The sequence below is a fragment of the Hemitrygon akajei genome, unplaced genomic scaffold (genome assembly GCF_048418815.1).
Source record: "Hemitrygon akajei unplaced genomic scaffold, sHemAka1.3 Scf000036, whole genome shotgun sequence".
Lineage (NCBI taxonomy): Eukaryota > Metazoa > Chordata > Chondrichthyes > Myliobatiformes > Dasyatidae > Hemitrygon > Hemitrygon akajei.
The window spans coordinates 9,185,738-9,257,826 of record NW_027331922.1 but is presented as its reverse complement, the minus strand read 5'-3'; the positions used below and the strand labels follow the sequence as shown (position 1 = coordinate 9,257,826).

Below are 72,089 nucleotides of genomic sequence, written 5' to 3'. Positions count from 1 at the left end.
CCAAAGGAAAACGGATGCATTGGTCACAATCTTTAGAATCATCTAATTCCAGGAGGGCTAGAAGATTGCAGAAATCGCTCCAGTCTTTGAGAAGGAAGGAAGGCTGAAGAACGGAAATGATTGGCCAGTCAGCCTAACCTCGCTTGTTGAGAAAGTGTTGGAATCTATTATTAAGGATGAACGTTCGGGGTTCTTGGAGAGGAATGATGAAGTAAGTCAAAGTCAGCACGGTTTTTGCTGAGAGAAATCTTGACGGACAAACCTGTTTGAGTTCTTAGTGGAAGTAACGAACAGAGTGGAGAAAGGTGAGGCAGTGGATGCCATTTACTAGGATTTTCAGAAGGAATTTGATAAGGTGCTCCACAAGCTCCTTAACAAGACAAGATCCTGTGCCGTTCCTGGAGGGATATTGTCATGGATAGAGGAATGTCTGGCAGGCAGGAGGCAGCGAGAAGGAATAACAGGGGCCTTTTCTGGTTGGCTGCCGGTGAATGGTGGTGTTCCTCAGTTGTCAGTAATCAGCCCACTATTTTCACATTGTTTGATATTATTTGTATAATGATTTGAATGGTTTTGAGGCAAAGTTTGCGGATGATACAAAGATAGGTGGAGGGGCAGGTAGTGCTGAGGAAGTAGGACTTAAACAAATGGGAAAAACAGGAAGGAAGTGGCATACGGAATGCAGTGTTCGGGAATGTATGATATTATATAAATGTGGGGATGTTTCAAACATCATAGGTGCAGGACTTGTTCAGTCTGGGGTAAGAAGGCAAATGCAATGTTGGCATTTATTTCGAGGGGAAACGAATATATATATATATATATATATATATATATATATATATATAAAAGGGAGATAACGGGGAGGCTTTATAAGCAACAACAGGGCCGCACTTGGAGTATTGGTAACAGATCTGGGTTCCATATCTGAGAAAGGATGTGTTGTCATTGCAGGGAGTCCAGACGAGGATGACGACGAAAATTCTGGAAATGAAGGGGTTAACATATGAGCAGCGTTCGGCAACTTTGGGCCTGTACTCACTGGAATTCAGAATAATGCGGGATAATCTTCTTGAAACTACCGGAAGCTGAAAGCACTAGATTGTGTTGACGTGGAGAGGATGTTTCCTCTGGTAGGGATGTCCAGAACTTGAGGACACACACTCCGAATTGCAAGGTGACCTTTTAGAACAGAAGCAAAGAGCAGTGCTTGCTGCTGGACAGAAGCGAATTTGCGGTATGTTCTGCCACAAACCATGGTGGAAGCCAAACCCGTCATATTTATGGGGACAGCTTGACAGTTTCCTTACGCAAAGCAGGTGTATAGATTTGGGTGCAATGCGGGATCAGCCATGATGGGAATGGCAAGAGCAGTTTCGATGGGCTGAATGATCTAATTCCCTGTATATGTCTTCTGGTCGTCTGATTTCCAATGTCAGCGATTCCATTTTTATCTAAGGGAACCGACATTGCTCAAAACACTACAAATGAGACCTCTCCAGTGCCTTGCAAAGCCTAAAAATTAAATATTTACTCTTATATGCTGGTCATCTGGAAGTGAATGCGAACATTGTATTAGTCTTCCTCACCTTTGACGGCACCTGTATATTAAATGTGAAGGAATAATGCACCAGGACTTCAAATCCCATTGCGCTGCAGATTGTTGTTATTTTTTAAAGAAAATAGTCTACACTTTTTTTGTTTCCGGCAAGTTGCATGAACATACATTTCCAGGCACTACATTCTATCTCCCAGTACTTTGAACAGTTTTCTAATCTGTGTGAGATGTGCAGCCTCTCTGCTAATTCAACACTACCCGCAGATCGGAAATGTTATGAACGATCCGCACGGACTGTGATGTCCGAATGAGGAAGTCAAACATTGTTTTGCACGGTTTGGAGCTTGTTGATGAGAACTGAGGAAATGACTGTGCTGAACGCTGAGCTGTTGTCAATAAACCGCAGCCTGACGTAAGTATTGTTATTGACAAGATGGTCCAAGGCCCAGTGCAGAGCAAGTAAAACCTTGTTCCTTGTGGGTATCAATGACAAGGATAGGTTCTTGCCTGACTAGCACGTGGCTCGGAATTCAAAACTGAGATCACTACTCTGGACATCTTGCCCTTTAACCTAACTCCTCCCACTGCCTCGTCATTCACCCGAGCCATGCCATCGGTGGCCAAGCCGTACACGATCTGACTTAGAAACATAGAAAACCTACAGCAGAATACAGGCACTTCGGCCCACAAAGTTGTGACGGACATGTCCCTACCTTACAAACGACTAGGCTTACGCATAGCGCTCTATTTTACTAAGCACCACGTACCTATCCAAAAGTCTTTTAAAAAAACCCTATCGTATCAGCTTCCACCACCGCTGCCGGCAGACCATTCCACGCACCCACGTAAAACACTTACTCCTGACATCTCCTCTGTAACTACTCCGTAGCAGCTTAAACCTGTGTCAACCTTGTGACAACCATTTCAGCCCAGGGAGAAAGATTCTGACTATCCACACGATCAATGCCTGTCATCATTTATACACATCTGTCAGGTCACTTTTCATCCTCCGTTGCTCCGAAGAGAAAAGGCCAAGCTCACTCCAACTATTCTCATGGGACATGCTCCACAATCTTTGTAAATCTCCTCTGCACCCTTTCTATGGCTTCCACATCCTTCCTGTAAAGAGGCGACCAGAACTGAGCACAGTACTCCAAGTGGGATCTGACCTGCGTCCTGCATAGCTGGAACATTACCTCTCGGCTCCTAAATTCAATTCCACGATTGATGAAGGCCAATACACCATCCGCCTTCTTAACCACTGAGACAATCTGCGCAGCTGCTTTGAGCATCTTATGGACTCGGACCCCATGATTCCTCTGATAGTCCACACTGATTAATACAATATTAATGTAGATTAATAATATCTATAATACTATAATCTACAGTACTATAGATTAATATCATATTCTGCCATCATTTTTGACCTACCGAAATAAACCACTTCAAACTCATCTGGGTTGAACTCCATTTGCCACTTCTCTGTACAGTTCTGCATTAACTCAATACCCAGCTGTAAACTCTGACAGCCCTCTACACTATCCACAACAACACCATCCTTTGAGTCATCAGCAAACTTTCTAAACCATTCCTCCACTTCCTCATCCAGGTCATTTATAAAAATAACGAACAGTAATGATCTCAGAACAGATCCCTGAGGTACACCACTGGTCAACGACCTCTATGCAGAATATGACCCGTCTACAACCACACTTTCCCTTCTGGAAAGCCAGTTCTGGATACACCAAACAATGTTCCCTTCGATCACATCCCTCCTTCTTTTCTCAATAAGCTTTGCATGCGGTATCCTATCAAATGCCTTGCTAAAATCCATATAGACTACATCTACTACTCTTCCTTTATCAATATGTTTAGTCACATCCTCATGAAATTCAATCAGGCTCGTAAGGTAGGACATGTCCTTGACAAACCCATGCTGACCATTCCTAATCATATTATACCTCTCCAAATGTTCATAAATTCTGTCTTTCAGGATCTTCTCCAGCAACTTACCAATCACTGAGGTAAGGCTAAATGGTCTATAATTCCCTGGCCAATCTCTACTCCCTTTCCTGAATAAAGGAAAAACAGCCACAACTCTCCAATCCTCTGAAACCTCTCCCGTCCGAATTGATGATTCAACGATCATCTCCAGAGACTCAGCAATCTCCTCCCTCGCCTTCCACAGTAGCCTGGGGTACTTCTCATCGGTCCCGGTGACTCATTCAAATTGATGCATGTCAAATGCTCCAGCAAATCCTCTTTCTTAATATCTACATGCTCAAGCTTTTCGTTCTGGTGCAAGTCATCACTACTCTCACCAAGATCCTTTTCCATAGTGAATACTGAAGTAAAATATTCATTAAGTACCTCTGCTACTTCCTTCGGTTCCATGCACACTTTCCCGCTGTCGCACTTGATAGTTCCTATTCTTTCATGTCATATCCTCTTGCTCTTCATATACTTGTAGAAAGCCTTGGTGTTTTCTTTACTCCTGCCCGCCAGTAGACTTCTCATGGTCCCTTCTGGCTCTCATAATTTCCTTTTTAAGCTCCTTCCTGTTAGCCTTGTAATACTCTAGATAGTTTGTGGAATGCTTCCAGCAGAATAAAATTGTAAATGACACTCCTTTCTTCAAGAACGGAGAGAGGCAGCGAAAAGAAACTCTGGTCCGGTTAGTCTGACCTCACTGGCTGGGAAGATGGTAGAGTAAATTAGTAAGGATGAGGTCGCAGGGCACATGTGGAGGTCCACGATAAAATAGCCCAGAGTTTCTTTGTGGGAAAATCTGGCCTGGCTGATCTGTTAAAATGTTTTGATGAAATGGTACGCAGATGGACAAAAGAGAATCGGTTGATGACGTGTTCTTTGGTAGTCAGAAGGCTACACACGAGGCTGCTTAACAAGCTACGAGCTGCTGATGTTGCAGGGAAGATGCTAGAATGGTTAAAGCAGTGGCTGATTGGCAGGAGCGGATTGGCATGATAAAGAGTGGGAAGAATGGATGATTCTTTTTCTGTTTGGCTGCAAATGACAGATCGTGTTCCACAGGGGTCTATGTTTGGATCGATACGTTTTACATTATATGTCAAGAATTTCGGACTATAATAGGTAACCTTTTGACAAAGTTTGCAAGAGATATGAAGATGGGGGAGGGGCAGGCAGTTTTGAGGAAGTGGAGAGGGTAGAGAAGGACTTGACCATACCTGGAGAATGTGCAAAGGAATGGCGGATGAATACAGAGTCGGGAACCGAAAGACCACGCACTTTGATGGAAGAAATGGAAGCGGAGCTGAGGCTGACACTGACAGGGACTTAGGAGCCCTAGTGCACTATTCCCTAAAGGTTCACTTGCATGTTTAGGCTGCGATCAGGAAGTTCTGGGCCGCTTATCTTACAAAGGCTGAGCGGAAATTGGAGAGGATTTAAAGGAGGTTGACGAAAGTTATTCCGGGATTAAAAGGTTTATCGTATGAATAGCATATGACTTCTCTGGGCCGGTATTCAAAGGAATTCAGAAGAATGAGGGGTGACCTCATTGAAACCTCTCGAATGTTGAAAAGCCTTGCTACAGTGGATGTGGAGAGGATTTGTCCTGTACTGGGAGGGTTAAAGACCAAAGGATACAGACTCAGAATAGAGGCGAGCATTCGATGCAACGTCCTGGACACGGGGCCGGAAACTGCACACAACGTTCCGAAAGAGGCCTCACCAATGCATTATAAAGTTTCAACATATCCATCCATATTTACATATCCCAGACCTTCCCAAATGAATGCATCATCACATTTTCCTTCTTCATCACCGTCACAACCTGGAAGTTACTCTGAAAGAATCCTACACGAGGAATCACAAATCCCATTGTACCAAAGATATTTTAATTTTCTCTCCCTTTAGACCCAGTCTGTTGGTGGGCACGGGTCCGCAGATCCCTACCAGGTCATCATACGAGACTGACACCTGACTAATGTTCTGACGTTGTGCCCAAAATAGAGTACGGGTTGTCTAGTCACCCCGCCCCTCCCTTTCGCCACTGACCATCTCCATGATCACCTGACTCCTCTGCCGTATACATCCACTCCACCATCCCTTACACCGACTTCCCGTCACCGACAACCCCTTCCTACCTCACAATACTTCCCGTCTCCGCCACACCCTCCCACCCCAAAACTCCTCTCAACTCAGTCACCTCTTTGCTCCACTGCACCCTTCTACCTCACCCCCAAACTCCCCTGCACTACTACATGCTTGCGTGGACAGCTCCATCATCAACAGCCCTCCACATCTCTGGCCCCAACCCAAGACTCTGCTCCACAAATCTCCCCCTCTGTGTTCACCGGGATTTATGAGGAGAATGGGGAAAAGTTGACGCCTGGCTTTACTCCCTTTCCCTCCGGCTATCATACCCTCTGTTCTGAGCCTCTCCACAGTTCTGTGTGGATAGGCCTGTCATGTGGTTCCTGTCGTGTGCAAACTCTCCACCCCGACCCCGCCCACTCCTCGCCTCCCCTTCCTTCCTCTTCGCTCCACAGCACAACGGTTCTCACACAGACCCACAACAGTCTCTGAGGCAGACACGCAATCGAAGACTTCTGGAACGACTAAAGGTAGGGAGATGGTGGGGAAGGGAGGAATGGTAAGAGACAGAGAAAAGGAGCGGGAGAGGGGTGAGAGTGGGGAGTGAGGTACAGGGAGGGAGCGGGAGAGAAGGAGGCTGAGGGTCGGAGTTGAGGGAGAGGACGGTATCGAAGAGGGTCGGGGAGGAAGTAAGCAGGGGAAGGGAGAAAGTTGAAAAGAAGTGCTAGGAGAGAAGTGGTGCGAGGGTGTCAGGGAGGAAGGAGCAGAGAGAGGAATGAGGGGAATGGGGCGAGGAGGAGGGTAGGGAATGGGGGAAAGGGAGAATGTGAGAGACGCTGTGTGTCCCGAGCCAAAAAGCATCCACCCCCTTCACCGCCGTCGGAAAGTCGGAAGGGACGTGTGAAACCTCCATACAAAATGGATGAGTCTCTGGGGGGAATATCTCTTGCTCACGGCGATAGGGGTGCTGGAGAGGTAAAAAAGAGTAGGGTAGGCAGATGGGGGAGTGACGGCCGTGGGAGAGAGGAGGATATAGAGTGTTGGAAGGTGGGTGGGAATGGGGAGAGGTTGTTGTCTGCAATCGTACCAGTCCGTCACCGCCCACTGCTCGCCTCCACTTCCTTCCTCTTCCACAACGGCACATACACACAGACTCTCTCTCTCTCTCTCTCTCTCTCTCTCTCTCTCTCTCTCTCTCTCTCCTCTCTCTCTCTCTCTCTCTCTCTCTCTCTCTCTCTCTCTCTCTCTCTCTCTCTCTCTCTCTCTCTCTCTCTCTCTGAGGCAGACATGCAAATCAAGGCTTCTGGAACGTCTAGAGCCTGGGTGGTGGTGGGGAAGGGAGGAATTGTGTTAGAGATTGTGTTGAGAGAAGAATAGTCCGAGAGAATTGGGGGAGCAAATCTGCAGAGAGAGAGAGCAGACTACGGCAGTAAACATGAAGTTGTGATAGCTGGGGATGTTACTTTTCCACGTATTGATTGGGACTCCCATACTGTTAAATGTCCATACGGGTTACAGTTTGCAAAATGTGTTCAGGAACGTTTTCTAAATCAATATACAGAGGTACCGACTACAGAGGATGCTAGATTAGATCTCCTATTAGGAAAGGAGTTAGGACAGGTGACGGAAGTGTGTGTAGGGGAACACATTGGTTCCAGTGATTATAACACCATTATAATCGATCATGGATAAAGATAGATCTGGTCCTCGGGTTGAGGTTCTAAACTGACAAAAGGCCGAATTTGAAGAAATGAGGAAGGATCTGAAAAGCGTGGATTGAGACAGGTTGTTCTCTGGCAACGATGTCATTGGTAAGTGGGAGGCCTTCGAATGAGACATTTTGTGAGTGCAGAGTTTGTATGTTCCTGTCAGTATTAAAGGCAAAGTGAATAAGAATAAGGAACTTTGGTTCTCTATCGATATTGGAACTCTGATAAATAAGATGAGAGAAACGCATGACATTCATAGGAAACAGAGAACAAATACGGTACTTGAGGATTATAAAATGTGCAAAAAAAAAACTGAAGAGAAAAATCAGGAGGTCTGAAAGAAGACATGAGGGAGCTTTGGCTGTCCAGGTGAAAGATGATCCAAAGAGTTTCTACAGGTATATTAAGAGCAAAAGGATAGTAAGGAATAAAATTTGTCCTCTTGAAGATCCGAGTGGTCGGCTACGTATGGAACCAAAAGAAATGGGGGAGATCTTAAATGTTTTTTTTGCGTCTCTATTTTCTAAGGAAACTGTCATGGAGTCAATGGAAATAAGGCAAACAAGTAGTGATTTCATGGAAACTTTACAAATTGAAGAGGAGGAGGTGCTTGCTATTTGAGGCCAGTCAGAGTAGATAAATCCCCAAGACCTGACAGGGTATTCCCTCGGATATTGAAGGAGCAGTGTTGAAATTGCAGTTGCCCTGGCAGATATTTTTGAAATGTCGGTATCTACGGGTGAGGTGCCCGAGGATTGGAAGATAGCTCATGTTGTTCCGTTATTTAAATTAAGGCTCTAAAAGTAATCCGGGGAATTATAGACCGGTACGGTTGACGTCGATAGTAAGTAAACTATTGAAGGGAATACTAAGAGGTAGAATCTAGAAGTACTTAGATAGACAGAGACTTATTAGAGAGAGTCAACACGGCTTTGTGCATGGTAGGTCCTGTTTAACAAAACTATTAGAGTTTTTTGAGGAGGTTACCAGGAACGTAGATGAAGAGAAGGCTCTGGATGCTGTCTACATGAACTTCAGTGAGGTCATTGATAAGGTCCCGCATGGGTCGTTAGTTAAATTGTTTTAGACATTGGCTCAATGGGAGAAGTCAGAGAGTGGTAGTGGAGGATTGCTTCTCTGAGTGGAGGCCTGTGACTAGTGGTGTGCCACAGGGATCGGTACTGGGTCCCCTGTTATTTGTCATCTATATCAATGATCTGGTTGATAATGTGGGAAATTCGATCAGCAAAATTTTTGATGATACCAAGACTGGAGTTGTAGTGGGCTGTGAGAAAGATTTTCAAAGCTTTCAGAGGGATTTCCACAAGCTGGAAAAAATGGGTTGTAAAATGGCAGATGGAGTTTAATACAGACAATTGTGAGGTATTGCTCTTAGGAAGGAAAAAAACAACAACAAGGTAGAGCATACCACATAGCATAAATGGTAGGGCACAGACGAGTGGAGTAGAGCAGTGGGATCTGGGAATTCCGATACAAAATTCCCTAAAAGTGATGTCACAGGTAGTTAGGGTTGTAAAGAGAGCCTTTGGAATGTTGGCCTTTATAAATCAATGTATTTATTATAAGAGCTGGAATGTTATGATGAGGTTGTATAAGGCTTTGGTGAGGCCGAATTTGTAGTATTGTGCGCCGTTTTGGTCACCGAATTACAGGATGGATATTAATAAGGTCGAAAGAGTGCAGAGAAGTTTTACAAAGATGTTGCCGGGACCTGAGAAACTGAGTTTCAGAGAAAGGTTGAATAGGTTAGGAGTTTATTCTCTGGAGCTTTGAATAATGAGGGGAGATTTGGCGGAGGTACATCAAATTATGATGGGAGTAGATAGAGTGAATGCAAGCAGGCTTTTTCCTGTGAGACTAGGGGAGAACAAAAAGAGGACATGGGTTAAGGGTGAAGGGTCAGAAGGCCTGTTACTGTGCTGTAATGTTCTATGGTTCTATAGTTCTAGGAAGAGAGAAGAAGCGGCTGAGGGGTGAGAGTGGGGAGTGCGGTACACGGAGGGAGCTGGAGAGAAGGAGGGGTGAGGGTGCGGAGTGAGGGGAGTGGGCTGTAGAGAAGAGTGCCAGGGAGGGAGCAGGGAGGGGAAAAGGAAGGATGAAGTGTGGTGGGATAGAAGGGTTGCGACGGACCGTGAGGAAGGAAGTGCAGAGAAAGGAACGAGGGAGATGAGGCCAGGGGGAGGGTGGGTGATGCACCATCAATAACTCTGGGAGACGAGAGGCCAACGATAGGCTTTTATTAGCATCAAGAGACCACGATTAGCAGCAGGAGACCACGACACAACATCCTGGAGACTGAAGGAGGAGCAGTGGCTCCAATCGCATTTATACCGGGATCTGTGAGAGAAACCACAGGAGCAGACAGCAGAGGGGCGTGTCTGGACAGGTATACGTAGTTTACCACAATGGGAGGAGCCACAGGAGCAGTCATCAGAGGGGCGTGTCCAGACAGGGATACGTAGTTTACCACGTGGGAGGAGCCATAGGAGCAGTCAGCAGAGGGGCGTGTCCAGACAGGTATATGTAGTTTACCACGTGGGAAGAGCCACAGGAGCAGTCAGCAGAGGGGCGTGTCCAGGCAGGTATACGTAGTTTACCACTGTGGGGTATGGGGGAAAGGGAGAATGTAAGAGAAGCTGGTTGTCCCGAGCGAATAAACTTCCTCGGTTCCGAGCCTCTCCTCAGTTTTTTGTGGATTGGCCTGTCATGTGGTTCCTGCCTTTTGCAATCTCTCCACCCCGTCCCCGCCCACTCCTCGCCTTCCCTTCCTTCCTCTTCGCTCCACAGCACAACGGTTCTCAGTCAGAAACACACACACAATCTCTGAGGCAGACACGCAATTCAAGACTTCTGTGACGGCTAAAGGTAGGGAAGTGGTGGGAAGGGGATGAATGGTGAGAGGGACAGGAAAAGAGCGGGTGAGGTGTTAGAGTGGGGAATGAGGGAGGGAGCGGGACAGAATGAGGTGTGAGGGTCTGGAGTGAGGGAGCGGGCTGTAGCGAAGAGTGCCAGGGAGGAAGTAGGCAGGGGAAAGTGTAAGATGAAAAGTGTGGTGGGAGAAAAGTGGGGCGAGGGAGCGTGAGGAAGGAAGCGACAGAGAAAGGAACAAGGGAGATGGGGCAAGGGGGCGTGAGGGGAGTGAAGGTGGAATGGGAGACTGTGAAATGCGTTTGGTGTCCCGAGCGAAAAAGCTTCCATCCCCTTCTCCACCCTCTGAAAGTCGGAAGGGACGTGGAAAATGTCCTGAGAAAATGGGAGGGTTTGTGGGGAAAATATCTCTTGGTCATGGCGACAGGGGTATTGGAGATGTAAAAGTCAGTAGGGCAGGCAGATGGGGGAGAGAGAGGTACATGAGAGAGTGGGGAAGGGAGAGTTTTTGAAGCTGGGTGGAAAAGGGGAGACTCTCTCTCTCTCTCTCTCTCTCTCTCTCCGTGTCTCTCTCTCTCTCTCCTCTCTCTCTCTCTCTCTCTCTCTCTCTCTCTCTCTCTCTCTCTCTCTCTCTCTCTCTCTCTCTCTCTCTCTCGCTCTCTCTCTCTCTCTCTCTCTCTCTCTCACACACACACACACACACACACACACACACACACACACACACACACACACACACACACACACGGAATCTCTGAGGCAGACACACAAGTCAAGAATTGGAAAACGGCTGGAGGTAGCAAGTTAGTGGGGAGGGAGGAATTGTGAGAGGGAGAGAGAAGGAGCAGGTGAGGTGTGAGAGTGGGGACTGAGGGACACTGTAGGAGAGGGATGGGGAAGGTGGCATGGAGGGAGGGGACATTGGAGCAGGAATGAGGAACGGTGTGGGGGTGGGGAAGAAGTGAAAGCGTTAAGCGCTGTGGAGGAGAGGTAGGGAAAAGATGAAGGGAGAAGAGGTGAACGAGGGGGAAGGCGGGTAATGGAGAATGGGAAAATGTGAATGACGGCTGGGTGTCCCGATCCAAGAAGCCACTGACCCCTTCCCCTCTAAAAGTGGTAAGGGACGGGGAAATTGTAGGGAGAACAGTGTGCTATGGGACTGAGTGGGTTACGATACTGTAATGGGGAAGTTGATGGCGATGGGGAGAGGGGGGAGAGTGGTAAAGTGGGAGTGGGTGAGGGAAGATAGTTGGAAGAGGGTGGTGGGTGTGGTGGTAGGAGAGGAAGGGAGAGAGAATTGTAAGAGTGATGGAGGGAAAGGGGGAGAAAAGAGGAAAGGGTGGATGGTGGGAACCGGAGAACGAGCGAGGAAGAGAGAGAGAGAGAGCGAGGGAGAGTGACAGACAGAAAGCCATATTATAGGGAATGGAGATATAGAGGACGTAGAAGGCAAGGAAAACCTTTGGAGGGAACGGGTTTGGAGGGAGACTGTTTTCGTCACTCGTCAGGCCCCTGGGACCTATTTGTCCTAATGTATTTTAACAACTCCAACACCTCCTCCCCCTTAATATCAACATGCTCCAGAACATCAACCTCACTCATATTGTCCTCACTGTCATCAAGTTCCCTCTCATCGGTGAAGTCGAAGAGAAGTATTCATTGAGGACCTCGCTCATTTCTACCGCCTCCAAACACATGTCCCACTTTTATCTCTAATCGGTCCTACCTGCACCTCTGGTATCCTTTTGTTCCTTACATAATTGAAGAATGCCTTGGGGATTCTTTTACCCTCCTCGCCAAGGACTTCTCATACTTCATTCTCGCTCTCCTCAGCCCCTTTTTAAGCTCCTTTCTTGCTACCCTCAATAAACTCATCTGATCCTTGCTTCCCAGACCTCACGTTTGCTGCCTTCTTCCATCTCATTAGATTCTTCCCTGGTTTCCTCTGTTCTACAACACTCACCAGGGACCCTGTCTACCTGGGACTCTATTTTCATGGAAACGTGCACCTGGATGTCTCAGCCCCTTTGCGCTATTATAACTTCCAGAGTCGCTCCCGTTCACTGTGAATGTCTTGACGCGGTTTGTCATCCTGAAATATGACTGTTCGCCCTTAACGAATTAAACTACAAGTGGCTACGCTTGCCAAACTTCCTCAGCTGATTAGGATCCCCCTGTCAATGATAACTGTCCTCTCTGTTGACAACGCCACCAACATTACTCTCTTCGGCAAGGTTATTAACTGCACAGTGTACATTCTCGTGGAAACCGCCATATTGCTGAACGCAATGAAACTGCTCAGAGAGGTGTTCGTGGGTTCCACAGCATCCTCCAGTGAAGTCTGCAAACTGGACCTTGTTAAAAGCTTTGCTATATGTCATGAAAGTTGCATCTACTATCCGTGCGTGATCTACCTACACCGGTCAAATCAGATCGACAACGCTCCCTCGGACTCACGCCATCTGATACCTCCCTTCCCTTCTATGTGGCACGTTCCCTATCTCCTCCTCTCTTTCCCTCTCTCACCACTCCAGTTCTCTCCCAACCTTCCATCTCCCAGGGCATCCATCATCTGGGATATTATTCATGGACATGTCTAGGTATGTAACATAAACCAACACAGAAGAATAGTTTCTACTCAATCAATTCAGCCAGTCATCTCTCCCTGGGTCTCGCATCATTCGTCTCGAAGGCATTACCCTGATTTACCGAATTGGACTGTAAAGGGATTTATCCCGGGGTCAAACAGAAATAAAGACACAGACATCGGTGTACGGTTAACCCTTGAATAGGTGATCACGTTGCCTTCCGGCTCCGCCATTGCCAGGTTATATCTTACATTTATGCAGTGAAATTTGGGCGATAGCCAACAGCCAAATATAGTCAGTGAGCGATTTCAAGAAGCACTTGTTCGGTATCAGCCAGTCTACGAATGCTTCCGGACGGTGCACTAAATTAGAACTGCACGTCTGCAGTCAGTTCCTCCATTACCACGACAGTGCCGGAAACAAGTTAACACTACCTCATTCTTGTAATGAAACTTTGCTACCTTTTGTTAGCTCGCATTTATCCTGTGACCTTCGGTGCCTCAGTCTTCAGGTAGTCAAACTAAGCAACAACGTTTAGCTTTTCCACAATAAAACAAAGAACCTTATCCCTTATCATAAGAACGTGAGACTTAGGAGCAGAATTAGCCCATTTTGGCCATCGAGTCTGCTGCACCATTTCAATGTGGCTGATCTATAGAACAATAGAACCTTAGAACATTACAGCACAGAAACAGGTCCTTTGGCCCTTCTTGACTTTGCCGAACCATTTTTCTGCCTAGTCCCAGGTTCCTGCACCTAGCCCGTATCCCTCCGTACACCTCTCATCCATGTCCTGTCCACGTTTTCAATGTTAAAAGTGAGCCCGCATTTAACACATCATCTGCCGCTCATTCCTCATTCTCACCACTCTCTGAGTGAATAAGCCCCCCCCTTAATGTTCCCTTTAAAATTTTCCCCTTTCACCCTTAACCCATGACCTCTGTTTTTTTGTTTTCTCCCCTGTCTTCAGTGGAAAAAGCCTGCTTGTATTCACTCTATCGATACCCATCATAATTTTGTACACCTCTATCAAATCACCCCTCATTCTCCTACCCTCCGGGGAATAATGTCATAATGTCATAACTTTCTCTGTAACTCAATTTCTCAAGTCCCGGCATCATCCTTCTGAACCTTTTCTGCACTCTTTCAACCTTATTAATATCCTTCCTGTAATTGGGTGACCAAAGAGGTATGATTAAATTTACAGTTTGTGAGGGGCAAGCATAAGTCACATGCATCAGTATCTCAAAGGAATAATGGGATTTGTACAGGTCTAAGAGTGGACCCCTTGTTCAAGTCTCCCAAAAGTTTCATTTACAGGTTGAGTCTCGGGTAAGAAGGCAAAAGCAATGGGGTATTTATTTCAAGGGGAAATGAATTTTAACCAAAACACAAGGATATAAAGCCGAGGCTTTATAAGGAAACAAGATGGCCGCACGTGGTGTATCGGCAACAGATTTGGGACCCATATCGCATAAAGGACGTGTTGTCGGCGTAGAGAGTCCAGACGAGGTTCAGGAGGATAATTCTGGAAATGAAGGGGTTAACATATACGGAGCGGTCGGCAACCTTTGGCGTGTAGGCATTGAAAATTAGAGGAATGCGTGGTGATCGAATGATAGACCCTTAGAACATTGTAGCACAGAAACAGGCCCTTCGGCAATTCTTGGCTGTGCCGATCTATTTTACTGTCTAATCCCACTGACCTGCGCCTGGACCATATCCCTCCATACCCCTGGCATCCATGTGCCAGTCCATGTTTTTCTTAAATGTTATAAGTGAGCCTGCAGTTACTACTTCATCTGACAGTCTATTCTTCCACCATTCTCTGTGTGAAGAACCCCCCCCCCACCACCATTTTCCTTTATACTGTTCACCCTTCACCCTTAACACAGGTCCTCTGTTATTTTTCTCTCCCCTAGCCTCAGTGGAAAAAAAATCTGCTTGTATTCACTCTATCTATACCCATCATAATGTTTTATACCTCCTCAAAAGACCCATCATTATTCTACGCTGCAGAGAATAAATTCTTATCCCATTCAACTTTTCTCTGTAACTCAGTTTCGCAAATCCCAGCGACATCCTTATAAACATTCCCCGCACTCTTTCAACCTTTTTATGTCCTACCTGTAGTTAGGTGACCAAACCTTGACACAAATCTCTAAATTCGGTCTCACGAATGTAGTATAGAAATTCAGTATAACATTCCAACTCTTATACTCAATACTTTGATTTATAAAGGCCAATATATCAAAAGCTCTCTTTACGACCCAATCTACCTGTGACGTCACTAGTAGGGAATTATTAATCTGTACTCTCAGATCCCTCTGTTCTACTACACTCCTCAGTGCCCTACCATTTACCTTGTATTTTCTACCTTGGTGTGCCTTTTCAAAGTGCAATACCTCACACTTGTCTGTATTAAACTCCATCCGATATTTTTCAGCCCTTTTTTCCAGCTGATCCAAATCCTCCTCTCAGCTCTGAAATCCTTCCTCACAGTCCACTACATCTCCAATCTTTGTATCATCAACAAGTTTGCAAATCCAATTTATCACATTATCATCCATTTCATTGATATAGATGATAAATAACAATGGACCCAACACTGATCACTGTGGCACACCACTGGTTACAATCCTCCACTCAGAGAAGCAATCTTCCACCACCACTCTCTGTTTTCTTCCATTGAGCCAATTTCTAATACAATCTACTGCCTCACCATGTATACCTGGAAGCTGTATCTTTCTAACTAACCTCCCATGCGGGACCTTGTCAAAGGCCTTACACTTGTCCATGTGGACAACATCCACTGTCTTCCCTTCATCCACTTTCTGGGTAACCTGCTTGAAAAAAACTGTAATAGATTGGTTAAACAATCTTGCTTTACAATCTCGTGATTTTGTTGAAACTACCGAATGTTGAAAGTGGCTAGGTACGGTGGATGTGGAGAGGATGTTTCCTGTGTTGGGGATATCCAGAACTGGAGGGCACATATCAAAATTAAGGAGCAGCCTTTTAGAACAGAAACAAAGAGGAGTTTTTGTCGCCAGATAGAAGCGAAAATGTGGAATGCTCTGCCGCAAACCATACTGGAGCCCAAGGCCGTGAGTAGAATTAGGCGAAATATGACAGCTTTCTGATTGGTTAGGGCGTCAAAAAAACAGAGAGAAAAAAAACAGCGAGAAGTTTTGTTGAGTGGTAGCCGGGATTAGTCATGAATGGAATGGCAAATCAGTTTTGATCGACTGAATAGCCTTATGCTTCGCATTGTCTTCTAGTCGTATCAACTTCAATGTCAGCAAATCCATTATTTTCTAAGGGGACCAACATTGCTCATAATACAACAAATGTGACCTCTCCAGTGCCTTGTAAAACCTCGAAAATAAACCTTTACTCTTATACTCTGCTCATCTGGAAATGAATGCGAACATTGCATTTGTCTTCCTCACCACCGACTCCACCTGTAAATTAACCTCGAGGGATTCCTGCACCAGGATTCCCAAATCCCTTTGAGCCGAGGTTTGTTGTTGTCTTTAAGGAAATAGTCCGCACATTTATAACTTCTGGCAAATTTCATGACGGTACACTTCCAGGCACTGTATTCCTTCTGCCAGTACTTTGCTCATTTTCCTAATCTCTAGATGACCTGCAGCTTCTCTGTTAATTCAACACTACCTGTAGATGGGAAATGTTATGACCGATCTACACGGACTGTGGTTTCACAATGAGAAAGTCAAACATTATTTTGCGGAGGGAGATGCAACGGTCCAGGATTTGGAGCTTGTTGATTAGAACTGAGGAAATGACTGTGCTGAACGCTGAGCTGTTGCCAATACACCGCAGCGTGCCGTAAGCATTGCTATCGTCCTGATGGTCCATGGCCCAGTGCAGAGCAAGTGAAATCGTGTTTCGATATGGATATCAGTGCCATTGATAGGACGTATGAGGAGGGAGTACAGGGAGTTAGGTGCTAGGTTAAAGGGCAGGTTGTCCAGGGTAGTGATCTCAGGACTGCTACTCGTGCCGCGTGCTAGTGAGCCCAGAACCAGGAAAACTGCACAGTTGCCAGTTTTTGTTCGAACTAGTTGCGGAAGGATATGGGCTAGAATGCCAGAACAGCTTATGGAGAATTTGTGGAGGTAGATGTCTGTAAGAGCTCAGACGATGTTCAGAATCATATGGTTCAACTCGTGTCGTGTGCAGCACACATTTCAATGCAACAGAATTGTATGAAAGGCCGATAATAGTGCTGACGATGAGGTCACTGGTTTGCAAACAGAGGCAATGCACACTGAGGAGAGGTAGATGACTGGGGGAAATTGCAGCCAATCGGTTGAGCTGCAACTTAAAAGGTGGGCAGAATCGGAAATGATAAAAGAAAGAAAAGGAAAAGGAAGAATACAGGACAGAATGTGTGGATTTTCAAATGTGCGCGGTAACCAAATCACAAAGCTGAACTTGCAGCATAGTTGCAGATTGGCAGGTCTGATGTTGCAGGCTTCACTGAATCATGGCTGGAAGACTGTAGCTGGGAACTTAATGCCCAAGGGTACATATACTGTCGAAGGCACAGCCGGGAATGCAGAGAGGGCGTCTGAGCTCTGTTGGTAAAAATAAAATCAAGTCGTAAGAAAGAGATGACATCCAAACAACAGACACAAAATGCTGGAAGAACTCAGCAGGCCGGGCAGCATCTAAGGGAAAGAATGCAGACGATGTTTCGGGCCGAGTCCTTTCAGCAGTGACCTAGGGTCGCTAGGTGTTGAACCTTTGAGATTAGGGGTACGGAAATGATCAGAATTGGATACAGACAACAAAGAGTGGTAATGATCTGGCCTACAAAGTACAACCGGACACGGAAAATAAATTCCAAAAGGGCAAAGTTGCAATCGATATGGGGGAACTACAATATGCGGGTAGATTGGGAAATTCAGGTTGGTATTCCAGGAGGGGTATTTCTACAGTGCCTACGATTTGACTTTTTAGAGCAAATCATGGTTGAACCCAACTGGGGATCAGCAATTCCGGTATCCTGGATTGGATGCTGGTCAGTCAACCATATCTGATTAGAGAGCTTGAGGTAAAAGAACACTCAGCGGTGAGTGAACATAATATGAAAACTTTCAGCCTTCAGTTTCAGAAGAAGAAGCTCAAATCAGATGTGTCAGTATTACAGTGGGGTTAATGAGGAAATTACAGAGGCATGAGGGGACTGTTGACCAGAATTGAATGGAGAAGGGCATTGCCAGGGATGGCGGCAGAACAGCAATGGATGAAATTTCTGTAAGCAATTCGGAAAGAACAGGACATGTACATCACAAACAGGAAGATCAGTTCCAAAAGAAGGCTGACAAAATCGTGCTTAATAGACGAAGTCAAAGACAAAGTAAAAGCGAAATCTAGGGCTTAAAATGCATCAAATATCAGTGTGAAGTTGAACGATTGAGATATATTTAAAACAAAAAGAGGGCAATTTTAAAATTAACTAAGGTAAAGATAGAATATAGAAGCAAGCTACCCAATATTATTAAAGAGGATGGTTGAAGTCTCCTCAGATAGAAGAAGCGGAAAAGAGAGGCTAAACTGCATATCGGACCACTGTAAAATGATGCTGGAGAATTTGCAATTGGTGATAATGAAATGGCGGATGAACTGGATCAGTGGTTTTCACTAGTCTTCAATGTGGCAGACACGACCAGTAGGATGGAAGTTGCAGGTGTCAGGGTGTCGGAAGTGTGAGAAGTTACCATCACTGGACAGAAGGTTCTTGCGATACCCTAAGGTCTGAAGGTAGATGAGCCAGCTGGACTTGATGGTCTACACGCCTGGGCTTTGAAAGAGGTGGCAGAAGAGATCGTAGAGGCATTAGTAATTATCCTTCAATAATCATTACATTCTGGAATGGTTCCGGAAGATTGAAAATTGTAAATGACTCTCCTTTCTTCAAGAACGGGGAAATGCAGAAGAAAGGGAACTCTAGGCCAGTTATTCTAAGCTCAGCGGTTGGGAAGGTAATGGAGACGATTATTAAGGAAACGCTAGGCCAGTTAGTCTGAGCTTAGCGGTTGGTAAGGTATTTGAGACCATTGTTAAGGGAACTCTCGGCCAATTAGTCTGAGTTCAGCGGTTGGGAAGGTATTAGAGACAATTGTTAAGGAAACTCTAGGCCAGTTAGTCTGGGTTCAGCGGTTGGGAAGGTATTAGAGACAATTGTTGAGGAAACTCTAGGCCAGTTAGTCTGGGTTCAGCGGTTGGGAAGGTATTAGAGACCATTGTTAAGGAAACTCCGGGCCAGTTAGGCTGATCTCAGCGGTTGGTAAGGTATTCGAGAACATTGTTAAGGGAACTCTTGGTTAGTTAGTCTGAGCTCAGCGGTTGGGAATGTATTAGAGACCATTGTTAAGGATGAGGTCGCAGGGTATTTGCAGACCCAGGATAAAATAGGCCGGAGTTTCTTTCAGGGAAAATGCTGCCTGACAAGTCTGCTGTACGTTTTGATGAAATAATACGCAGATCGACAAAAGAGAATCGGTTAATGACGTGCTATTTGGATTGTCAGAAGGCCTTGTCAAGGTGCTGCACATGAGGTTGTTTAACATGCTACGAGCTCATGGGATTTCAGGAACCATTCTAGCATGGATAAAGCAGTGGCTAATTGGCAGGAGGCAAAGATTGGGAATAAAGGGAGACTGTTTTTATCTGATTGACTGCCGGTGACTCATCCTGCTCCACTGGGGTCTGTGTTGGGACCGATACTTTTCACATTCTGTGTCAATCATTTGGATAATAGAATTGATGGCTTTGTTGCAAAGATTGCAAATTATCTGAAGATAGGTGGAGGGACAGGCAGTTTTGAGGAAGTAGAGAGTCTACAGAAAGACTTGAACAAATAAGGGGAATTATACAAAGAAATGACAGATGAATACAATGTTGGAAATTAAAAGGCCACGCATGCTGGTAGAAGAAATGAAAGAGTAGGCAATTTTGTAATTGTAGAGAAAATGGAGAACACAAACGGAGCTTTACACTGACAGGGACTTGGGAGACCTTGTGATGATTCCCTGAAGGTTAATTTGCATGTTGTGTCTGTGATCAGGAAGTCCAATGCCATGTGAGCAATTATTTCTAAGGAATGTAAACGCGAAGATTTAAACTGCTGACATCATTAAGCACTGTCGAGGCCTCACGTGGATTTCTGTGAGCGGTTTTGGGTCGTTTATCTTACAAAGGTTGTGCGGAAACTGGCGAAAGATTAAAGGAAGTTCAGGAAAGTTACTCCGGGAATAAAAGGCTTGTCATATAAAGAGTGTATGATGACTCTGGGTCGGTATTCAGAAGGATGAGGGGTGACCTCATTAAAACCTCTCGAATGGTGAAAGGTCTTGCTACAGTGGATGTGGAGAGGATTTGTCCTGTGCTGGTAGAGTCAAAGACTAGAGGATACAGTCTCAGAATAGAGGGACGACCTTTATTCACGTCAATCTTCGTGTCATCCGCAAACTTACTCACCCATCCTTCTGCCTCTGCATCCAGATCATTAATAAATATCACAGATAGCAGGGTTCCCAGGACAGATCCCTACGGCACTCCACTAGTCACCGACCTGCAGGCAGAATACTTTCCTTCCACTTCTGCCCTCTGCTTTCTTCCTTTAAGCCTTTTTTTAATCCAAACAGCCAAAGTTCCACTGATCCCATGCATTATGATTTTCCGGATGAGTCTCTTGTGGGGACCTTGTCAAATGTCTTGCTAAAATCCATGCAGACCACATCTACCGCACTACCCTGATCAATTTCATTTGTCACCTCATCAAATAACTCAATTTGGCTCGTGAAACACGACCATCCCTTCATAAAGTCATGTTGACTATCCTTGAGTGGACTGTATTTCTCGAAATGCTCGTAGATCCTATCCATAGGAATATTTTCCTGTAGTTTGCAGACCACCGACTCACCGGTCTATGGTTCCGAGGATTCTATTACCTTTTTTAAACAAGGGAACTACTTTTGCCATTCTCCAACCCTCCGGGACCTTCCCTACAGCCAAAGAGGATTCAAAAGCAGGTAATTACTGCTCCAGCGATCTCTTCTCTCACTTACCACAGCACTCTGGGGTCTAACACGTCCGGCCCTGGGTACCTATCAATCCTGATGTTTTTCAGAAGACACAACGCTTCTTACTTAATCTCCACATTGTCCAGCACACAGGCCTGATCAAGGTCCTTTTCACTTGTGAATACTGAAGCAAAGTAATCATTTAGGACCCCGCCAAGTTCCTCCGCCTCCAGGCACGTGTTGCCTTCTTCATCGTTTAGCGGCCCTGCTATCATTCTTGTCATCCTTCTGTTGTTCACATAAGCACAGAACGCCTTGGGACTCTCCTCAATCCTACATGTCAATACCTTATCATAGCCCCTTCGAGCTCTCATAAGTCCTTTCTTAAACTCCTTCCTGGTTACCCTATGTTTTTCATGGGCCCCTCCTACTTCCTGCTTCTTATATCTAACATTTCACCCTTGTATATCTGTTTCCAATTTACTCTCGATGTCTCTTGTCTGATCCAATTATAGTTAGCCCTTTCCCCGTTAAGCACTTTCACATTGTGCCTGTTTTTAACTTTTTTCCATAGCTATGCAGAAGCTAAGGGTGTTGTGGTCACTCTCAATAAGATGCTCCCCCAACAAGAGGTCTGCCACCTGACGAGGTTCATTACCCAGAACTAGATCCAGTATTGCTTCTTCTCTCGTCGGCCTGTCCACATTCTGTGTCAGGAATCCTTGTTGAACACGCCCGACTATTTCAGCCTCATCTATCCTCCTTGCAGTCAGGAGATGCCACTCAATATTAGGGAAGTTAAAATCACCCATTATAACAACCATAAAACCATATAACAATTTCAGCACGGGAATAGGCCAACTCGGCCCTTCTAGTCCGTACCGAACGCTTCTTCTCACCTAGTCCCACCGACCTTCACTCAGCCCATAACTCTCGAATCCTTTCTGTCTATATACCTACCCATTTTTTTAAATGACAAAATTGAACCTGCCTCTACCACTTCTACTGGAAGTTCGTTCCACACAGCTACACTCTCTGAGTAAAGAAGTTCCCCCTCGTGTTACCCCTAAACTTTTGCCCCGTAACTCTCATCTCATGTCCTCTTGATTGAATCTCCATTGCTCTCAGTGGAAAAAGCCTATCTATGTCAACTCTCTCTATCCCGTTCATAATTTTAAATACCTCTATCAAGTCCCCCCACCCAACCATCTATGCTTCAAAGAATAAAATAACTAACTTAATAGACAATAGACAATAGACAGTAGGTGCAGGTTTAGGCCATTCGGCCCTTCTAGCCAGCACCGCCATTCACTGTGATCATGTTTGATCATGCACAATTAGTGCCCCGTTCCTGCCCTATCCCCATATTCCTTGACCCCGCTATCTATAAGAGCTCTATCAAACTCACTCTTGAATGCATACAGAGACTTACCCTCCACTGCCTTCTGGGACAGAGCATTCCACATATCCACCACTCTCTGAGTGAAAAAGCTTTTCCGCATCTCAGTTCTAAATGGCCTATCCCTTATTCTTATACTGTGGCCTCTAGTTCTGGACTCACCCATCAGCGGGAACATGCTTCCTGCCTCCAGCGTGTCCAATCCCTTATTGATTTTATATGTTTCAATCTTGTTCAACTTTTCTCTGATGTCTCTTCCATGAAAGTCATATTTGTGCAGGTGTCACTGCACAGTAGAACAGTTCACCACCACTCCAAAGTCGGCTAAATCGTCCTGAAGGTCTTTTGTAGTCAAACGGGATTTTGATTTGCCTTTCTAGTAATCCTACGGGCAGCTCTCTCGGAAATATTTCATATAACAGTATAACACATAGCACGGACATAGGCCATTTTTGCCCTTCTAGTCCGTGCCGAGCGCTTACTTTCATCTTATCCCACCGATCTGCAATCAGCCCATAAACCTCCATTCCTCCCTGTACATATACCTATCGAGTTTTTTTTTTAAATATAAATGGCAGTATCGAACCTGTCTGTACCACTTCTACTGGAAGCTTGTTCCACATAGCTACCACTCTCTGAGAAAAGAAATTCATCCCAGAGTTACCCCTAAACTTTTGCACCCTAAATCTCAACTCGTGTCCTCCTGGTTGAATCTCCACTACTCTCAATGGAAAAAGCCTATCCATGTCAACGCTATCTATCCCCCTCATAACTTTCAATACTGCTATCAAGTCCCCCTCAACCTTCTTCGTTCAAAAGTATAAAGACCTAATTTATTCATCCTTTCTCTGTAACTTAGGTGCTGAAATCCAGGTAACATTCTAGTAATCTCCTCTGTACTCTTTTAGTTTCTTTCAGTTTATATGTTGTTTCTTTCGTTATAATTGTACCATTAGAGCGGTAGGCATGCCTGACAGGAGAGCTGCATGCTCCCCTTGCTGGACGTGGGACTGCAAGGAGACCTCCAGTGTCTCCTGTGAGAAGTGCATCCAGCTTCTAACAAGCGCCGTTAAAGAATTGGAACCTGAACAGGATGAACTCGGAATCATTGGGGAAGCTGAAGGGACTGATAAGGTGGACATATTGGTAGGAAGTTAGATCCACTGAGAGTTTCACAGGAAAATGGGTGACATTCAGGAAGGGGAATGGAGTTAAACAGCCAGAGGTTGTGCAGAGACCCCTTGTGGCCAATCCGCTGAATAACCGGTAGACCACTTTCTGCACTTCTGGGTGAGGGAGATGGGTGCAAATGAGAAGCAGAGGAAAGTCTCACCTGTCAGTCTCTGGCACTGAGTCTGGCTCTTTGGCTCAGAAGGGAACCAGAGAGATTGCACCCGAGAGGCAACATACCATCTCTCGTCCACAGAACATCTTTTCTGTTTACCCCTACTATAGAATCCTCTATTACCAGTGTCGGATATCTCCTGCTCAACATTATCAAGTGTGAGAGTGAGCAGGCAGGCAGTTTCAGCGACAGGTTACTATCGATGCAATGCTCCTCAGACAGGATGAAGAGGTCAATACTCCCCAATGCCATTAGGCTTTACAATTCAACCGCCAGGACTTAAGAACTTTTTTTTTAAAGCTATTATTAATGCTTTTTGAGTTAGTGATTTAGATGCATATCATATTTTTACTGAGTTAAGTATTGTATGTAATTAGTTTTTGCTACAACAAGTGTATGGGACATTGGAAAAAAAAGGTTGAATTTCCCCATGGGGATGAATAAAGTATCTATCTATCTATCTATCTGTCTATCTATCTATCTATCAGTAATATCGGTACAACGAGGGAGGTGATTCTGGTCTAGACAAAAATAGGCAGATAGTTCATTGGCAATAAACAGACGACAACACATCTCGAGGCACTGCGTAATTTGAAGGCCACAAGACATCTTCAGTCGAGCAGAGCAGACCTTGTCTTCTGCCGAGAGAAGACTGGGGGATGAAGGTGCAAGGGGAAGCACCGACTGCTGCCTGGAGGCCGCGCAACAGCGCCCCCACGTGATGCAGCTGCTTCTTTCTCTGCCATGAGCAAATTTCTCAGTTTAATTCTGAACTGGAGTGGAACTATTATCCCTGCGGGAAGCGCCATTAAAAAGGGGGAGTGGTGGAGTTACATAGCAGAGAGTGGAGTGCTTGTTAGGACAGATGTTGAGAAGACCTCACACAGAGTCAGGAAGCAAATTGTTGAGCCTGCTGGGACTCATGGTCTGAGCTGCGTACGTCACAAAGCAAGAAGTACTGTATGAAAGGCAGATGAGCTTAGGGCCGGTGTCAATGTCTGGAAGGATGACGATGTCGTCATCAGTGTGACTTGTTTGCAGGAGGCGAAGATCTGTAAGCTCAATACTGCAGTTTGCTGCTGTTTTAGTCGTGCCGATGCACAATAAATTCAAGAATGTGGGGTGGCTTTACAAATCAGGGAAAATATCCCTCGTCTAGGAGAGAGTTTAAGAGCTGAAGTGAGAAACAGGATCGGTATGAACTTCTTCATGGGGCTACATTGTCGATCAACTAACAGTCTTGGGGATTCAGATGAACACACCTGTGGAGAGTTTGCAGGCTGTTACAAGAAACATAAGGTCGCGATCTTTGGCGATTTTAGCTTTCTAGGTATTGACTGTGAATCCTATACTGTGTGAGGCGGATTTCTGTTTACACAGAGAGCCTGGAATTTGCTGCCAGGGCTGGTGCTGGAGGCAGATCGATAGAGGCGTTTTAGCAGAAGTTTCTCAGGCACGTCAATATGGTGGGAGATGGATGTTGGTAGGCAGGAAACGTGTTTATTTTCTTTGCTATAGTTCTGATCTATGATTTATGTTCACTTCTCAGCAGGAGGGAAAGAGAGTGATTTGAACTCAGAGGATGGGAAGAGCAAGGGTGGGGTAGATCAGGGAATATGACGATGGATTAACAAAGTCGTGGAACGATTTTTCCACAGACGACATGGGAAGTGAACGACCCGCAAGGAGAGGCCGATCAGACTCAAGCATATGGCTAATCTGCGTTTTAACAGCGGCCCTCATTATCACGGGTATCTGCTGGAGGATTCATGGTGAGTTTCACACCGGTCGGAACGACCAAACTGCAGAGAATAAAAATGGCCACAGTAACAGCGACACATTCCCAACATTACCCCGAAACACACTTCATCGTGAAACCAACATACCCCTCACTGTGGTAGTGAGCGGACCCTCACCGCGACCCCAACAGTACCCCTACCAACACATCCCTCAACATGATACCGACACATCCCTCAACCTGATAGCGACAAACACCGTCGTTACTGTAATAACGATTCACTATAACACCGACGCGCCCCTCACCGTGGCACCGACACGTACTTCACTAACACAGACACACCAACCGTGACCACAGTACTTTCTTCGTCGTGACACAGACACAGCCTTCACCGTGACACAGACACATCTCTCACCGTGAGACCAGCACACCCGTCAGTGTGAGACCACGCCCCTCACCAGGACACAGACTCTCCACTCACTGCGACCACGACAAACCCCCTCACTGAGATCCCGACATATCCCTCAACGTAACACTGAAATTAATCTCAGCTTGACCCGATATACATCTCATCGGGTCACAGAAACACCTATCACAGTGACACCGACACGGGCCTCTCCGCAACAACGACATGCCCTTCACTGTTACACGGAATTAACAATTACCATGTCACTGACGCATACTCGCACGTCACGATGACACCGATTCCCTTGACTGTGACACCAGCACACTCCTCACCGTGACACCAACAGGCCTCTCAATCCTGGGACTGAGACTTCACTCAGCGTGACATCTACATGATCCGGAACATGACACGTATCAGCGCACCGGAAAGTGACGCCCACTCACACGTCACTGTAAACGCGAAATATCCTTCACCGTCTCTCTCAGTATCACAGATTCGTCAGTCTCAGATCCGCTCGGACTCAAACAACACTCTGCTTTGGAGAAACTATCCGGAAATTTGCCACTTCTTTACCAGTATCAGAGGTGAGGCAAAATAACCCTCTTACCCCGCTCCTCATCAGGCAGAGAGAGAGATATGGGATTCTGACGCCGGGGTTGTGTGATGGGACGGTGTGCAACGAGCTTCACCCCGTATCTGACTCCGTGAGTGTCTGGTAGGACATTGTGGATGAAGCTTCACCGCTCCGCTGACCCTTGGAGTGTATGAACTGACGTTTCGGACAACTCTACTGCCGACTCAGGGAGTGTGTGATGAGACGGTATGGAGCTTCACTCTGTATCTGACCCCGGGAGTGTGTGATGGGACGGTGTGGAGGGAGATTCACTCTGTGTCTGACCCCGGGAGTGTGTGATGGGACGGTGTGGAGGGAGATTCACTCTGTGTCTGTTCCCGGGAGTGTGTGATGGGACGGTGTGGAGGGATATTCCCTCTGTGTCTGAGCCCGGGAGTGTGTGATGGGACTGTGTGGAGCGAGATTCACTTTGTGTCTGACCCCGGGAGTGTGTGATGGGACGTTGTGGAGAGTGCTTTACATGTGTCTGATACAGTGTGTATGTGATGCGTTGCTATGTAGGAGCTTCACTCTGTGTCTGAGCCGAGCTTTTGATGAGAATGTGCGGAGGGATTTTTACTCTGGAGTCTGTGATCGGACAGTGGATTCTGTGTCTGCACCTCATCACACGCTTCAAAGCCAAGCGCAGTGGGGCTGCCAACAGCACTGCCTCTCTCCCAGAAGACGCAAACCTTCCTTACGCTTGGTTCGATATCGCCAACACTAATCCTGCCTGGAGAGCACCCGAAGCGACCTGAACCTTAAGTCATCTTTTCGGCTGTGTTTCCGATAATTTCCCTTCCGACACAACCGATTGACAGTTGACGCACTAGCCACTGCTCTACACAGTGTGCTTACACATCTGGAGAAGAAGGACACTTCTATGCAAATGATTTTCATGGAGCACAGTTGAAATTTCGACGCCGTAATTCCCTCCAGGCTCGACGAAGCTCTGAGAACTCGGCCTTCACCATGCCTCGTGCAGCTGGATCCTGGGCCTCCTGTAATATCTCCGGCAAGTGGGAACGTTACCGCAGAATAATAGCCAGGACCAAGAGGCTTCGGGGAAGCTCCTTCCATCAGGCCATCCACTTCCTCATTCACGCTGATGCAGTTGTGTTCCTGTGCTATATTGACTTCCCTGCTGTACACACTGTTTATTACAAATTACTATAAATTGCACATTGCACATTCAGACGGAGACGTAACGTAAAGATTTTTACTCCCCACGTACCTGAACAATGTAAGAAATAAAGTCAATTCAATTCGACGGACTGCGTCGGTGTGTGACTGGATGGTGTGGAGAGAGCATCACTCTGTGTCTGATCCCGGGAGTGTGTGATGGGAGATTCACTCTGTGTCTGACCCCGGGAGTGTGTGATGGGACTGTGTGGAGGGAGATTCACTCTGTGTCTGACCCCGGGATTATGTGACTGGATGGTGTGGAGGGAGCATCACTCTGTGTCTGATTCGGGGAAAGGGTGAGTGGACGGTTTGGAGGGAGAGTCACTCGGCGCCTCAGTCTCGCCCATCCCGTGGGGGTGTGGAATGTATAGGTACGGATGGAGATTCACTGTCACGTATTCCTGTTTACAGAGCAATCCTGTTCCAAGGACTGGATCTTTAACAAAGACCGGTGTTATTACGTATCCACGTTTAGAGCATCTTTCAACGAATCGATGCAGGAATGCTCAAACCGGAATTCAAAGCTTTTCGAAATCAATTCAGTGGATGAAGTGGTAGGTCCCAAACTCATGAAGGTCCCACAGTAGGACGGGACACATTATACACCCAAGGGGTCTGACACAGAGTGAGACCCAAAGTACACACACCCGACAAATATTCTCCGGGACAGACACAGAGTGAGGTTCCCTCCACACTGTCCAATCACACACTCCCGAGGTCAGACACAGAATGAGGCTCCCTCCACACTGTCACAACACACAGTCCCGAGTTCAGACACAGAATAAATCTCCCTACACACCGTCCGATCACGCACCCCCAGGGTCAGGCAGAGAGTGAATCTCCCTCCATACGGTCCCATCACACACTCCCGGGGTCAGACACAGAGTGAATCTCCCTTCACACGGCCCATCACACACTGCCGGGGTCAGACAGAGTGAATCTCTCTCCACACCGTCCCATCACACACTCCCGGGGTCAGACAGAGTGAATCTCTCTCCACACCGTCCCATCACACACTCCAGGGGTCAGACATAGAGTGAATCTCCCTCCACACCGTCCCATTACACACTCCCGGGGTCAGACACAGAGTGAATCTCCCTCCACACCGTCCCATCACACAATCCCGGGGTCAGACACAGAGTGAATCTCCCTCCACACCGTCCCATCACACACTCCCGGGGTCAGACAGAGTGAATCTCTCTCCACACCGTCCCATCACACACTCCAGGGGTCAGACATAGAGTGAATCTCCCTCCACACCGCCCCGTTACACACTCCCGGGGTCAGACACAAAATGAAGCTCACTCCGCACCGTCCCACCGTCGCTCCTGTTGTAATAAACTGAGGGTGACTCCATCAATGGTTTTCGATTTTCGGCAATAATTAAATAAATTTAATTTCACAGAACGCTATATCCCACCTTCTTTTCGAACGAAAAGTTGCATACTGGATTGGAAAATGCGAAGACGGGTGAGATCTGTGTGGTGATAACTGGGGAATGACATAGTCCTGACGGGAGAAAATGGGACTTGTTTACGGACTGAAATAGGTTTGAAGGAAGAGGGAGGGGTCTGTAGACTGTTCCAGGTTGTCGGGAGAGGTTGGTACAATGGGAATATTTTGGGGACCGTCACGTGTCTGTCGGGGAATGGCGAAGCAGGGGAATAGAATATTGTGCGGACTATCAGCAGGCTGTGAGGAGGGACCAGTACCATTACGCTGGGGTAATTTTGCTGACCGATGCGGGGCGGTCTGGAAGGCGCGACGCAGTGGAATTAGTTTGAAGTCTGACACGAATCTGTGGGGAGAGTGAGAGGCAATGCGATGATTTGGGGGACTGACATTTGTTTGTGAGATAAGAGCTGGGCAGCGGGATTAGTTTAGGGACTGACAGAGCTCTGAGGGGAGATGGTGAGACAGAAGGATTAGTTTGGACAGAGACACAGGGCGGTGGTCAAATATTGGGTCAGTGGGACTAGTTTGCGGACTGACGAAGGACTGTGGCGGCGGCCCCGTGTCTGTGGGTTAACATTGACACGAAGCTGAGGGGAGGTGGAGCGGCAATGGGGTTGATTTGGACACAGACACAGGAAGGGAATGGGCCTATGGAATTCATTTCGAGTCTCCCACAGGTCTGTGGGGAGAGGGTGGGAAAGTGTGTTTCTTTGGGGAATGAAACAGGGGCGGGGGAGAGTTCGTCCGTTGGATTCGTATGAGGACTGAAACAGGACTGTGAAGAGAAAGTGGGTCAGTGAGATTAATCTGGCGATGGACCGGAGGTTGTGAGGGGTACGTGGTGCTGTGGGATTAGTTTGGAGACTGACACAGGGCTGTGGGGATCGAGTGGGTCAGTGTGATGCAGCTGGGAACGGTGTCAGGGCTGTGAGGAGAGCGCTGTTTGATGAGATTCGTTCTGCGAGGGTCTCGGGTTTACTGCTGCGCTGTAGTGTCTGTGTTGAAACGTTTTAACCCTCTTTGATAGGGAAGCGGCCTCTGGTCTCCTGTATCACGTGACCACTCGAACTCCCGTCTGCACTCATTGCAGATCGAAAGGAAACAACTATCGTTGCAATCGTGATCGCAGTTTCGTATGCGAGAAATCGGCACCTTTGTGCCCGGCTATTCCTGAAAACGTCCAGGGACTCTGTCAACTGCCAGTGGGGGCAACATGAATGACGTGACCACCGCATCTTTCTTTTTACCTTTCTTCCACTCTCCCTCCATCCATCCTCCCGAATTCCCACACCACTCACTATACCTTCCTCTTAATCCATTCTTCAGACACAGACATCTACCCATCAATCCCCTTATTTCTCGACATTTCCCCATCCCTCCCCGCAATTCCTCATTCGCCCCAGCTCTCTCTGCACCCCTCTCCGCCCACTGTTTCATCGCACTTTCCCCGCCCGCTCTTTCTTCGCTCTCTCTACCCACCACTTTACCCTTTCTCCTTCTTTCTCCCCTACCCTACTCACACTCTCCCCTCCCCGTTCTCTCTACACACTCCGTCTCCCTGACCGCTCTCTCTCTCTCTTTCTCCTTCTCACCCACTCTCACCTCCACCCTGAACCGTCTGGTATTCGATACCCCGAACCTGGGTAAAAGTCTGTGTGCGTGCTCTCTGTTTCTGCCTCTCTTGGGTTTATGCAACACTGTAAGTTTAGAACTACGCTCACCGACGTCTTGTACCACTGCAAAGTGACCTCCTGACTCCTTCACTCAGTGCCCTGAGTGGTGAAGGCCAGCGTGCAAATCGTCCTGTCCACCCCGTGGGATGTTTTCCACCAGAATCGCTATTTGCTTTATTATCTGAAACTAATACGGCCTAGAATTTGTTCTTTTGCTGCATCCGTGCGGCGTAAATATTTAAAATTAATGTAAATTAGAAATATTAATGAATGCTACAAACATGCCGCTCATTTGTTCAAAGATAACAATTAATGTAAAATGCAAAATATTAATAAATACAGCAAAAATGTCGAGTTGGTGCGTTCAAATATGTGATGGTGCAGAGGAAGAAGCTTTTCCTGAATGGTTGTGTGAGGGGGTTTTAGGCTCCTGTGACTCCTCTCTGATATAGTAACGAGCAGAGAGCCTCTCCAGGGTGGTGAGGGTCCTCCGTGATGGATACCGCCTTCTCGAGGCGTCGTCTTATGAAAATGCCCTCAATTGTGGGAGGGATGAGACGGTCAGAGTGCTGGCTATAACCCTCTGAGGCCTCTTGCGAATCTGTTCGTTGCAGCCTCCCCACCAGGAGGCGATCCGACGAGACAGAATTATCTCCATCGTACATCGAATGAAATTTCCCCATCTTCAATGACAGCTCTCATCTGTCAAACTCGTAACGCTGTGTTCCCTTCTGTAACGAGACAGCTATGGATGGTGTTGAACACAAATGCAGAGTGAAGTCCGGAACTGACTCAGACTCGAAATAAAGTCGACGGCAAGAAACGAATCGAAGGACAGCACAAACAGTGGTACTGGAAACGCAACTCTTGCGATTGAGCACTGAGTGCTCAGCTAGTACCCTTTAACGATAGACTTCCATAGCAACGTCTGGAGTTAATACTTGCATCGACTCGAAGTAAACTAGACGGCACCAAACCAATCGAAGGACATCACACACAGTAGGACTGGAAACGCAACTCCTCCGGTTGAGCACTGAGCACTCTGCAAATCTCTGGCGAGACCGCGCTTAGAGTATTGCGTTCAATTCTGGTCACCTCGTCATAGGAAGGATGGGAAGCTATGGAGATGGTGCAGAGGAGATTTACCAGGATGTTGCCAGGTTTGGAGAACAAGTCATATGAAGGAAGGTTAGCAGAGCTGGGTCTAAAAAATTATGAGAGAGACAAATAGGGTGGATAGTCAGTACCTGTTTTCCAAGGCACTAATAGCAAACACCGGAGGGCATATGCACAAAATTAAGGGAGGGAAGTTTAGGGGAGACGTCAGGTTTAAGTTTTTTACACGGATGGTTGTGGGTGCCGGGAATGACTTGCTCGGGATGGTGGTGGAAGCTAAAACATTGGGGGTATTTAAGAGCCTCCTGGACAGGTATATGGATGAAAGAAAAATGGAGGGTTATGAGGTAGTGTCGGTTGAGTACTTTTTTTAAAGGATTATATGGGTCAGCACAACATGGAGGGCTGAAGGGCCTGTGCTCTGCTGTAGTGTTCTATGGTTCTGTGGTTCTATGGAGTGCTCGACAAGAGGCCTTTAAGTACAGACTTCCAATGCAGGAATGTGTCAGGGAATAATTGCCAGTTTGAGTCCTATAAGGAAAGTGACGTCACCGTTCTCTCGGAAATGGAGTTGCGGGAACTTGCCTGCCTGTCCTGTTCGGTCGAACACATAACCCCTTCGTGTTTGCATGAACGTGCAGGGCCCATTGTAGAACCTCTGGGTTACTGACAGCCAGGAAACCAGGAACTCCAAATACTTCCATACGACGTCGGAGCTGAATTAGACCATCGGGTCTGCTCCCCATTTCATCATGGCTGATCCATTTCCCTCTCAGCACAAATCTCTCTCCTTCTCCCTGTCTCCTTCGATGCCCTGACTAATCAGGAATCTATCAAACTCTGCCTTCCATATACCCAAATGGCCGGGTCTCTACGGCGGCCTGCGGCATTCAATCCGGCAGATTCACCACGCGCTGGCTGAGGAAATTCCTCCTCATTTCCTTTCTGAAGGATATCCCTCTATTCTCAGGCTGTGTCCACTGGTCCGAGACTCCGCTACAATAGGGAACATTCTCTTCACATCCATTCTGTTATAGGCTTTCACCATCCGAGAACTTTCAATAAAGTCATCCCTCATTCATTTGAATTCCAGCGAGTACAGGCCCCGGAGCATCACACTGCCGTCATATGACAAGGCGTCCAATTCTGGAATCATTTTCCTGAACCTCCTTTGAATACTTTCCCATATGAGCACATATTTAGTTCAGTAAGGGACCCAAACTGCTCATTAATCTCCAAATGTGTCCTCAGAGTTCCTTATTGAGACAGAAAACTCCATCCTTGATTTTAGATTCTAGTTCTCTCGAAATTAATGTGTGGGGGTGAACTACACATGAGATCTGACCGCGAGTGCGTGACGGGACGAGGAGGAAGTAGTTTCACTGTGTGTCTGTACCAGGGAGAGTCTGATGGGACTGTGTGGAGGGGTGTCTGACCACGGAAGTGTGTTGTGGAGAGCGTCACTCATTGCCTGATTCGGGGAATGTGTGTTGGGATAGAATGAAGGAAGCCCCGCTCCGGGTCTGACTGACGGAGTGCTAGACTCATATAATCTTGGCGTTCGGACAGACTCTGATCAGAGATCGGGAGCGGGGGAAATGAGTGCATTAGAAACCAGCGCCTCGCGTTTCTTTGAACAACAATCAGGGTATCAGAGGCGGATAGACCCGATGCGATAGCGCAAGGTACCACGAATTCAATAAAACCGTAAAACAAACGATACTTCGTCAAACTTCACTCTTTATTCATAGCATGATATGGGGGGAGTTACAGACTGATCTCCCAAAGAGACAGTCCGGACACTGCCCACCCCCGAACACAATTCTACACAATTTATAACATTGATCATTACAGGAAATATTATAATTACGCGAGTTAATACAGTTTTGGAACAGTTTCGATCGCATGCCAAGATACAATTAGATAGAAAATAATTTTTGGTTTGCTATTATTATTTTTGCTAAGGCCAGCCTGGTTACAACTTAACTCGCTGATATTGGCACCTCCCCCGACACTTCCCCCTTCTCTCGAACGTTCTGTCCCGTAGTTACACCTTGAGATGCCCCTTCTATCAATCTATACCCATATTTAGTTATGCTCAGCACTTTTAGAGAACAATGCCTAGTGCGTCACCTGTTGCCGGGCAGAGTTTCTTTCTGACTGCTCAGTAACATAAGGTACCTATAAGACAATTGATCATAAGCTAATCAAACCCCTTAATCCATTCCTCCATCTACCGATCCCTCTACCTAAGTTTATCTTTCCCTTCATCATTCCCCCCTTTTAGTATTCTATGATAACCAACTGCACGGGCGTCGAAAAGGACATCAGCATCAGTATCTCCGTGACAATTCTGCAGCCAGTATTTAGGCAGATAATTATCACGCTACGCACAAAAATTATTGCAATGAAAATAATCAGCCCGTTCAGTAGATAAGCCCTCAGGATCTTCCTAGCAACCATCCCAACCAGCCCTATCCTGTCTGTGGACCTTGCCTGAACTCATCCAGTTGCTTCCTAATAGACTGGATAGCATGGACTCATTGTGGGACTCATCAGTAACATGGGAGATGCATTTGTCTCCGACTATGGAGCAAACCCCTGCCTGCTGGGCCAGCTGATAATCCACAGAGTCTTAACTCTACCATCTCCCTGTTAACGGCCTCCAGGCCTTCCACCGTACTGTTTCCCAATGCCGTTAGCCCACAAATGAGGTAGTTACAGTTCTTTACAGCTGTGACTCCTGCCGAACCCTCTAGAGAGAGAGTGTGTACAGGAACCCATCGCCCAGAGAAGAGCCCAGAGTAACAGGATTCCTCCCGTCAGCACAGAATTCCTTACTCACGGCTCGAGCTATCAGTCGTCGCCGAACGTGACCCTTCCGGGGGCAGAGAGTGGTCCAATGGTTCCTGCCGCAAAGAGGGTAGGTAGAGTGGTGGAAGCCGTAGTGTAGGTGCCGTTAAACAGGAAAACGAACCCTGTCTTGGCCCGGTAGCAAAAATTCTTAAAAAGTTCTATTGTATCTTACCGTAAGTACTCCTCAGGATACAGGGAGGAGTGATCAAAAGTCCCTGAACCAGTTGACACGAGTCCCATTACAATATCCACATCCATACTGAAATCCCCTTAGAGAGGGGCACGCATTGTTTTTGGATACATTCGCAAGAGAATATTCCCTTGTCTATCCTACATCGGTGGTCCAAACACAGTTTCTTCAGGCAAGGTATTTCCCGGGGTATCCTGGCAAAAACGCATCCCCGTCCCTTTCCCGTGAAACAGAAGGGATAATCCCTGATGCTTCGGCAGCGTGTAATAGGTAGCCACTCTTCCCAGTCCCCGACTGCATGCCGTTCGCGGGTCCCCTAACACTCATGGTCCGCGGCATAATTATCACCTGTTCCATCAGTACAATACCCACAGCCCCTCACTTCCCCTCTATCCCTTTACCAAAGGATAACAAGCAGTACGGTTACTGTGCAGTCGTTCATGTACTTGATTAAACAAGTTGTCCTCTAAGGAATCAATTGCAACACAAAATAAAGAAATGAGTCCACAAATGGTGAAGTGCAGCCAGGAAGCCTTCTTTTACAGTCACTGAGATTTATCCAACGTTCCTGGCCTTGTACTTTAACTGCCGTCGGCGTTTGCAGTAGTATCTGGAATGGTCCTTTCCACCGGGGTCCAAGTTTGGGACGCTCTCAATCCCTGATTAGTACCGTATCTTCAATTTTCAGCTCCGGCCACTCCGCTCCTTGCCCTCCGGAACACTGAAAGGTATTCTTTACCTGGGAGTGGAGAAACTTTACAGACGACCTTAATTGGTGAAGGTACTTCTGCAATTCATCCCCCATGACATTAAGGTCAATTTGGGCAGGAGGCTGGGTGTTGGCGTCCCATGGGTTCCATCTGGGACGCCCATAAACAATTTCAGCTGCAGATACCACAGTAGTGGAATGTGGGATCATTCTCATCGGGTATGAAGTTAACGGAAGGACCTCCAGCCAGCTCAGTCCGGTTTCGGACATTAACTTAGTCAGCTTATTCTTCAGGCTGCCGTTAGCCGGATCCACTATTCCTGCAGCCTTCGGGTGGTAGCACAGTGAAACTGCTGCTCAATATGCAGCACCTCACATAGCTCCTTATTTATTTGCCCCACAAAGTGAGGGTCATTGTCCGAACTTATCTGCCTGGGTACCCCAAATCTGGGTATAATTTCTGTAAGCAACAATCTTACCACCGTGGATGCTTTATTATTGGTGGTCGGAATGGCTTCAATCCATCTACTGAACACATCTACAATCACTAAACAGTACTTATGACAGTGTACACGCCGTGATTCAATAGAATCAAGCTGAATGCATTCAAAAGGACCAGTTGGCAAGGGGGGTTTTCCTTGGGCACATTTTACTCCCTTTCCCGCGTTTGTCTTTTGGCGGATCAAACAGGCTTGTATCTTTGCTGTGGCCGCCTTCTCCAGCCTTGGGTACCACCAAGTGCGGAGCAAAATATTACCCAATCCGTCCTTGCCAAGGTGGGTGTCCGTACGCAGGCAATCAATAAGCAGCGGTCACAAAGCATCAGGAATACAAACTTGGCCATCTGGGGTCTGCCAGAGGCCGGTGGACACCGAATGCGCACATCCGTGTGTCTTCCAGGGTTGCTTTTCTGAATCAGGGGCGTCCCCCTGGAGCTTTCGAACTGTAGCCCTGTCTGGCGTGCCCGGCGCTGGTGGCCATTTAGTCGTGGTGAAAGCTAATCGCTCGGTAGTGCAAACTATGATCATCGCCTCCTGTGCAGCCTGTTTAGCTGCCAGGTCGGCCCTGTTGTTGCCTTTAGTCACTGCAGAGTCGTCTATTAGGTGAGCCGGACATTTAATAACGGCCAATGTTTCGGGGAGGAGCATAGCCTGGAGGAGATTCTTTACATACGTGGCATTCTGGATGGGGGTCCCACAGGCGGTGACAAATCCCCGCTGTGACCAGAGTTGTCCAAAATCAAGGGCCACCCCAAACGTGTAGCGAGAGTCTGTATAAACATTGGCCCCTTTGTCCTTAGCTAAAATACAGGCGCGAGAGAGAGCAAAAAAGTTCTGCTTTTTGGGCAGAGACTGGAGGCTGTGGAGCGCCACCTTCGAGCTGGGAGGGTTGCCGACTACAGCATATCCGCAGAGGCGTTCCCCGGTCCCAGAGACTGTGGAGCTGCCATCCACGTAAAGGATAAACTTTGCCTCTGAAACAGGTGCATCTGAGAGGTCGGGACGTGGTCGTGACGAGATCTGAAGGACTATTCTAAAGTGGACTGTTCCTTTAAGAGAGAGAGAGAGAGAGAGAGAGAGAGAGAGAGAGAGAGAGAGAGAGAGAGAGAGAGAGAGAGAGAGTGAGCGAGAGAGAGAGAGAGAGAGAGAGAGAGAGAGAGAGAGAGAGAGAGAGAGAGAGAGAGAGAGAGAGAGAGAGAAAGGGAGAGTGCGAGCGAACAGCTTTTGTACTAATTCAGCAAACAGTGATGAGAGAGAGAGTCTATGAGTTGCCTTTCGAAACTGAAAGGCGGAGCTAAATGACGGACAGCTGGTGGTCCGCACTGTTGAGATATATACAAGCTCAGTTGACTTCTTAATCAGACACACAAGACACACGGGAGACACACAACTCCAGAGGCATGGGGGACACAGGTGGGCTTTTTGTACCCACGACAACGGTGGGGTTTTTGCTCACACTGTGGACTAAGGAGTGACCGGTGGAACGCTATCGGTGTGTTCAACCCTGGCCTGGGTTGACAGCGTTACCGTGGAAGACCGGCTTCCCCCTTCCTATCGTCACAAGTTAGTGACTTTTAAATCAGTGGAGGATCGGCACCGGCACTGGAACATAAATCAACACTCTATCCCTCTCTCTCCAACTCTACTCAAACCAAATTCCAGAACTGAACCGATTACTGACCATCCCACCGTCAGACTGTATCAGCTAACCATCTGAGCTGTAGAAGCTTGGAAACTTTATCTACTCACCGATATACGCATATACTCTGCTAGTCTGCTTACCTTATCTTGTTTGATATTACCTTACTCACATAGTTACTAATAACATAGAGTTCATAACGGAAGACTCAGACTCCAGGTGTGTCCATTTCTGCTGGTGCTTTTTAACCTGTTACGGGATACGGAACACCCACGCATTCTGACCTGTTGCATCGGCGCCTAGCGTGGATGCTGCACCGCACGAGGGCGCCAGAGAGGGGTGTGGACACCACCGGCTCCATCACGGGCACAACCCTCCCCAGCATCGACGGCAGCGGTGAGAAGGCGGGATCCATCACTGAGGCCGATCACCCGGGAACGGGCGCCCTATTATTCATTTCCATCATCAGAGAAGAGGCACAGGAGCCTGCAAACTCAATGACCCAGGAACAGCTGCTTCCCCTCCGCCAGCAAATTTCTGAATGTATGAGTACCGGCTCGACAGTTTTGCAGCATTTATTATCTTTTTGCATCTTACATTAATTTTACATTCTTGCGACGTACAGATCCTGCAAAGATACAAATCTCAGGGCGGATAAGTCACGGATAATGAGTCAGGTGGTAAACATGCGATACAGTCCTTTGATGCTGGGAGAGGGAGGCTAGAAAGTGTGGGGAAGAAAAATGGGGATGAAATAGGGGGAGACGGCAGGGGAGACGTTATGAGAGAGAGCGAGTTTGGAGGTTCGAGGGTAAAGAGGGAGCGAGATGCCGAGTAAGAGTAAGAGAGAGGACAATAGGATAGAGGCGAGGGGCAGAGTGGATGGGTTTGTCGGAGTCTGGGAGAGCGCTGGAATTGGGGTAATGTCCTACGATTTAAGTCAGCTCCACGGGCTGTTGACAGAGATCCCGGATCTTCACAGGAATATCCGGGCACAAAGATGCAGACTTCTCACAGATGAAACGGTGCTCATCATTATTGCAACTTCGATGCCAAGGAGATTTACATTTACCGCATTCGACCTTTCCAGCGTTCACCTTGTACACGACGTTCGAGGCCGCTTCCCTGTCAAGGAGGGATAAATATTTTCAAAAGGGACAACACAACTCCAGCAGACAGTCCTGTGTCAGTCCCCAAAATACTCACACTGACTCAATCTCTCCTCACCGACCGATGTCAGTCTCCAAAGTACTCCAACTGACCTTCTCTCTCCCCACATACCTGTTCCAGTTTCTAAAATAGTCTCACTGACCCTTTCTCCGTGACCCTGTGTTAATCCCCGAATAATCCTTTGCCAACACTCTACCCTCAGAACATTTTCAGTCCCCAAAATAACCCCATGATCACACTTTCTCCCCACAGTACCCTGTCACACCCCAACTTATTCCCAGAGACAAAGCCTCTCCCCACGGCCCAATGACAGAGCCCAAAATGCTCCCAAAGTCTTCTTCACTCCCCATGGAACCTTGTCAGTCCCCAAAGTCATCCTGTTGTTCCAATCTCTTCACAGCCCGGTCTCTGTCCCCAAAATACTCCCACAGACACTTTCTCTCCTACAGCCACGTATCTGTCCCGAAAATACTTGCACTTCCTACTCTCACCCATCAGCTCCGTGCCTGTCCCCAATATAATCTCACTGTCCAACCTTCTCCCTAAAGACCTGTGTCAATCACCAAAACACTCTCACTTCCCACTCCCTTCTGACAGTCCATGTCAGCCCACAAATTAAACCAACTTTCCGCTCTCTACCAAGGGCCTGTGTCGGTCACAAACTAATCGCATTGCCTAATCTCACCCCACAGACCCGTGTCAGTCCAAAACTAATCGCAGTACCGCATTCCCTGTCCACAGCGTCCCTCCCCAAATACTTCCACCGACGCAGTTTCTCCCCACTGACCTAGAGAACACAATCCCCGAAACACTCCCCCTTTTCATATTCTTCATACAGACTGCAAAGGTCAACAAATTAATCGCACTGCCCAGTCTCTTCCTACGGGGATACCAGGCCACAGAATACTCCTACTGTCTTACTCTCTCCCCATAGACCCGTATCTGTCCTGTTACGTACCCGTGACACGTGACAGTGGTACCCTTGTCACGTGACTGGGGTTGAAGTTGTACTGGACATGAGGTAATGGTGGAGTGATGTCATTTTCCCGCCAGTAGAGGTCATGTGACAGGTTTTTTCTACAGGGTATAAAAGGAAGACCCACCCTGTCAGGTGGGGCAGTTCGTGTGCTGGATTTGCCAAGATGACTTCATGTTACTGTGTGATTTAATGTGATGACGCAGTTTAGTTAAAAATGAAGTTTTATATAATGCCTAAAGTTTAAAAGGTCAGAGCCAACGGTTTCTTTGCTAATGGAGAGTGAAGTTTGGAGATCAAGAAAAATCGATTTTCGATGGATTGACTTCGACCTTGTGTGATCCTCATTCGGAAGGATTTCGTTGACTATTCTCGCTGTTGACCCCTGGGATGACCAGAAAGGGTTTGAGAATAGTGTGGAAGAGAGGTCAGTCACTTTAAGTTGTTATATTTAATAAAATTCGACGTGGGAGTTCGACGCTGGGAATCGAAGGACATCGACGTGGAAGAGAATTTACATCGCTTTAAAAAGTCTCTCCTTTTAAAAGTACCGTGAGCTTTTGAACTGTCGGCATATCGTTCTTTGAACTGTTTTTATTCGGCAATTCGCTTTGGAGAACTGTTTTTTTTTCAATACTACTTTAAAGACTGTTTGAGACTGCAAAGCTATTAAGAACTGTCTGACCAGCTGCCAGCAGCTGAGCTCGGACCATTGTTTGGGTTTGTTTACATTTGAAGGGGGTTTGTTATCAGTGTTTAATAAACGTGTTATTCGTTATAAAACCCCTTGCCTAACTCATCTATATTATTGTTGCCCGAATACGTAACATAAATATGGGGGTACGTCCGGAATTGAATTATTTGAGTTTAATAAGCTTTTTGAATTTTGAGTCGGTGTTTTGGTAACGGGGATTGCTCGATTTTTTTTTTGTTTGATTGGCTTGTGAGTGGTATTCGGCAACGATGGATATTGATGAGTTTCTGGATTCGCCAGACGTGGATTCGTTAGCGAAGGCGAAAAAAAACTGAAGTCTCTGAACTTGCTAATCGGTTGCATCTTAAAGGGATCTTGCCAACTACATCAAAAGCTGTAATACAGAGAAAGATCGCATCACATTTTGTGGCTTCGGGTCATTTTGAAGAATCGATTTTAGAATCGTTTCCAATAAGTAATCTGGAGATGCAGTTGCAAATTGAACAAATGATGTTAGAAAGGTGTAAATTGGAAATTGAGCAAAAGCAGAGAGATTTTGAATATGCAATGGCTAAATTAAGGTCTGTAGAACAGTCTGCTGATTCTAAAAAACCGTTTGTTGCTAGCCAAGAAATTAAATTGGTCCCTCCATTTAGTGAAACAGAAGTGGAGAGATATTTTCAACATTTTGAAACTATTGCTCGGATGTTAGAGTGGCCGAAAGATAAATGGTCAGTGTTATTACAGAGTGTAATCAAAGGCAAGGCACGACACGTTTACACAGCTTTAACTGCTGCGCAAGCATTAGATTATGATATTGTGAAGGAAAATATTCTCAAATCGTATGAATTGGTCCCAGAAGCGTATAGGGAAAGATTCAGGAGTTTGAAAAAGTCTGTGGAAAAGACTTATGTGGAATTTGCCTATGATAAAGCTATGTGTTTTGAGAGATGGGTTTCTTCTAAAAATGTAAATGAGGACTATGAGACATTGAGAGAGCTGATTTTAATGGAGGAATTTAAAAGAAGCATTCCTGTTGAAGTAAGGACCTACTTAAATGAGAGGGATACTGATAAATTGCAGGACTGTGCTAGATTAGCTGATGAGTATGTTTTAATCCATAAGAATAAATTTCCTCAGGGTAGAATTTTCAAGAGGAAAGATAATATGGAGACTCCAGGTAAATTAGAAATTAAATCAGAGGTTAATGAGAGAGGTAAGGAGGAAGGAAAACCTGTGAAGGAAAGACAGTTTGGTCTTATTTGTAACTATTGTAAGAAGCCTGGCCATGTAATAGCTAACTGTTTCAAATTGAAAAAGAAAGAGAAGGAAGCAGTTCCAGATGCTTGTGTGCAACATACTAAAGCACCTGTAAAGTTACAGGGTTTGGTAAACACAAATGAGGATTTGTTAGAGTCTGACAAAGTTAGAAAGGGATATGATCATTTTATAACTGAAGGGTTTGTATCCTTGAAAGAAGGATCTACTCTGGTGCCAATAAAAATTCTTAGGGATACTGGAGCTTCTCAATCACTGATGTTAGATAGTGTGTTGAAGTTTAATGAAGAGAGTGATACTGGTGAGGTAAATTACATAAGAGGTGTTGGAAGTGATTTTATGCCTGTACGTTTACATGAAGTAAATTTAAAGTCAGGGTTAGTTACAGGATTTGTTAAGGTAGGATTACAGCATAGCTTACCTGTGAAGGGTATTTCTTTATTGTTAGGTAATGATTTGGCAGGTGGACAAGTTTTTCCTGAAGTGCATTTGACAATGGAATCAGAGGTACCTGAGGTGAATTCTAACACAGATTTTTCTTGTGTTGTGACTAGAGCTATGGCTAAAAAAATTGATGTGCAGAATGAGGTTGTTACTCATGACTGTTCAACTCAGGATTTGAGTTTTGAAGATGTGTCGGAGACTTTCTTACCTTCGTTGTTTGAACAAGGTTCTGGGAGTAAGTCTGACTATGAAGATTTATCTCTGTCTCGGAAGGAGATGATAGCAGAGCAGAATAGAGATCCTGAGATTGTAAAATTAAGGGAACAAGCTTTACTAGGTAGTGAAATTGAGAAGGTGTCAGTAGGATATTACTTGGAAAAAGGAGTGTTGATGAGGAAGTGGAGGTCGCCTACAATTCCTGCAAGTGAGGAATGGAATGTTGTTTACCAGGTAGTTGTTCCTAAAGTTTATCGGAATGAGATTTTGACTTTAGCTCATAGTGTGCCTTTAGGTGGACATCAAGGGGTAAGGAAAACTGTGGACAAGATTTTAAAACATTTTTACTGGCCTGGTTTAAGAAAAGATGTGGCGATGTTTTGTAAGACGTGCCATACTTGTCAAATTGTGGGTAAACCAAATCAGGTTACACCAGTAGCTCCATTACAACCTATTCCAGCATTCGGTGAACCGTTTTCTAAAGTTATTGTAGATTGTGTTGGTCCATTACCAAAGACAAAAACTGGTTATCAGTATTTGTTGACTATCATGTGTACTTCGTCTAGGTTTCCAGAGGCAGTACCACTTAGGAATATAAAAGCTAAAACTGTGACGAAGGCTCTTATAAAATTCTTTACTTATTTTGGATTGCCTAAGGAAATACAAACTGATCAAGGTAGTAATTTTATGTCTGGATTGTTTCAACAGATAGTTTATAAATTGGGAGCTAAGCAAATCACTTCGTCTGCATACCATCCAGAATCGCAAGGTGCTTTGGAGAGGTTTCATTCTACTCTCAAGAATATGATTAGGACATATTGTGTGGAGAATGAAGGTGACTGGGATGAGAGTATAAACTTACTTTTATTTGCAGTAAGGGAATCGGTACAGGAATCTTTAGGGTTTAGTCCATTTGAACTTGTGTTTGGACATAGAGTTAGAGGACCTTTAGCTTTATTGAAGGAACAGTGGATTAGTAAGGAAGTGCATACTAATTTGTTGGACTATGTTTTGAAATTTAAGGACAGGTTACATAGAGCTTGTAGCTTAGCCAAGGAAAATTTGAAGTTGGCTCAGGAGAAAATGAAAACTTGGTATGATAAGGAAGCTAGGATGAGGATGTTTAAGCCTGGAGATAAGGTGTTGGTTCTTTTCCCAGTGCAGACAAATCCTTTACAAGCTAGATTTCATGGACCTTATGAAATTGTGTCTAGAGTTAATGATGTGGATTATGTAATAAAAACTCCAGATCGTAGAAGGTCAACACAACTTTGCCACATAAATATGATTAAACCATATTTTGAGAAACAATCTGATACTGTGACTGTTGTGGTTAGTGAGAATGAGTTGGATTTAACTGGGAACATGATAGATGATTCATCTGACTTTCATTCTAAATCTAACATTGTTTCTGTTAGGTTACCTAATTCGACTATTTTGGAAAATATGGATGAGAAATTAGCACATTTACAGCTAGAGCAGAAACAACAGATGAAGGAATTGATTTTTAAGTATAAGGATTTGTTTCCAGATGTTCCGAGAAGGACTACTATAGCTTCACATGATGTAGATGTTGGAGATGCCAAACCTATTAAACAGCATGCATATAGGATGAACATGGAAAAATGTGAACTTGCTGAGAAAGAAATTGAATACATGTTAGAGAATGATATTATTAGACATTCTAACTCGAATTGGAGTTCGCCATGTGTTATGGTGCCAAAACCTGATGGTAGTATTAGGTTTTGTACGGACTATAGGAAGGTGAATGCTGTAACGAAAACAGATGCATATCCAATTCCTAGAGTAGATGATTGTGTAGATAAAGTTGGAAAAGCAAAGTTCCTTACAAAGATTGATTTATTGAAAGGGTATTGGTGTGTTCCACTAACGGACAGAGGTAGAGAGATTTCTGCATTTGTAACTCCATCTGGGTTATATGAGTATAATGTTCTTCCATTTGGGATGAAGAATGCCCCAGGTACTTTTCAGAGGATGATTAATTCTGTGATTCAGGGATTGAAAGATACTGATGCTTATATTGATGATTTAGTGACAGGAAATGATACTTGGGAAGCACACATTATTGCGGTGGAGAAATTGTTTGAAAAGCTTTCAAAAGCTAACTTGACTATTAATTTAGCCAAGAGTGAATTTGGACATGCTACTGTGACTTACCTTGGTTATGTTGTAGGTCAAGGTAAGGTAGCTCCTGTTCAGGCAAAAGTTCAGGCAATTTTAGAAATTCCCACTCCGACGGGGAAAAAAACTCTCAGAAGGTTTTTGGGAATGGTAGGATATTATCGAAAATTTTGTAAGAATTTTGCTAATGTTGCCCTTCCATTAACTAATCTTCTGCAGAAGAATGTGAAGTTTGTGTGGACAGTGTTTTGTCAGGAAGCATTTGAAAAATTGAAAACAATGATATGTGAACAACCTGTGCTTAAGGCACCTGACTTTGAAAAACCTTTTTCATTAGCTGTGGATGCTAGTGATGAAGCTGCGGGAGCAGTATTGATGCAAAGGAATGAGGGTGATGAGGTTGATCATCCAGTAGCTTACTTTTCTAAGAAATTTAATAAGCATCAAAGAAACTATTCAACAATAGAGAAAGAATTGTTATCTCTTGTTTTGGCTTTGGAATATTTTGAGGTATATGTTGGTACAACTCAAAAACCACTTATTGTTTACACTGATCATAATCCGTTAGTTTTTCTGAGTAAGATGAAAAACAAAAACAGAAGATTGTTAAATTGGAGTTTGATGTTACAAGAGTACAATATTGTGATAACTCATATTAAAGGTAAAGATAATGTGGTTGCTGATTGTCTATCTCGATGTTGAATGTACAATGTTTTTTTTTGGAGTGGTTTTTTTTTTATTGTAACACTCCTACTGTATTGTATATTGTGTATGTTATGTAATTTATACATTTGTTTTTTTTTGTAAGTAATTGTTAAAATTTTTGTTCTTGTCAGACCAAAAATGTTTTTTTTTGGAGGGAGGTGTTACGTACCCGTGACACGTGACAGTGGTACCCTTGTCACGTGACTGGGGTTGAAGTTGTACTGGACATGAGGTAATGGTGGAGTGATGTCATTTTCCCGCCAGTAGAGGTCATGTGACAGGTTTTTTCTACAGGGTATAAAAGGAAGACCCACCCTGTCAGGTGGGGCAGTTCGTGGCTGGATTTGCCAAGATGACTTCATGTTACTGTGTGATTTAATGTGATGACGCAGTTTAGTTAAAAATGAAGTTTTATATAATGCCTAAAGTTTAAAAGGTCAGAGCCAACGGTTTCTTTGCTAATGGAGAGTGAAGTTTGGAGATCAAGAAAAATCGATTTTCGATGGATTGACTTCGACCTTGTGTGATCCTCATTCGGAAGGATTTCGTTGACTATTCTCGCTGTTGACCCCTGGGATGACCAGAAAGGGTTTGAGAATAGTGTGGAAGAGAGGTCAGTCACTTTAAGTTGTTATATTTAATAAAATTCGACGTGGGAGTTCGACGCTGGGAATCGAAGGACATCGACGTGGAAGAGAATTTACATCGCTTTAAAAAGTCTCTCCTTTTAAAAGTACCGTGAGCTTTTGAACTGTCGGCATATCGTTCTTTGAACTGTTTTTATTCGGCAATTCGCTTTGGAGAACTGTTTTTTTTCAATACTACTTTAAAGACTGTTTGAGACTGCAAAGCTATTAAGAACTGTCTGACCAGCTGCCAGCAGCTGAGCTCGGACCATTGTTTGGGTTTGTTTACATTTGAAGGGGGTTTGTTATCAGTGTTTAATAAACGTGTTATTCGTTATAAAACCCCTTGCCTAACTCATCTATATTATTGTTGCCCGAATACGTAACAGTCCCCAAAATATCCGCAGTGACCCACCTCTCACCACAGAATTGAGACAGCACCCAAAAGATCCCCGTGCCCCTCCTCCCCCACGGACAAGTGTCTGTCCCCAAAATTAATCGCACTGCCAAATCTCTTTCGAAAATCAGGCATGACCCCAAATCTCACCCCGCTTTGCATGTTCCAATCCAGTATGAACCGTCTTGGCCGCGGACACGGTTGTTAATAAAATTCTGTGAAATTAATTTGCAATCATTAATGATTGAAATCGATCACAATGTAAGGAGCGTCACTTTGTTTCTCACCCGCAGAGTGTAATCGGACGGTGTGGAGTGAGAGTCACTCCGTGTCTGACCCCGGGACTGTGTGATGGGACGGTGCGGAGGGAACTTCACTCTGTGTCTGACCCCGGGACTGTGTGATGGGACGGTGCGGAGGGAGCTTCACTCTGTGTCTGAACCCGGGAGTGTGTTTTGGGACGGTGTGAAGGGAGATTCACTCTGTGTCTGACCCCGGGAGTGTGTGATGAGACAGTGTGGAGGAGGATTCACTCTGTGTCTGACCCCGGGAGTGTGTGATGGGACCGTGGGGAGGGAGATTCACTCTGTGTCTGACCCCGGGACTCTGTGTTGGGACGGTGTGGAGGAATATTCAATCTGATCTGGGTATATTATCTGTCCATCTGACACATACCTCTTCCTCGTCTGAATTTATTTCAAGAAGCATTGAATCAGCGATAGAACAGAGTTGCTTCGCCCAATCGTAAAAACTTTCAAACGAGGAAATGAAATAACACTGGCATTCATTTCTGATCCAATCCTTGGAACACGTTTGCTCTGGAAATCAGAAACAAGAACAGTGAATTGCTCATTACATCCGCTGAGTGTCAGATGCAGAAACAGGAACCCTCCACACAGTCCCATCACACACACCAGGGGTCAGACACAGAGTGAAGATCCCTCCACACCTTCGCATCACAGATTCCCGGGGTCAGACACACAGAGTGAAACTTCCTCCACAGTGTCCCATCACGCAATCCCGGGGTCAGACACAAAGTGAAGCTGCCTCCACACCGTCCCATCACACACTCCCGGGGTCAAACACAGCGCGAAGCTCCCACAACACTGTTACATCACTCATTTTTCGGATTAGAGCTTCTTCGCTCGTCCTGTGAACGCAGAGTGAAGCTCCCCCTGTGGCGCCGCAATAACGCACTCTCGGGTTCAGACAGTAGGTTCCTTGACGCACTGCCAGCGTTCGGACACCAGGTGTCGCTCTCGCCGCACGTCTCCGCGCACATTCCCGAGAGCAGCCAGAGTCTACAGAACCCCGCCCCCCCCCCCCCCCCCCCACAACCCCCTCCCTCTCTGCCTTCTGATTAGGTGCGGCGAAATTGGTGATATTACCTCACCATTTCTGCTAGTCAGCAGTTGGCAGATTTCATTCTTGGTTTGGCTGAGATTTTTGCACTTCATTTCGAGGTCATTGAATTTGCCTCGGAGATCAGTTTGCGTTTGATGCTGATCAGAGAGATCAGAGCTCAGGACGGAGAGGATGTTTTCCAGGACCAACAGTTTGTTTTCAAGAATGGAGAGCTAGCTTTCGAGGACAAACAATTTGCTTATGAGGATGGAGAAGTTGTTGTTGAGGGCCGAAACATTCTTGAGACAGGTCCTTGGATCCAGTCGGGAATCTCGGATTTCCTGGTTTTAAGGGTGAGTTCAGCTCGTGGAGTTGCAGCTGATGCTGAGTCCTGTTCATGTCCTGATATTTTTTCAAAAGGCTCCGATATTTTTGATCGGATGCGATCTGACACTGACGGATCTGTAACGCTGAGGGTGATGGTGAAGGAGTGTCGGCGTCACGGTGAATCGTGTTTTGGTGCTACAGTGAGCGGTATGTCGGTATCACGTTGAGGGGTGTGGGTGGGAATAACAGGATCCTTTTCTGGTCGGCTGCCATTGACTGGTGGTGTTCCCCAGGAGTCGGTGTTGAGACCGCTTCTTTTTATGCTGTATAACAATGATTTAGATGATGGAATCACAAGATCCCAGGACAAAGGAGCAGAAGTAGGCCATTCGGCCCATTGAGTCTGCTCTGTCACTCCACCATGAGCTAAACCATTCTCTCGTCTAGTTAAATTTTCCGGCTTTTTCCCTATATCCCTTGATACACGGACTAATTAGATACCTATCAATCTCCTCGTTAATCACCTTAAATGATTAGGCATCCACAGCTGTATGTGGCAACGAATTCCACAAATCCACGACCCTCTGGCTAAAAGAAATTCTCCTCAACTCTGTTTTAAATGGATACACTCTATTTCTAAGACGGTGGCCTCTTGTCTTGGCCTCTCTCTCCTGAGATCCAGTACCTTCCAGACTTTCCCAATCCACTTTCTTATTAAAATCCCCCTTAATTATCTTGATATTTATCTTCTGACACTTTTTTTTTCAATTTCCGGCTGTTACTTGTAGTCCACATCCCGGCTGCTGTTTGGAGGCCTTTATATAACGGTTATTAGTGTATTTTTACCCTTGCCAGTTCTAATCTCGACGCATAAGGATTCTACCCCTTCTGATCCTATAGTCCTTTTTTCAAGTGATTTGATACCGTTGCTTACCATCAGGGCCACGCCAACACCCTTTCCGACCTTCCTATCTTTCCTATACACTGTGAATCCTTGGACATTCAGCTCCCAATCACATCCATCACTTAGCCATGACTCGGTGACGGCCACAATGTCTTATCTTTTAACCGGTAGCTGTACAACAAGGTCTTTCACTTTATTTCTAATGCTTGTGTGCATTTAAGTACAGTAGAATTAGATCAGTATCTGTTACCGACTTTGCTATATTTCTATCGCACAGCAAATTCTCCTGTCTATTCACCTGCCTGTCCTTCTTGCCATCTTTGCTGCACAGTACCTTTGACTTATTTCTATTTTCCTTTTGCTCGACTCCAACGCTCTGGCTTCCTTCCCCCTGCCAACTTAGTTTAAACCCTCCCTAACAGCTATATGAAACAATCCCGCCAGGATATTAGTACCCTTGGATTTCAGGTGTAACCCACCGTTTCTGTATAAGTCATACCACCCCAAAATAGATTCCAATGATCCAAGAATTTGAAGCCCTGCCCCCTGCACCGGTAACTTAGCCACACATTCATCTGCTTAATTCTGCTACTCTTACTTTCATTAGGCAGTCATCCTGAGACTATCACTCTGGAGGTCCGGCTTTTCAATTTTCTTACCAGCTCCCAGTAATCATCCTTCAGGACCTCCTCTCTTTTTCTGTCTATGTCCTTGGTACCAACATGTACCAAGACTCCTGGCTGCTCGTCTTCTCTCCTCTGAGTACTCTGGACACGATCTGAGACATCCCGTACCCTGACACCAGGTAGGCGACACACCTCGTGTTTCCCTTAAATTTTTGCCCCCTAACTCTCAAATCATGTCCTCTCGTTTGAACCTCCCCTACTCTCAATGGAAACAGCCTATTCACGTCAACTCTATATATCCCTCTCAAAATTTTAAATACCTCGATCAAATCCCCCCTCAGCCTTCTACGCTCCAACGAATAGAGACCTAACTTGTTCAACCTTTCTCTGTAACTTAAGTGCTGAAACCCAGGTAACATCCTAGTAAATCGACTCTGCACTCTCTCTAATTTATTGATATCTTTCCTATAATTCGGTGACCAGAACTGTACACAATATTCCAAATTTGGCTTTACCAGTGCCTTGTACAATTTTAACATTACATCCCAACTTCTGTACTCAATGCTTTGATTTATAAAGGCCAGCGTTCCAAAAGCCTTCTTCACCACCCTATCTACATGAGACTCCACCTTCAGGAAACTATGCACTGTTATTCCTAGATCACTCTGTTCCACTGCATTCCTCAATGCCCTACCATTTACCCTGTATGTTCTATTTGCATTATTCCTGCCAAAATGTAGAACCTCACACTTATCAGCATTAAACTCCATCTGCAAACGTTCAGCCCATTCTTCTAACCGGCATAAATCTCCCTGCAAGCTTTGAAAACCCACCTCATTATCCACAACACCTCCTACCTAAGTATCATCAGCATACTTACTAATCCAATTTACCACCCTATCATCCAGATCATTTATGTATATTACAAACAACATTGGGCCCAAAACAGATCCCTGAGGCACCCCGCTAGTCACCGGCCTCCATCCCGATAAACAATTATCTACCACTACTCTCTGGCATTTCCCATCTAGCCACTGTTGAATCCATTTTATTACTCCAGCATTAATACCTAACAACTGAACCTTCTTAACTAACCTTCCATGTGGAACTTTGTCAAAGGCCTTGCTGAAGTCCATATAGACTACATCCACTGCCTTACCCTCGTCAACATTCCTCGTAACTACTTCAAAAAAATTCAATAAGTTTTGTCAAACATGACCTTACACGCACAAATCCATGCTGGCTACTCCTAATCAGCTCCTGTCTATCCAGATAATTATAATTACTATCTCTAAGAATACTTTCCATTAATTTACCCACCACTGATGTCAAATTGACAGGTCTATAATTGCCAGGGTTACTTCTAGAACCCCTTTTAAACAATGGAACCACATGAGCAATACGCCAATCCTCCGGCACAGTCCCCGTTTCAAATGACATCTGAACGATCTCCGTCAGAGCTCCTGCTATCTCTACACAAACTTCCCTCAAGGTCCTGGGGAATATCCTGTCAGGACATGGAGATTTATCCACTTTTAAATTTCTTTAAAGCGCCAGTACTTCCACCTCTTTAATTGTCATAGGTTCCATAACTTCCTTACTTGTTTCCCACACCTTACACCATTCAATATCCTTCTCCTTAGTGAATACCGAAGAGAAGAAATCGTTCAAAATCTCTCCCATCTCCCTCGGCTCCACACATAGCTGACCACCCTGATTCTCTAAGGGACCAATTTTATCCCTCACTATCCTCTTGCTTTTAATATAACTGCAGAAGCCTTTCGGATTTACTTCCACCTTATTTGCCAAACCAAACTCGTAACTTCTTTTAGCTTTTCTAATCTCTTTCTTAAGATTCCTTTTACATTCTTTATATTCCTCGAGCAATTCCTTTACTCCATGCTGCCTATATCTTTTGTAGACATCCCTCTTTTTTCGCACCAAGTTTGTTATTGTCTGTTTATCTTCCGCTCTATTAATCTTTATTTTTTGTTGGTCTTTTGCTGTACCAATTGAAGAAATGCATACAAATCAATTAAAACAAAGTTAGTATATCTGGCTGCACGACAGACTCAGGCAGAGCATTCCACGCACCACCCACTCTCTGAGAAACCTTCCTCAAATATCCCCCTTGAACTTCCCTCCCCTTATCTTACAGCCATGTCCTCTAGTATTGAGTAATGGTGCCCTGGGGAAGAGGCGCTGGCTGTCCACTCGGTCTATTCCTCTTAATATCTTGTATACATCTATCATGTTTCTTCTCATCCTCCTTCTCTCCAAAGAGTAAAGTCCTAGCCCCCTTAATTTCTAATGATAATCCATAACAGGCAGCATCCTAGTAAATCTCCTCTGTACCCTTTGCAATGCTTCCACATCCTTCCTATATTGAGGCGACCAGAACTGGACACAGTACTCCAAGTGTGGCCGAACCAGAGTTTTATAGAGCTGCATCATTACCTCTCGACTCTTAAACTCTGTCCTTCAATTTAGGAAAGTTAACACTTCTCAGGCTTTCTTAACTACCCTATCTACCTGTGAGGCAACTTTCAGTGATTTGTGTGTTGAACTCCATCTACCACTTCTCAGCCCACTCCTGCATCCTATCAATGCCTCACTGCTATCTTTAACAATCCTCTACACTATCCACAACACCATCAACATTTGTGTCGTCTGCAAATTTGCTAACCTATCCCTCTATCCCCACACCTAGGTCGTTAATAAAAATCATGAAAAACAGGATCCCTTCAATCCGAATGTACTCCCTCCACCACGGCTCTCTGCATTCTGCAGGCAAGCCAATTCTGAATCCAACTGGCCAAACTTCACAGGATCCCATGCCTTCTGATTTTTTGAATAAGCCTAGTGTGTATAACCCTGTCAAATGCCTTACTAAAATCCATGTAGATCACATCCACTGCACTAACCTCATCTGTATACCTGGTCACCTCCTCAAAGAACAGACTTGTTAGAGACGATCTGCCCTTCACAAAGCCATGTAGACTGTTCTTGAACAGACCATGATACACTAAATGCCCAGAGATCCTGCCTGAATCTTTTCCAACAGCTTTACCAACACAGACGTAAGGCTGACTGGCCTATAATCACCCGGACTATCCGTACGACTTTTTTTGAACAAGAGGGCAACATTCGCCTCCCCACAATCCACCGGTACCATTTCCGTGGACAAAGAGGACATAGAGACCCTAGCCAGAGGCTCAGAAATAACTTCCATCGCCTTGTGGAAAGCCTGGGAAATATTCCGTCAGTCTCGGGGAGTTATACGTCCTAATGTATTTTAACAGGTCCAACATCTCCTCTCCCTTAATATCAACATGCTCCAGAACATCAGCATCACTCATATTGTCCTCAACGTCATCAAGTTCCCTCTCAGTGATGAATACCGAAGAGAAGTATTCATTAAGGACCTTGCTTACTTATACCACCTCCAGTCACAGCTTCCCACCTTTACCTCCAAACGGTCCTACCTTCACTCCTGTCATCCTTTTGTTCTTCACATAATTGAAGAATTCCTTGTTGTTTTCCTTTGCGCTACAAGGCAAAGCCTTCTCATGCGCCCTTCTTCTTCTCTGCCCCTTCTTAATCTCCTTTCATGCTACCCTATATTCCTCAATAACCCCATCTGATCCTAAATTCCAAACCTCATGTATGCTGCCTACTTCCACCTGACTAGATTTTCCAACTCACTTGTCACCCATGGTTCCTTCACCCTACCATTCTTTATCTTGTTCACCCTAAAAAAAAATGTTCCTAAAATCCTGCAAGAGATCCCCAAACATCGACCACATGTCCATAGTACATTTTCCTGCAAAACACATCATCCCAATTCACACCAGCATGTTTTAGGTTAATAGTCTCATAATTTGCCCTTCCCCAATTAAAGATTTTCCCGTCCTCTCTGATTCTATTCTTTTCCATAATAATGTTAAGTTGCAGGGAGCGATGGTCACTGACCCCCAGATGCTTACACACTGACAGATCTGTGACCTCACCCGGTTCGTTACCTGATCCTCGATCCAGTATGGCATTCCCCATAGTCGGCCTGTCAACATACTGTGAAAAGAATCCGTCCTGGACGCACTTAACAAACTCTGCCCCATCTAAACCACAACCACCAGGCACAACTTCCCACCTTTATCTCTAATCAGTCCTAACTTCACACCTGTAATCCTTTTGATCTTCACATAATTGAACAATGCCTTGGGGTTTTCCTTTACCCTACTCTCCAAAGCCTTCTCATGCCCCCTTCTTTCTCTCCTCAGCCCCTTCCTAAGCTCATATCTTGCTACCCTATATTCCTCAATAGCCCCCTCTGATCCTTGCTTCCTAAACCCCATGTATGCTGCCCTCTTCCACCTGACTAGGTTTTCCACCTCACTTGTCACCCATGATTCCTTCACACTACCATTCTTTATCTTCCTCACCGGGACAAATTTAGCCCTAGAATCCGGCAAGAGATCCCTAAACATCAAACACATGACCATAGTACATTTCCCTGCAAATACGTCGTCCCAATCCCCACCCGCTAGTTCAAGCTTTACAGCCTTATGTTTTTGACCTTCCCCAATTAAAAATGTCCCGTCCTCTCCGATTCTATCATTCCCCATGATACTACTAAAGGCCAGGGACTGTTGGTAACTGTGCCCCGGATGCTCACCCGCTATGAGATCTGTGGCCTGAACCGGTTGGTTACCTAATTCTAGATCCAACATGGCATTCACCCTAGTCAGCCTATCAACATACTGTGACAGGAATCCGTCCTGGACACATTTAACAAACTCTGCCACATCTAAACACTTGGAACTAATCAGGTGCCAATCAATATTAGGGATGTCACCCATGATAACAGACCTGTTATTTTTGCACCTTTTTCAAAATCTGCCTGCCAATCTGCTCCTGGTATCTCTGCTGCACCCAATGGGTCTATAGAATACCCCCAGTAGTAACTGCTCCCTTCCAGTTCCTGACTTCCATCCATACTGACTCAAAAGAGGATCCTGCTACATTACACATCATTTCACTAGCTGTAATATTACCCGTGAGCAATAATGCCACCCCTCCTCCGCTCCCCACCACACACCCTCTATCCGTTTCAAAGCAATGAAATCCAGGAATATTGAGAATCCATTCATGCCCTTGTGCCAGCCAACTCTCTGTAATGGCCACTTTATCATAATTCCATGTATGTATACAAGACTGTCAGTTCATCACCTTTGCTCCTGATGCATCTTGCACTGAAGTACACGCCCTTCTACCTTACTATCTCTACACACTTTATTCTGCTTCTCTTTCCTCAAAGACTCTTTATATGTTAGATCTGGCTTTACTCCATGCACTATACCTGCTGTTCTCGCATGAATTTTATCCTCCTCCACCTCATCATCTGCTCTAAGACTCTGGTTCCGCTCCTCCTGCAAATCCAGTATAAACTTCACGGAGCTGTACTAGCAAACCTTCCCGCAAGGATATGAGTCACCCTCCAGTTCAAGTTCCACCCGTCCCGTAGGAACAGGTCCCACCTTTCCTGGATCAAGGTCCAATTGTCCAGAAACATGCAGCCCTTCCTCCTGTAGCCACGTATTTAGCTGCATTATCTTCCTATTTCTGGACTCACTAGCACGTGGCACTGATAGAAATCCTGAGATTGCGAACCTGGAGGTCCGGTCCTTCAATGTTGCACCTAACTCCCTAAACTCTCTTTGCAGGATCTCCTCCTTCTTCCTATCCACGTCATTGGTCCCTACATGGACCACGACATCTGCCTGCTCACCCTCTCTCTTGAGAATACTGAGAACTTGATCCGAGATATCGCGGACTCTGGCACCAGGGAGGCAACAGACCATCCGGGATCCTCGATCTCTCTCACAGAACCTCTTTTCTGGCCCCCAACCTATCGAATCCCATATCACTAGTGCAAGCCTCTTTTTCCTCATTCCCTTCCCAGCTGAGGGTCCAGTCTCGGACCACTGCAACTTGTCCCTGGTTGGTCGTCCCCACCAACAGTATCCAAAACGGTGTACTTATTGTTGATAGGAACGGCTACAGGGTTGCTCTGATCTTTCTCTCTATCTCCCTTCCCTCTTCTAACAATCAACGAACTACATGTCTCCTGACTCTTAGCGGTGACTATCTCCCTGTATCTCCTGTCTATTTCTACCTCTGCCTCCCGAAAGAGCCAAAGTTCATTCAGTTCCCGCTCCAGTTCCCCAACTCGGTTTGTCAGGAGCTGCAGCTGGATACACCTTTTGCCGGTGTAGTCATCAGGGACAACTGTGAATCTCATACCCATCGCACACGCCCGGAGAAAGACACGGAATGAAGTTCCCTCCACAACGTCCCGTCACAGATTCCCGATATCAGGCACAGAGTGAAGGTCCCTCCACATCATCCATCACAGTCTCTCCAGTCAGGCACAGACTGAGGCTCCCTCTACCCGACGCCCCTGATACACTCACGGAGTCAGAGACAGATGCTCGCTCCACACCTTCCCATCAGACACCGGCATCAGCTCTCTCTCCACGCTCCAATCACGCACTCCAGGATTCAGACACAGAGTGAAGCACCCGCTGCACCGTTCCGTCACACACTCCCGGATTCAGAGTCAATCTCTCTATCCACCGCGCCACAACCCACTTCAGTGGGCACACATGGGGTGAACGTCTCTGGGCACTGTCCCAATGCTCAATCCCTGGGTCAGAGAACAGAATTTAGATCCCTCCATAAAATCCAATCACACACAGCCTTGTTCAGACACAGTGTGAACCTCTCTCTCTCTCCACGGCCCCAACTCACACGGTCAGACACAGAACGAAACCCCCTCAGCACACACAACTATCAGATGGAGAGTAATTCTCCCTCTACAGTTTCTCAAGACACCACAGAGAGAAGTGTCAGACGCAGAGGGAAGCTCCCTCCACACGGTCCCATCATACACTCCCGAGTCCAACGCAGTGTGAGTCTCCCTACTTCCGTCTCATCGCACATTTCCTGACGAGTCACAGAGTGAAGGTCTCTCTGAACGGACACATCACACCCCAATGTGTTCACACACAAAGCGAAGTTCCGCCCACAACGCCCCATGGCTCACTCATGGGGTCAGGCTCCCTCCACAACATCCAATCACACAGTTCGGTGTCACAAAGAATGAAAGTGCCTTTGCACCGTCCCATTACACAATCCCGGAGACACATACTCCCGGAGAGTGAAAATGGTTTCTGTTCTATCAGACATTCCCGGAGTGAGACGTAGAGTGAAGCTGTAATGTTACGTCTCACAATCCCGTGGTCAGACGCAGAGTGAATCCACCTCCACAACGTCCCATCACACTCTCCTGGATTCAGTGATAGAGTGAAGCTCCCTCCACGCAGCCCCATCACACACTCACCGGGTCAAACACAGAGTGAATCACCCTCTATACCATTTCTACACACACTCCCGATATCAAGCACAGAGTGACGCTTCCTCTCTCCATGTCTGCCCTGTGATGAGGAGCGGGTGAAAGAGGGGGATGATGCCTCACCTCTTCTGCTGGTCAACAATTCACAGATTTGACCCTTGGTTTCGTTGGCAGATTTGTACTTCTGTTTCATCTTAGTGAACTGTTGACGGAGTTCAGTGTGCCTTCGTTTAAGAACAGACAAATTAGAGTTGAGCACGGAGCGATCCTTGAGACAGGTTCTCTGCGTCTGATTCAGATGGGAAATCTCCGATATTGTGGATTGAAGGGTTGCGTTTAACTCAAGGATTTGTAGTCGACATTGGCGCTGGGTCCTGTTCATCTCGTGATTCTCTTCCCAAAGGAGCTGGTAGTTTCGGTCGGATGTGATATTAGACTGACGAATCTGTGATACTGAGAGAGATGGTGAAGGATGTTTAGCGTTTACAGTGACACGTGAATCAGCGTCACGCTACCGACCGTGTCACAGAGAGTGTTGTGTCAGTGTCAAGGTGAAGGATGTGCTGGTGGCACAGTGAGAGGCGTCGGCGATACCTTGAGGGGCGTGTCTCGTCACTCTGAGGGGTTACCAATGTCCCGGTAAAGGTTTTTTGGGGTCAGGGGTCATGCATGGGGGTCTGCGTCAGTATCGTACGGGGTATGTTCGAGCTGCTGTGAGGGACGTGTCGGTGTCACTGTGATAGGTGTTTCTGTGCCCCGGCGAGAGGTGTGCCGATTGCAAGGCGTGGGAAATGTCGAGTGAGGGGCCTGGTGGTGTCACGGTTGGTGGAATATCTGTGTCATGGTTTGGGGTGTGCTGGTCTCACAGAGCGGGGTATGTCTGTGTCTCGGTGAGAGACATGTCATGGCCACGGTGGGTGTGAGAGTGTCACGCTGAGCTGTGCGACGGTACTATGGAGAGTACACGAAGAGTACTCTGTCGGTGTCATTGTGAATTTAGATATTGGTATCACGCTGAGGGTTTTCCTGTGTCAGGGTAAGGTGTGGGTAATTGCCTCAGTGAGTGGTGCATCGGTATTATGTTCAGGGGTGATACTGCCTGGGTAATGGTTGGGGGTACTTCTAAAAACCTTGGGGTTTTCCTCTACGCCAAACGCCAATGCCTTCTCTTGATCCCTTCTTTCTGTCCACAGCCCCTTATAAATCTATTTTTCTTGCTACCCTATGTTCCTCAATAGACCCATCTGATCCTTGCTTCCTAAACCTCATGTATGCTGCCTTCTTTCATCGGTGTTACAGTAAGCGGTGGGATTGTTGGTTTCATTTTATAATCTCAGTATATTCCACTGTCTTTATTTACGGTCTGACTCCAGTCGGAGACCGTTTTACTCACCGTGGATCGACAGACCGGCCAATGTCACGATGAGGGCGGATGTAACTAGGCAGAGTAGGCAGATCAGACGGTACGGTCTATTTACGATCTTCACTTTCGACTGCTGTTCATGCGGAGCTGTGGAGGGACCATACGAACATAAGATGATAATAAATACTTATTAAGACCATAGGAGCTACTTAATGAATGTTTTACTTCATTATCTTAGTCACTATAGTGATGACTTGCAGCAGACTGAAAAATCTGAGCATGTAGATATTAAGAAAGAGGATGTAATGGAGCTTTAAGAAAGCATCAAGTTTGATAAGTCGCCGGTACCGGACGAAATATACCGCAGGATACCATGGGAGGCGAGGGAAGAGATTGCTGAGGCTCTGGCGATGATCTTTGCATCATCACTGGAGATGTGGGAAGGTCTGGAGGATTGGTAGGTTGCGGATGTTGTTCCTTTATTCAAGAAAGGGAGAAGAGATAGCCCAGGAAATTATAGAGCAATGAGTCTTACGTCAGTGTTTGGTAAGTTGATGGAGAAGAATGATATAATTAGGAGTCAGCATGGCTTTGTAAAAGGCAGATCGTGCCTTACGAGACTGATTGAATTTATGTGGGGATATGTCTAAACTCATTGATGAAGGAAGGACAGCTGATGTAGTGTATATGGGTTTCAGCAAAGCATTTTATAAGGTACCCCATGCAGGGTTTACTGAGGAAGTAAGGAGGAATGGGATCCAAGGGGATATTTTCTTGTGGATCCAGAACTGGCTTGCCCACAGAAGGCAAAGAGTGATTGTAGACGGGTCCTATTCTGCATGGAAGTCAGTGACCAGTGGAGTGCCTCAGGATTCTGTTCAAGGACCCTTATTCTTCGTGACTATTATAAATGAACTGGATGAAGATGTGGAGAGATGGGTTAGTAGGTTTGCTGATGACACAATGTTTAGGGGTGTTGTGGATAGTTAGAGGGCTGTCAGAGGTTACAGCGGGACATTGATAGGATTAAAAACTGGGCTGAGAAGTGGCAGATTGAGTTCAATCCAGTTAAGTGTGAGGTGGTTCATTTTGATAGGTCAAATCGGATGGCAGAATATAGTATTCATGATAAAAGTCTTGACAATGTGGAGAATCAGCGGGATCTTGGGGTCCGAGATCAAAGCAGCTGCGCAGGTTGACTCTGTGGTTAAGAAGGTGTATGGTGCATTTGCCTTCATCAATCGTGGAATTGAATTTAGGAGCCGAGAGGTAATGTTGCAGCTCTATAGGACCCTGGTCAGACCCTACATGGAGTACTGTGCTCAGATCTGGTCGCCTCACTATAGGAAAGACGTGTAATCCATAGAAAAGGTGCAGAGGAGATTTACAAGGATGTTGCCTGGATTGGGGAGCACGCCTTATGAGAATTGACTGAACTCGGCTTTTTCTCCTTGGATCGACGGAGGTTGAGAGGTGACCTGATAAAGGTGTACAAGATGATGAGAGACATTGATCGTGTGGATAGTCAGAGGCTTTTTCCCAGGACTGGAATGGCTCGCACAAGAGGACATGCTTTTAAGGTGCTTGGAAGTAGGTACAGAGGAGGTGTCAGGAGTAAACCGATCCACACTGAGTTCTTTGTCAGTCCTCTACGCTGCCCACAACACGAACTTTCCTCGTATTATCTGCAAACCTACTAACCCTACTGACAGTCAGGAGAGGGAAGGGCAAGAAGCAGGTATTACAGAGTACCCCAGTGGCTGTGCCCACTAACAATAAGTATTCCTGCTTGATTACTGTTGGGTGGGGGCGGCCTACCTGGAGGAAGCAACAGTGGTCGCGCCTCTGTAACAGAGTCTGGTCCTGTGGCTCGGATGTGTAGGGAAAGGAAGAGGAATGCAGCAGCGATAGGGAACTCTGTAGTTGGGGGGTCAGATAGGAGATTCTGTGAACGCAGAAAGAAACGCGGATGGTAGTTTGCCTCCCGGGTACCAGTGTCCGGGATGTTTCTGATCGCGTCCACGATATCCTGAAATGGGAGGGAGAACAGATCGCGACGACAAAGGCAGGAAAAGGGAGGAGCTCCTGAAGGAGTTAGGGAAAAAAGTTAGGAAGCAGAACCTCAAAGGTAGTTCCTGCCTGAGCCACGTGACAGTGAGAATAGGAACAGAATGAGGTCGAAGATAAATGCGTGGCTGAGGGATTGGAGCAGTGGGCAGGAATTCAGATTTCTGGATCATTTGGAGCTCTTTTGGGACCAGGGTGACCTGTACAAAAAGGATGGATTTGCACCTGAATCCGACGTTTGCTAAGGCTACTGGGGAGAGGTTAACCTGGAATTGCTCGGGGTTGGGAACCGAACTGAAGTGACAGAGGAAAGGGAGTTTGGCTCACAAATAGAGAAAGCTTGGAGACAGTGCGAGAGGGAGTATAGTCAGGTGGTAGAATTCAGGAATGGCAACTTCAAGTGCCGGGTTAAGATGTTTCAGAAAGGATAGGGAGGAAGAAAAAGGTGGGGGCATGGCACTGTTGATCAGGGATACAGTCACCGCTTCAGAAAAGGAGGACACCATGGAGGAGTTGTCTGCGGAATCTCTGTGCGTGTACGTTAGAAATAGGAAGGGGTCAATAACTCTATGGACTATCCAATTGTAACAGGGACATCGAGGAGCAGAGAGGGAGACAGATTCTGGAAAGGAGTAATAACAACTGGATTGCTTTGGTGGGAGTTTTTAATTTCCCAACTATTGATTGGCATCTTCCTAGAGTGAGGGTGTTTAGATGGGGTGGAGTTTATTAAGTGTGTTCAGGAAGGATTATTGACACAAAATGTAAATATTCCTATAAGAGGAGAGGCTGCACTTGAACTGGTTTTGGGAAATGAACCTGGTCAGATGTCAGCTTTCTCAGTGGGAGAGCATTTTGGAGATACTGATCACAATTCTATCTCCTTTACCATAGCATTGGAGAGGGATAGACACAGACAAGTTAGGGAAACGTTTAATTGGATTAAAGGGAACTATCAGGCACAAAGTTGGAAGTTTGAATTGGAAACAGATGTTCGCAGGGAAACGTACGGAAGAAATGTGGCAAAGTTCAGGGTGTTCTTGTGTGGGGCTCTGGGTAGCTGCGTTCCACTGAGACATGGAAAGAATGGTCGGGTGCAGGATCCTTGGTGTACAAAGGCTGTTGTATATCACATCAGATGAAGAGAAGACCGTACGAAAATTAGAAAGACGAGGTAATGATACGAATCTAGAAAAATTTACGGCGAGCAGGAGGGAGCTTAAGAGTGAGATTAGGAGAGCCAGAGGGAGCCATGAGAAGGTCTTGGCGGTCAGAATTAAGGAAAACCCCAAGACATTCTAAAAGTATTTTGAGATCAAGAGGATGAGACGTGAGAAAATAGGACAAATCCAGTGAGACGATGGAAATGTGTGTAGGAACCGGAGGAAGTAGAGGAGGTTCTGAATGAATATTTGCTTCTGTATTCACTACAGAAAATGATCTTGGAGATTGAAGGGATAGCTTGCAGTGGATTAAAAAGCTTAAGAATGTAGAAATTAAGAAAGAGGATGTGCTGGTGCTTTTGGAAAGCATCAAGTTGGACAAGTCACCGGGACCGGGTGGGATGTATCCCAGGCTACTGTGGGAAGCGAGGTAGGAGATTGCTGAGCCTCTGGCAATGACCTTTACATCATCAATGAGGACGGGAGGATTTCCGGAGGATTGGAGGCTTGCGAATGTTGTTCCCTTCTTTAAGAAATGGAGGAGGGACAACTCACAAAATTATACACAAGTGAGTCTTACTATCGTAGTTGCTTGGTTGATGCAGAAGATCCTGAGAGGCAGGATTGATGAACATTTTGGGAGGTCTAATATGAATAGGAATAGATATCATGGCTTTGTCAAAGGCAGGTCGTGCCTCACGAGTCTGATAGTGTTTTTTGAGGACGTGACTAACCACATTGATGAAGGTAGAGCCGCAGATGTAGTGTATATGCATTTTAGCAGGGTATTTGATATGATACCACATGCAAGGCTTATTGTGAAAGTAAGAAGTCATGGGATCCAAGGGCATATTGCTTTGTGGATCAATAACTGGGGTGCCCGCAAAAGGCAAATTACGCTTGTGGAAGGGTCATATTCTGCATGGACTCCTGTGATTAGCGGTGTGCCTCAGAGATCTGATCTGGGCCACCTACCCTTTGTGATTTTTATAAATAACCTGGATGAGGAAGTGGAGGGAAAGGGTTAATAATTTTGATGGTGACACTATGGTTGGTGGTGTTGTGGATAGTGTGGAGGGCTGTCAGATGTTACAGCGGGACATTGATAGGATGCAAAACTGGGCTGAGAAGTGTCCGATGGAGTTCCACACAGATAAGTGTGAGGGGTTGTTCATTTCGGTAGGTCAAATATGATGGCAGAACATAGTATTAATGGTAAGACTCTTGGCAGTGTGGAGGATCAGAGGGACCTTCGGGTCTGAGTCCATGGGACACTCAAAGCTGCTACTTAGGTTGGCTAGGTGGTTAGAAAAGAAATACGGCAAATTGTCCTTCATCGATCGTGGAATTGAATTTAGGAGCTAAGAGGTAATGTTGCAGTTATGTAGGACACTGTTCAGACCCCAGATGGAGTACTGTGCTCAGTTCTGGTTGACTCACTAAAGGAAGGATTTGGAATCTATAGAATGGATTCAAATGAGATTTTCGAGGATGTTTCCTGGATTGGGGAGCATGCCTTATGAGAACAGGTTGAGTGAACTCGGTGCTTTCTGTTTGGAGCGACGGAGGATGAGTAGTGTCAGGGCTGAAGTGCTTGTCACATGAGGACACACGTTTAACATCCTGGGGAGTCGGTGCAGAGGACATATCAGGGGTAAGTGTTTTAAGCAGACAGTGGTGAGTGCGTGGAATAGGCTGCCGGCAACGGTGCTGGGGGTGGACACGATAGGGTCATTTAAGAACCTTTTGGATAGATACATGGACCGTAGAAAAATAGAGGGCTATCGGTAAGCCTAGGAATTTCTAAGATGGAGACATGTTCGGGACAACTTTGTGAGCCGAAATGCCTGCATTGTGCTGTAAGTTTTCAATGTTTCTCACTATATGAAGGACCTGGAAACCGTAAGAGATTTACAACGATGTTGCCTGGATTGGGGAGCATGCCTTATAAGAATAGGGTGAGTGAACTCGGCCTTTTCTCCTTGGAGTGATGGAGGATGAGAGATGAATTGATAGTGGTGTACAAGATAAGGAGAGACATTGATCGTATAGATAATGTAGTTTTTTCTCAGGGCTGAAATGGTTAACACGAGAGGGAATAGTTTGAAGGTGCTGGGAAGTAGGTGTAGAGGAGATGTCAGGGGTAATTTTTTTACATAGAGAGTGGTAAGTGCGTAGAATGGGTTACCGGCGGCGGTGGTGAAGGCGGAAATGATACGTTCTTTTTAGGACCCCTGGATAGCTACATCCAGCTGAGAAGAACAGAGGGCTATGGGTAAAGACTTGGTAGTTCTTAGGTGGGAACATGTTCGGCACAGCTTTGTGGGTCGAAGCGCCTGTATTGTGCTGTATGTTTTCTATGTTTTTTATGTGTCTAAAGCACCTCTCTACAATTTAATCCAGACCATTTATGTACATCACGGACAGGCGAGGTCCCAGTTACATGCAGAGTTACAAATCCTTTCATAGTTGTAGAGCAGCGTAATACAAACACAGAATGCAGAGTAAAGCGGCACAGTTACAGAGAGAGGGCAGTGCAGGCAGACGATAAGGTGCAAGGGGCTACTACGAGGTCGATCGTGAGGTCAGAAAGCCATCAGAACACTCTATTCGATAATCGGATATCTCAACCTCACCACACCCCCACCTCGATGGGATGAGTCCGGGTTGGGTAGGGGTCTATGATTAATCTGGCAGATGCACCGCCGAAGCAGCAGGATGTGTAGACAAGTGTCCACGGAGAGAACATGTCAGATTTCCATCTTTGGTGAGAGGGACCAAGACGGCTGATGAGACAGTGTAGTTGACATGATGTGCAGGGACTTCAATAAGGCATTTGTTGGGCTGCTCTGCAAAATGGAGTGAGGCCTAGGGCGATTAGACTGACCGACTTGATTGCGGATTACCCGCTGGTCCTGATTGCCAGATAAAATGTACACTGACTTTAACAAGTGTAGTCACAAGATCCCAGATGGCAGACCACTCTGGGAGATGGAAGAGAGGAAGGTAGGGAGAGACGGGGAAAGAAATAGCTGATGAGAGAGGAAGGGAGTGGGGAAGTAGGGACGGTGGAAGATGGAGGAGGGACAGATGTACTGGATGGCGTGAGACCCAGGGAGAGCTGTCGGGCTACTTTGATCTGGAAGGACGGAACAGGGACGGGGAGTAGATGTAATCTACCTAGACTTTAACAAAGTCTCAGATGGTACAAAACTCCGGGGTGCCGGGAGACAGAGGACACAGGATTAGGTGAAAGTGGATGACGAGGAGGAGAGAGAACTGAGGGGGAGAGGGGGTGTTAGTGCGAAAGGAAGTAGACAGGGACGAGAGAGGGGGAAGGAGAAAAGAAGGAGAGATAATAGGGGAGGAGTGTGGGGCACAGGGGGAAGAGTGGGGAGATGGGGCGATAGAACGGCATAGACGGGCAAAGTCTTTTTTTAGGAGAGTGGTTGGGGAGAATCGGGAACCGAGTAGAGGAGGAGATTGGTGTAGGAGAGGGGCAGAGAGTTTGGGGTGAAAGTGGAGGAGAGCGAAGGAGGAGAACGAGGATGTTGTCTAGTCTCGAGGGACTGATTTGTGCAGAGAGGTCGGACAGGTTGGGAATTTAATTCTTGGAACGTAGTGGTGACCTCACAGAGACGTATAAAACCACGAGCGCTGAATGGGGAGGGTTTAAACTAGATTTGGAGGGGGGTGGGAACTGGAGGGCCAGAGCAGATCATGGAGCGGGGGTGGAAATAAATTGTGTTAAAAGTTCATGCAAAGTCAGAAATAGAAGTGTTGTGTATGGGTGTTACAATCTTCGGAGGCGTGTCTATTTCAATGCGAGGAGTATTGTCCGGAAGGCAGACAAGCTGAGGGTGTGGATTGACACGTGGAATTATCACATCATAGCCATTAGTGAAACCTGGCTACAGGAGGGGCAGGACGGCAGCTTAATGTTCCAGGGTTCCGATGTTTCAGACGTGATAGAGGCAGAGGGATGAAGGGTGGGGGTGGGGGTGGTGACATTGCCAGTCAGGGAAAATGTTACAACAGTGCTCAAGCAGGACAGATTAGAGGGCTTGGCTACCGAGGCCATATGGGTGGAGCTGAGAAACAGGAAAGACTTGATGACCACATTAATGGGGTTGTATTACAGACCACACAATAGTCAGTGAGAACTGGAGGAGCAAATCTGCAGAGAGACAGCAGACAACTGCAGGAAACATAAAGTTGTGATAGTAGGGAATTTTTCTTTTCCACATATTGATTGGGGCTCTCATATTGTTAAAGGTCCAGATGGTTTAGTGCTTGTATAATGTATTCAGCAAAGTTTTCTATATCAATATGTGGAGGTACCAACTAGAGAGGATGGAATTTTAGATCTCCTATTAGGAAACGAGTTAGGACAGGTGACGGAAGTCTGTGTGGAGAAACACCGAGGGACAGTGATCGTACAGCCATTAGTGTCAACTTGATCATGAATAAAGATAGATCTGGTCCTCGGGTTGAAGTTCTAAACTGGAAAAGGGCCAAATTCGATGAAATGAAAAAGGATCTAAAACGTTTGGATTGGGACAGGTTGTTCTCTGGCAAGGATGTGATTGGTAAGTGGGAGGCCGTCAAAGGAGAACTTTTCAGAGTGCAGAATTTGTATGTTCCTGTCAGGAATAAAGGCAAAGTGAATGAGATTAAGGAACCTTCGTTCTCTAGGGATGTTAGAACTCTGATAAGGAAAGAGAGAATATATGAAATGTATAGGAAACAAGGAGCAAATGAAATTCTTCAGGAGTATAAAATGTGCAAGAAAATACTTAAGAAAGAATTCAGGAGGGTTTAATGAAGACATGAGGTTGATCTGGCAGTCAAGTTGGAGGATAATCTTAAGAGCTTCTGCAGGTGTATTAAGTGCAAAAGGATAGTAAGGGATAAAATTGGTCCTCTTGAAAATCAGAGTGGTCGGCTACGTATGGAAGCAAAAGAAATGAGGGAGATCATAAAACTTTTTTGTATCTATATTTACTAAGGAAACTGACAAGGTGCCTATGGAAATGAGGAAAACAAGTAGTGAGGTCATGGTACCTATAGAGGTTGAAGAGGAGGAGGTGATTGCTGTCATGAGGCAAGTCAGAGTGGATAAACCCCTAGGCCCTGATATGGTTTACCCTCGGTCCTTGAAGGAGACTGGTATTGAGGCAAGTTAGAGTCGATAAATCCCCAGGACCTGACATGGTTTACCCTCGGTCCTTGAAGGAGACTGGTGTTGAGGCAAGTCAAAGTGGATAAATCCCCAGGCCCTGGCAGTGTTTACACTCGGACCCTGAGGGAGACTCGTGTTGCAATTGCAGGGACCCTGGCAGAAATATTTAAAATGTCGGTATCCACGGATCAAGTGCCGGAGGATTGGAGGATAGCTCTTCCGTTTTTACGTTTTTTTTAAAAAAAGCTCTAAAAAAATCTGGGAAATTATAGGCCGGTATAATTACCATCAGGTGTAGGAAAATCATTGGAAGGAGTAATAAGGGATAGAATCTACAAGTATTTAGAGAGACAGGGACTCATTAGGGAGAGTCAACATGGTTAGTGCCTGGTAGGTCATGTTTAACCAATCTAATACGGTTTTTCGTGGAGGTTACTAGAAAAGTGAATGAGGGGAAGGCGGTGGATGTTGTCTATATGGACTTCAGTAAGGCCTTTGACAAGCTCCCGCATGGGAGGTTAGTTAGGAAGATTCAGTCCCTAGGTCGCAGTCGCGGTATCATAAAGTAAGAAGAAACCTCTTACATATACATGGTGAGGTAGTAAATTGGATTAGACATTGGCCCAATGGAGAAACCAAACAGTGGTAATGGAGGATTGCTTCTCTGAGTGGAGGCCTGTGACTAGTGGTGTGCCACAGGGATCAGTGCTGGGTCCATTTTTACTCGTCATCTATATCAATGATCTGGATCATAATGTGGTAAATTGGATCATCAAGCTTGCTGATGATACAGAGTTTGGAGGTGTAGTGAACAGTGAGGAATATTTTCAATGCTTGCAGTGGGAATTGGACCAGTTGGAAAAATGGGCTGAAAAATGGCAGCTGGAGTTTAATGCAGACAAGTGTGAGGTATTGCTCTTCGGCTGGACAAACAAAGGTAGTTCATACAAGGTAAATTATAGGGCACTGATGAGTGCAGTAGAAGATAGTGATCTGGGAATACAGATAAAATAATTCCCTAAAAGTGGCGTCACAGGTAGATAGGGTAGGAAAGAGAGCATTTGGCACATTGGCCTTTATAAATCAGATTATAAGAGTTGGAATGTTATGTTGATGTTGTATAAGGCATTGGAGCGTAGACAAATGAGGGCAGATTTGAAAGAGGTATATCTACTTGGATAGATCGTTGGCTGTTCGGAAGGAAACAGAGAGTGGGAATAAAGGGATCCATTCTGTTTGTCTGCCAGTTACCTGTGGTGTTCCATAGGGGCCCGTGCTGGGGACTCTTCTTTCTACGCTGTATGTCAACGATTTGGATTATGGAATAGATGGCTTTGTGGCTATGATTTCTGATGATACAAAGTTAGGCGGGGTGCCGGTAGTCCTGAGGAAACAGAGAGTCTGCAGAGAGACTTGGATAGATTGGGGGATGGGCAAAGAAGAGGCAAATGAAATACAATTTTGGAAATTGTGCGTTCATGCACTTTAATTGATGAAACAAAAGGGGAGACTATTATTTAAAAGGGGAGATAATTCAAAGTTCTGACATGCAACGGGACTTGGGAGTCCTCGTGCAGGATACCCTTAAGGTTAACCTCCAGGTTGAGTCGGTGGTAAAGAAGGGGAATGCAATGCTGGAATTCATTTCTGGAGTAATTCAGTTCTAGGAGCAGGGATGTGTTGTTGAGGCTCTATAAGACACTGGTAAGACCTCACTTGGAATACTATGTGCAGTTTTGGGCTCCTTATTTAAGAAGTGCTGTGCTGGCGTTGGAGAGGGTTCAGAGAAGATTCACTGGAATGAATCCGGGAATGAGAGGGTTAACATTTGAGGAACGTTTGACCGCTCTTGTACTGTACACCTTGGAGTTGAGAAGAATGTGGGGGGACCTCATAGAAACATTTCGAACGTTGAAAGACATGGACAGAGTGGATGTGTCAATGTTGTTCCCCATGGTGGGGGAGACTATTACGAGAGGACATGACCTACGGATTGAAGGGCGCCCATTCAGAACAGAGATGCGAAGATTTTTTTTTTTTTTTTTTTGCCAGAGGGCGGCAGTGGAGTTCAGATCATGGGGTGTATTTAAGGCAGAGTTTGATAGTTATCTGTGTAGCCAGAGCATCAAAGGTTATGCTGAGAAGGCGGGGGAGGGGGAACAAATGGGAGAATAGATCAGCTCATGATAAAATGGCGGAGCAGACTCGATGGGCCGACTTGCTCTCCTCTGCTTCTTTGTCGTATGGTCTTATAATATTATGATGGGTATACAGAGAGTGAATGCAAGCAGGCTTTTTCCACTGTGGCTAGGGGAGAAAAAAAAAACAGAGGACATGGGTTAAGGGTGAAAGGGGAAAAGTGTAAAGGAACATGCGGCGGGGCCTCTTCACACAGAGAGCGGTAGGGAGTGTGCAATGAGCTGCCAGATGAAGTGATGAATGCAGGATCACTTTTAATATTTAAGAAAAACTTGAACAGGTACATGGAATGACGGGTATGGAGGGATATGGTCCAGGTGCAGGAGACAGATGCATTAGAAACTAGGACTCTTGCGACTATAACACGTGACCCGGCAGACGGACGTCATCATTGTGAACTCTGACCTGTTTGTACAGTGGTTGGCAGTCCGCCGGGTCCCGAGGAAATGGGAGGATCTTCGTCCTCAACGATGCGGGTTTCCTCTTTCCGAAAGTTCAGCTCTGAGTAAGTGGAGGTCACACCGTCTCGGAGAGAGAGGGAAAGAGAGAACAGTTAATAAAGAGGGTGAGAGCGGTAGAGATTGGGTGAGGGAGTCGGGGAGAGAGAGAAGAGCAAGGGGTGAGGGAAGAGAAAGAGGGTTTAAGAGAGTAGGAGAGAAGGGGTGAGACAGCGAGCGAGAGAGAGTGAGGGTGGTGGAGACAGAGAGAAGACGATAACGACGGACAAAGATGGGAGAGCGCGATGCGGGCATTGGGCAGGAAAATGCGACAGAAAGAACTGGGAGAGAGAACGGGGAGAAAAGGGGAGAGAGTGAGAGAAAGGGGGTAGAGGGGGAGAGCGGAGTGAGAGGTGTGAGAGATAAATGGAGGGGACTGAGAAGGGAGAGGGTGGAAGTGGTAACGAGAACAAGAGAATTTCAACGAGAGGGGAACGAGCGAGGGTGGCAGAGTGTCGGGAGCGGGAGAGAGGGGTGGATAGAGGAGGGGAAGGTGTGAGGGGAGATGAGCGGGAAACAGCGACAGAGAAGAACAGGTGGGAAGAACGGGCAGAGCTGACGGGGTTATAAGAGTGAGCAGAGATAGAGCGAAAGAGTGTGAGGGAAGGACCGAGAGCGGTAGAGACGGTGACTGTGATAGAGGAGAGACGGGGGCAATGAGAGAGTGCGAAGAGAAGGGGACAGTGGGAGACAGCAGGGGAAAAAGAGTGAGAAAGAAACAGGGGAGGAAGGCAAAGAGGAGACGGGGTAAGAGAAGGGGAAGGAGAGAAAAGACAGTGGGGTTAGAAAAGGGAGAGAGGTGTTAAAGTTTTATACCGCACTCCCTCCTCACCGTCTCTTCCACTGTGCTCCCTCCTCACCACAACGGCACGACATTAACTCATTTCCACCACTTCCGTGAGACAAAGCTCGCTCCTTATTGCCCCTTCCTCCACTCGCCCTATACCATGCCATCTTTCCACAGCACTCCTTCCACACTCCATCCGACGGTGCTACCTCTATTTCGCCCCTCCCAGGGCACAACATTCCGCACCGACCATCAAAGAGAGTTCCCCCTCTACGCATCTCTCACGCCTTCCCTCCGTTTTATTCTGAAACAGGGAATCATTAGGGTAAACTGTACGTTTGCCCTGAGATCTCTCGACAGGATCGGATACGTCACCTAAACAGGTACAAACTAACAAAGATGAAACTGACCTCGATCTGTCCGGATCCGGGGCACCGAGGGGGTCTTGAAATTAACTTCCACGTACGATACATCAGGTTCAGCTGGGGACAGAAAATTGAGAGTCAGACAGAGAGTGAAGCTCCCAGCTCACAGTCCCATCCCACACTCTCAGGTTCAGACACAGAGTGAATCTCCCTCCACACCGTCCCATCTCACACTCCCGGGGTCTGACACAGAGTGAATCTTACTCCACACCGTCCCATCACACGCTCCCGGGTTCAGACACAGAGTGAATCTCCCTCCACACCGTCCCATCACAAACTCCCGGGTCAGACACAGAGTGAATCTCCCTCCGTCCCATCACACACTCCCGGGGTCAGACACAGAGTGAATCTCCCTCCACACCGTCCCATCTCACACTCCCGGGGTCTGACACAGAGTGAATCTTACTCCACACCGTCCCATCACACACTCCCGGGGCCAGACACAGAGTGAAGCACCCAGCTCACCGTCCCATCCCACAATCCCAGGTTCAGACACAGAGTGAATCTCCCTCCACACCGTCCCTTTACACATTCCTGTGGTCAGACACAGAGTGAATCTTACTTCACACCGTCCCATCACACACTCCCGGTGTCAGACACAGAGTGAAGCTCCCAGCGCACCGTCCAATCACACACTCCCAGGGACAGACACACAGTGAAGAACTCTCCACACCGTCCCATCACACGCTCCCGGGTTCAGACACAGAGTGAATCTCCCTCCACACCGTCCCATCACAAACTCCCGGGTCAGACACAGAGTGAATCTCCCTCCGTCCCATCACACACTCCCGGGGTCAGACACAGAGTGAATCTCCCTCCACACCGTCCCATCGCACACTCCCGGGGTCAGACAAGGCTGAATCTCCCACCACCCCGTCCCATCTCACACTCCCGGGGTCTGACATAGAGTGAATCTCCCTCCGGACAGCCCCATCACACCCACCCCGTGGTCAAGCAAAAATTGAATCTCCCTCACAACATATTTCTGCCCTCCCTTACATCGGGAAGGAGTCTCTGAGTCCGTTTTTGTGAACTTCACATTCATGTAAGTCTCGCTGTCGTCCATTCTGTCGAGGGTTCTCTGCGTCTCTGAGCTCAGAAAGGGAAGTAACCGTTGTCAAAGGAAGTCCGTGTTTACAGGGGAGTTTGACCGGCAGCAACAAACACCAGATGAGTTGTTGATAAAGAGACAGGCCGAGAGAAGGGGCAGGAGGTGTCGGGCAGGAGGCAGATGGAGGGTGTGAATGTGCGTGTTCTCGAGAGGTAAGAACGGCGGGGGGAGGAGTTGTGAGGATGGGGAGAAAGAGGAGGAGTGGAGAATGAGGGAGTATGGGTAAGTCAGAGAGGGAGACATTGGTGACAGTGGGCAGAGAGGGAGGAGCGGAGATAAAAAGGGGGAGTGTCAGATGATGGAGAGAATGCGTATAGAGAGGGGGAAGCG

At 46.2% G+C, this 72,089-nt stretch overlaps 1 protein-coding gene and 2 long non-coding RNA genes across 3 annotated transcripts; 2 read left to right on the top strand and 1 right to left on the bottom strand.

Moving 5' to 3' along the window:
• Nucleotides 1–6,086: 6,086 nt before the first annotated feature.
• Nucleotides 6,087–26,351, top strand: LOC140720113 (uncharacterized). Its single transcript, XR_012097106.1, has 3 exons — nt 6,087–6,165; nt 25,281–25,394; nt 26,252–26,351. It is a non-coding gene; the product is annotated as an uncharacterized lncRNA (long non-coding RNA).
• Nucleotides 26,352–27,980: 1,629 nt separating this feature from the next.
• On the top strand, nt 27,981–30,958 carry LOC140720114 (uncharacterized). The gene is made up of 3 exons (XR_012097107.1): nt 27,981–28,118; nt 28,970–29,034; nt 30,047–30,958. It is a non-coding gene; the product is annotated as an uncharacterized lncRNA (long non-coding RNA).
• Nucleotides 30,959–38,261: 7,303 nt separating this feature from the next.
• LOC140720085 (uncharacterized) lies at nt 38,262–71,751 on the bottom strand. Its single transcript, XM_073034985.1, has 8 exons — nt 71,648–71,751; nt 70,634–70,705; nt 69,345–69,464; nt 58,359–58,475; nt 57,089–57,418; nt 47,026–47,168; nt 46,501–46,565; nt 38,262–38,827 (listed from the first exon to the last, which is right to left on the bottom strand). The coding sequence occupies exons 1-8, from the start codon at nt 71,712–71,714 to the stop codon at nt 38,638–38,640; spliced, it is 1,104 nt and encodes a 367-aa protein (XP_072891086.1). The 5' UTR covers nt 71,715–71,751; the 3' UTR covers nt 38,262–38,637.
• Nucleotides 71,752–72,089: the final 338 nt, after the last annotated feature.

What these genes read in the sequence shown, in the direction of transcription:
- LOC140720085 (XM_073034985.1), bottom strand. Translation starts at nt 71,714, where the DNA reads ATGGACGACAGCGAGACTTACATGAATGTGAAGTTCACAAAAACGGAC. An exon ending in TAAATTCAGACGAGGAAGAG is followed by an intron (nt 46,566 to 47,025) that starts GTATGTGTCAGA and finishes TTAATTTCACAG; the next exon opens with AATTTTATTAACAACCGTGT. An exon ending in ATTGGAACATGCAAAGCGGG is followed by an intron (nt 38,828 to 46,500) that starts GTGAGATTTGGG and finishes CCTCCTTGACAG; the next exon opens with GGAAGCGGCCTCGAACGTCG.